Source organism: Lepus europaeus, chromosome 2, assembly GCF_033115175.1.
Source record: "Lepus europaeus isolate LE1 chromosome 2, mLepTim1.pri, whole genome shotgun sequence".
Lineage (NCBI taxonomy): Eukaryota > Metazoa > Chordata > Mammalia > Lagomorpha > Leporidae > Lepus > Lepus europaeus.
In genome coordinates this window covers 42,458,128-42,530,216 of record NC_084828.1, presented here as the reverse complement: position 1 = coordinate 42,530,216, position 72,089 = coordinate 42,458,128, and positions in this window count along the sequence as shown.

Genomic DNA, 72,089 nt, shown 5'->3' with positions numbered 1-72,089 from the left:
TAGTTGGTGTCTCTATAAGATGAGAGACATAGGTCCTTCGATTCCTTCAGTTGGGCCCAAACTGGAAAAACCAAAGTCCAGGATTTACTGGAAATTTTAGAGACCAGATTGTTTGAAACTTTGATTTTTTGAATGCCTGTCAAGAATGCCAAGAAGGCTCAAAATCCAAAATATCTGGTTGAAATAAGATTTCTTAAAATCATGACATAACATAGACCAAATTTGATCATTGTTACAAGGTGATTATTCAAATCTTTGAAAATAAGCACATATTTAAATAACCCATAGCTCTTAATAAAAATTCAGCTGTTTTTGAACAATTAGAATTTAACAGACATCAAGAGAACATAATAGATTACTTTAACACATTGCTTTAACAGAGCATCAGAGTTTAATTCTATGTCAAAGAGAAATTGAGCTTCCTGTGATCTTTTGCTGTGAGGTTTCCTTCCTTTACCTTCTTTCATATTGGTGACCATGTTTCTGTGTTTCTGTGTGTAAGACATCTTTAAGCATCTTTTGCAGGGCAGGATGAGTGGCAACAAATTCTTTCAGTTTCTGTTTGCTATGAAAAGTTTTAATTTCACCTTCATTCACAAATGAGAGCTTTGCAGGATATAGTATTCTGGGCTGGCAGTTTTTCTCTCTTAGTACCTGGGCTATGTCTCGCCATTCCCTTCTAGCTTGTAGGGTTTCTGATGAGAAGTCTGCTGTGAGTCTAATTGGAGATCCTCTAAGAGTGATCTGACGTTTCTCTCTTGCACCTTTTAGGATCTTTTCTTTATGTTTCACTGTGGTGAGTTTGATTACAACATGTCGTGGTGAGGATCTCTTTTGGTCATGTTTATTAGGGGTTCTATAAGCTTCCTGTACTAAGATGCCTCTGTCCTTCTCCAAACCTGGGAAATTTTCTGCTAGTATCTCACTGAAAACTACCAGAAGAAAACACTGGGGAAATATTTTACTATCTCAATCCAGACGATGTGATTTTTTTTGTTTTGTTTTGCTTTTTATAAGATGCCAAAATAACAAATAAGAACAGTAAATGACAAATAAGATTATACAAACTAAGAGCTTCTGCATGACAAAGGAAACAGTCAATAAAGTGAATTGATAACATGCATAATGGGGAAAGTACTTGCAAATTATTCATCTGATAAAGGATTAATACCCAGAATATGGAGTCAAGGCAGAATAAGAAGTCACAGAACTCAACAACAACAATAACAAAGAAAACCAAATTAAATGATTTCAATGGACATTTTGCAAAACAAAGTAATTCAGATAATCATAATATTTGTGAAAAAATTTTCAACATAATTATTCTTCAGGAAAATTTCAATGAAACATTGTCACTCCTAGTTATAAGGGTTGATATTAAAAAGACAAAAAAAGGAAGCTGGTGTGGATGGGGTAAAATGAAACATGCAGCAAGGGTGGGAATGTAAATTAGTACAGCCATTATTTAGAACAGTATGGAGTTTACTAAAAAAATTACAAAATAGTTATACCATGTGATCCAGCTATCCCATTTCTAGGGATATATTTTATAAAACTTAATTCAATAGCTGATCCAAATGTAAAATGTGATTAGTAGAGGCTAGGAAGGATGAGTGGGAGGTGGTTTAGTGCAAAGCTGGATAGTGGGTACCAGAAGAATAAGTTCTAGAGATCCAGAGAAAAGCAAATGCTGTATTTATAATAATGAATTATATTTTTATGAATAATTAGAAGTCAAAATAGCTAAACACAAAATAAAGAGAATGGAAGTGTTAATTGTATGTATTTGACCAATGTACATTGTATGTATGTATTGAAATATCAAAAGCATGCTTTCAGCCTAGCAGTTAAGGAGCTGGTTAAGACACTTATGTCCTTTTAGAGTACTGGATTCAATATCTGACTCAGGCTACTAAGTCCAGCTTCTTCTTAACACAGAATCTGGGAAGCAGTGGTGGAGGCCCACATAGTGGAATTCTTGCCATCTCTGTGGGAGCTCCTGGACTTGACCTTCACAGCCCTGGCTGTTGTGGGCAGTTGGGGACTAGATCAGATAGGTGGGAACTCTCTTTATCTTTTCCTCTTTTCCTATCTGTGTCTCTCTCTATCCTGTCTATGCTTCTCAATTTAATAAATAAAAATTAAAAAGCACAGTATGTTCCATAAATAAATACAATTATTAAATGTTAATCAAAATTTTTAAAAAAAACACTGATGTTTAAGGACATGTGAGTGCTGATGACCCTGATTGATTCATCACACATTTTATGCACATAGTGAATAATTATACAGTACTCCATAAATATGCACAATAAAAATAATAAAAATAAAGAATAGATAATAAGAAATAATAAGAATAAAAATAAGAAATAAGAATAATAATAAAGATATAATAGATATTATGAGGAAGAAAAGAAAGATACTATGTACCGAACTGTGACACATTTATGTTTAGTTGATGGGGACAGAGATGACACAGGCTTTGAGGTTGACAATAGGAGTAAGACCAAATCATGAGACTTTGCACATGTTTGAATATAGAAGCATTACAATTAGGTGTGATAAAGTCATCTGATATTTTAGACTACTCTTGGTACTTTGTGGCATATGAATAGGGTGCCCAAGACTAGACACAGAGATTACAGTGAAAACTCCACAATCTTTTAGAAGAAAAATAAGACTGACTTCAACTAGGGAATAATTGGTAAGAAAAAATCCTGAAATTTACTGAGCTAGGCACATGACAGTAAACCAAAATACACATAATATATGGAACAGAAAATAATTTGGCTAATGAAGTAGAGAAAAATGGGTCAGGGATAAATATTCAGTTTGTAGCATGAGTGTCTGTGTGGATGATTGTGCTAATGTTGATTCTAGACCATTCACAAAAAGAATTTTGGGGGATTAATCATAATAGATTCAAATTTGAACATGCTGTGTTTGAAGGAACATTAAGTCATCCTGTTGTATTGTCCAACAAATTGTTCTTAGTAAACTGAAGTTTAGTAAATTAATCAAGGTTTACATGATATACTAATGTGTCAGTTCCACCCAGGTGACAATCAGAATCTATATCAAATGAAAAAATAAAGTATGAAGCAAAAATCCATCTGTGTAATAATGTAAAGGTAAGATCATAAAAGCCCAAATATAATGTAGATAACAAAAGAAAACTATCAGAAAGCTGAAATGTGATTGTCAGAATGTTAGTAAGAGGGAGGCCTGCATTTTGGCACAGCAGGTTAACCTGCCACCTGTTAAGACAGTATGCCTTGTGAGTGCCCTTTTGAGTCCTGGCTGTTCTACCTCCCATACAACTTCCTGCTAATGGGCCTGGAAAGGCACTGGAAGATGTTCCAAGTATTTGGACCCATGACACTCATGCGGGAGACTCAGATGGAATCCCAGGTTCCTGGTTTTGTCCTGGCCTAGCCTGGGCACTGCAACCATTTGGAGAGTGAACCAGTGGATGGAAATCTTGATTTCTTTTTCCTTCTCTCTCTCTTCCTCTCTCTCTCCCCCCATCTCTCATTGTTCCCCATCTCCCTCTCTCTCGCCCTTTCACTCTCCCTCTCTTTTTATAATTATCTTTCAAATGAATAAAATGAGTCTTTTGGGGCTTGTGCAGCCTTCCCCTGTAGGCCATCATACTGTATGGGCTCCAGTTCATGTCCCAGCTGCTCCTCTTGCAATCCAGCTCTCTGCTTATGGCCTGGGAAAGTAGTGGAAGGTGGCCCAAGTGCTTGGGCCCCTGTATCCACATGGGAGACCCGGAGGAAACTACTGGCTTCCGATTGTCTCAGCTCCAGCCATAGCAGCCATTTGGAGAGTGACAGAGAGACCTCTCCCTCTGCCTGTAGCTCTACCACTCAAATAAATAAATAAATCTTAAAAATTAAATACTAGTAAACAAGAACATGAGTTTATTACAACTGAAAGAGAAAATAGTTTCAGTTGGAAGGGGTGAGAAGTATGTTCTGCAAGTCGGGCTTTGTAGCAATGCTCTCCTCTGCTTTGCACGCTTATTTACCTACTCCCCTCATACCACTTCCTCACTTATCTATCCTTCAGGTCTATGCTAAAATGCAATCTTCTCGGAGAGACTTTCTCAATATTTAGTAACAGCTCAGTATTATCCTTTTCATAATAACTAATCTTCTGGGGGCCGGTGCTGTGGCATAGAGGGTGAAGCTGCCCCCTGCAGTGCCGGCATCCCATATGGCTGCCGGTTCGAGTCCCTGCTGATCCACTTCTGATACAGCACTCTGCAGTGGCCTGAGAAAGCAGTGGAGGATGGCCCAAGTCCTTGAGCTCCTGTACCCATGTGGGAGACCTGGAAAAAGCTCCTGGATCCTGGCTTCAGATCAATGCAATTCTGGCCGTTTCAGCCAATTGGGGAGTGAATCAGTGGATGAAGACCTCTCTCTTTCTCTGCCTCTCCTTCCCTCTCTGTAGCTCTGACTTTCAAATAAATCAATAAATCTTAAAAAAAGAAAAACTGATATTCTTTATATAATTTTCTTATCATGATGATCTTTATGTGTTCATTTATTCATTATTGCTCATTTAAGCATTATTTTTTACTTGTACATTGAAGAGATATTGAGAATGGTGGCTTTATCTTGTTTATTTTATATTTTAGATATAGGGATACCAGTATGTCATAAATATAGCTCAATTTCTGACACATTTGTTGTTCAGTAAGTATGTCTTGGATGAATTAATGGCACATAGGGAAAGAGGAGAAAAAAGATGTAGAGGAGAATCTTCTTGGTTTTCTTTTTTTAAGAATTATTTTATTTATTTGAAAGATATAATTACAGAGAGAAGTAGGGAGAGAGAGAGAGAGACATTGAGAGACAGAGACAGAGAAATAGAGAGAGAGAGAGACATCTTCTATCCGCTGGTTCACTTCCTAGATGGCCACAATGGCTAGAGCTGTGCCCATCTGAAGCCAGGACCCAGGAGCTTTTCTGGGTCTCCCACAGGGTTGCAATTGCCCTATGACCAGGGCCATCTTCTACTGCTTTCCCAGGCCATAGTGGGAGCTGGATCAGAAGTGGAGCAGCTGTGATTCGAACTGGCACCCATATGGGATGCCAGCACTGTAGGCCAGAGCTTTAACCTGCTATACCACAGCGTTGCCCCTTCTCTTGTTGTTTTTAAAATAAGAATAATCATTAGATTCCTTATGAAGTTCATTTCTAATGAATTAATATAACAATAATAAGGAAAAGAAGCAATTGTTTACTCTGCTCCTGGTGTTGTGTTAATTTCCCCATATTACCTCATTTAATGCTCAAGACAATGTTACAGGTTGTTATTTCCATGTCAACTGTGACTATCAGAAAACAGTGAGTTTAAATTTCCTCAGTGAAGAAATGTTTATGCTAATACTCGATTATCTGTGATTAAAGCAGTTACTATCTGTTGCCGTTGATTTCTCAACAATGTTGTAGCGGATTCGTTTCTGAGAGGAGCAGCATGGTGGGGGCAAGAGGCACGGAGTCACCACACAGACCCTGGGAGTCGGGTGAAAGCAGGCTTGAGGCGAGCAGCCCGCAGACTCGTTTATTACAGTTGGAACAACATCTTATATAGCCAAGACCAGCCAATCTGGTCAAGGGATGGTCTATGCCCCAACCAATCACAGCCTGTTGCCAGGCAGGCTCTGTTGCTAGGTGGGTTTCAAAGCCAATCCTGAGTAACTGATGCTCACTTGCCAGTGGCCACCTTGGCATGGCCTTCTCATTCCACCACAACTATCATGGAAAGGAAATGAACAGAGAGAGTGGAAACACATCATACTTTAGGGAATTTAAGAAGAGAATATAAGAATGTTTGATGAAATTTCAAGGCAGGAAATACATTACATAACCTTAGCATTTATGTGCTTTGATCAACATGTGGTTAAAATTTGTCAGTAGATTTTGAAACAAAATAATTGATCGATAGTTTAAATCTGAAGGGCTTGAGAAGTCATGTAATGATGAGTAAAGATGACACTAAAATACTCTTGGATTGAAAGGAAGGGCAAAATTGGGGTGCATATAATCTGTAGTTGAGAAGGGACATATAATTCAGAGACTTCACACCCAAAATATTCAGAGTTTGTTAATTTGTTTGTGTGTTGGTTTTTGAGAGTTTGCAGGAGAAAAAGACATATACCTTTGACCAGGAGGCCAAAAGGAGTAAAGGCTGGTCTTAACGGCACTATTGGTAAAATATAAGAAATTGGGAGAGAGCAGCTGCTGGGCTGCCTCTCAAATTTCATAAGGCTGAGAATAGGCCCCGTTTTTGCCAACCAAATTTAACCTGGGGTAAAGAACTAATTGCCAAATAGTTAATAATTACATTTATGAACTGTATATGGCATGTCAGTAAGAGGACCTTGAAAATAATGAGAAAATAGAACCATTTGAGACTTTGACTGACTTAAATTATGATATTGTTATCCCCAAACTATGGATTATATACACAAAAAAGAAAGTGAAATGGCTCAAAGAGATGCCCAATTCATTACTAATATCCTAACATAGTGAGATCTACAAAATCTTTTGTATTTAAAGGACTTGAAAATTTTAGTGGTTAATAGGCATGCAAACAATAAATCAACATTTTGTTTCTTTTGCACACATTGTAGGTTCTCAGCTCCATGCAAGTTATGATTGTGGAAATTAAAAAAATAATACAGAGCATGACCTTTGTCTTTAAGAGGCTAATAATGTATTCGTAGCAATAGAAGAAAACGTGTGAAATAATTAGAGAATATTCATGAAGAAAAAGCTGTGAAATTGAATTACATATACAATAGAAGGAAAAGAATGGAGAGGTCAGTGTCATTTTAAGTAATCAAAGGAAAGCTACAGTGAGGCATATGAACTTAATTCTGGGTCAGAGAACCTAAGTAAGATGGAGATAAACAAAAGGACCGTGAGAGAGACAATCACAATAGGGTAATATTGGGGACCAAGGTTTAAAGGTGACAAAGGACAAGCATCTTGAAAGATGTCAACACTCTGAAAGTAGCTGAAGTCCTCAGACCACAACCAAAGACCATTGCAGAAACACTTCAGCAAAAAAGAGCCAGGAGCTCTGTGGCAGACATTCAGACTGCCTGCAGCAGGAGGAGAAGCAGACCGACCAGATGGGGTTGCAGAATCCAGAGATGGGCTGGATCTTTTTAAAAATAGGCATCAAGCTACCCATTAAATTGAAGAGCAGAGCCCAGGATGGTGACAGGTTTTGAAAAGATTGGGCGGAAAGAAACATAATCCACAATTTGGTTTATTGCAGTCACACTTGTACAAATGGAAAATATCTTCCAACATGAAAGATGGAAGTGTGAAGTCCAGACCTTAGAGACTTTGACTTTCCTATTTGAGTTTTCTCTAATTTTTAAGTTCGTTTTATTATGTCAAATTATTCAGTAATCTTTGGTTACATAGTTTATTTCTCTAATGGGTTATCATATAAAGTAAGCTTTCAATAATATGCAATACAGCAATAAATAGTATTGTCAGAAAACAGAGTTTTTAAGGTGATTGAGAACACTTTAAAAGAGCTACTCTACTTCTTTACAAAAAGTGTTGTAATATTGGTTAATTTCTTCCACTTGCTACTCTTATGGCTTACTTACTATTTATTTTTCTGACATCTTTCACTAATATTGAATTATTATTTTTGTGTTTGGTTGGACTTTAGATTATTTTTCAGTTATTACAGTGTTGCCTCATATTGTCATATAGGCACTGCAGAAGTGATTAGGCTAAAATTCTCGAGATGGGCAGATTATCATGTATTGTATATGTGAGCCTGATATAGGAGTGAGGCAAGTCTATTAAGAATCATAAGGACATGCAATCATGGAACCTGAATTAGAAAGAGAAGTTGGTAGCCTTTCAAGATAACCAAAACAAGAACTGTGGGGAACCTCTAGAGGCTTAGGTAAGAAGATGGATTCTTACCTGAGAAGTCCACAGTAAACCAGCCCTGGGAAAACTTGGTGTTAGCCTTGCGGGATTCATTTTGGACTTCTGATTTCCAGAACTATAAGGTACCAATTTGCATTTCATTAAGTCACTGAGTTTCTGGTAGCTTCTTAAATAAATAGCAGGAAACTAATATAGCCAATTTGCCAACTTGATTTTTATATACTGTAAAAACGAAAACATTCAAAAGGAACTTGTACTTCTTAAACAGATTAAGAGCAGAAGGAAAGAGGCAACACTTGGAGTAGAACTTAAGTTATAGAGGCTAAGAGCATGTGGGCTGGCGCTGTGGCATAGCAGGTTAATTCTCCACCTGTGGTTCCAGCATCCCATACTGGCGCTGGTTCTAGTCTTGGCTGCTCCTCTTCCAATCCAGCTCTCCACTATGGCCTTGGAAAGCAGCAGAAGATGGCCCAAGTACTTGGACCCCTGCGCCCCTGGAGGAAACTCCTGGCTCCTGGCTTTGGATTGGCTCAGCTCTGGCTGTTGTGGCCATTTGGGGAGTGAACCAGCAGAAGGAAGACCTTTGTCTCTTCCTCTCACTGTCTGTAACTCTACCTCTCAAATAAATAAATAAATAAAATCATTAAAAAAAGATAAAGTATGTGCATAAACCCAGGTTGTAAAACAGAATGCCTCCAGAGGAATGAAAAGAAAACCAAAACCACATGATATCTGAGAGGTAAACAAGGATCAACTAACGAGATCCTGTCAGCCACATTCGGTGATTCTTCACTGATAGATAGGTATGAAACTCAAGTGGATACATAAACTTGAATGGGAAAAATTATATCTCCAATCTCCAATGAAAATGCAGAATTTTTTTCAAATGTGAACATCAATAACATAACTGATAAGTGTTAGCAGTCAATACCTATGATTATATTAGCAATAGTACATATAAAGTAAAATAGTACATATAAAGTAAAGATTTCAACAGTTTGCCCTCACATAGCAACACAAAGGGAAAAATACTGTTGGAGTACTAGTTATAGCATAAAACAACATATTTTTAAAAGATATACTTATTTGTTTTATTTGAAAAGCAAAATGAAAGAGAGAGAGAGAGAGAGAGAGAGAGAGAGAGAGAGAGAGAGAGAGAGATAGTGAGTTCTTCCATCCACTGGTTCTCTAACCAAGTGGCCACTATAGCTGGGGTAGGCCAGGCCAAGGACAGCAGCCCAGGAGCTCCATCCTGGTTTCCCACATGGGGAACAGAGGCACAATACTCAGGTCATCATTTTCTGCCTTCTCGGGTGCATTAGCAAGAATCTACATCTGAAGCAGAATAGCCAGGACTCTGAATAAATAAATATATAAATATATATATATATATATATATATAATACACACACACATATATATAGACATATATAGTCTAGAGAAAGTCTGGACATTCCTAGATAATATTTAAGTGGTCATAACTAGGATGCTGATGGAAGTATGTATAATATAGGCTATTTTGACAAGATCTCTGGTGAAAATGAGGAATATCTTCCTAAAAAATAGAATAATAAAGTTTATCTTTAGTATAAAATATCAAATAGGGTGGGCATTTGGCCTTATAGTTAAGATGCCAATTGGAATGTCTGCACCCCGTATTGGAGTACCTGGGTTTGAGCCCCAACTCTGCTATCAATTCCACCTTCCTGCTAATGCACACCCTGGGAGGCAGTGGGTGATAGCTCAAGTATTTGAGTCCTTGTCACCAATGTAAAAAACTTTGGTTGAGTTCTGAGCTCCCAGTTTGGCCTGACCAAGTCCCAGTCCCAGTTGTTTTGGGCATTTGAGGAGTAAACTGGAAGATGAAGACTCTTCTAGTTCTCTCTCCCTCCCTCCCTTCCTTCCTTCCTTCCTTCCTTCCTTCCTTCCTTCCTTCCTTCCTTCCTTCCTTCCTTCCTTCCTTTCTTTCTTTCTCTCTCTCTCTCTTCTTTCTTTCTTTCTTTCTTTCTTTCTTTCTTTCTTTCTTTCTTTCTTTCTTTCTTTCTTTCTTTTGACAGGCAGAGTTACAGTGAGAGAGAGAGACAGAGAGAAAGGTCTTCCTTCTGTTGGTTCACCCCCAAAATGGCTGCTACGGCTGGTGCATTGCACCGATCCGAAACCAAGAGCCAGGTGCTTCCTCCTGGTCTCCCATGTGGGTGCAGAGCCCAAGGACTTGGGCCATCCTCCACTGCCTTCCCGGGCCACAGCGGAGAGCTGGACTGGAAGAGGAGCAACCGGGACAGAACCAGTGCCCCAACAGGGACTAGAACCCAGGGTGCTGGTGCCTCAGGCAGAGGATTAGCCTAGTGAGCCAAGGCGCCGCTGGCTTCTCTGCCTTTCAAAATAAAAAAATAAAGAAATAAAAATAAAGGAGCAAAGCAATTGGTGGAATTCTGTTCATGTCCTAGGACTTTGCATAAGAAAGAAAGAAGGAGCTGCAAGCTAGTGTATCCAGCAGAAGTCTCTAAGCAGCAGCACACATAGGCTGCTGTGGGCATATCTTTAATTGCTCACAGAGATATAAACAAAGCACTGATGAAAAGATGGAATTCACAAATAAAAAGGATGCAAAGTACAAATATTTGGAAATTTCACAGCTTGGCCAGATAAAGAACAGCAGGAGAGTGGCTAAGAAACTGTTTGCTAAGGAAGTTACTATGAATGGAAAGTACCTAGGTAATGTTGATCAAGGCAAGGAAAAAAAGCACATTGAAGATATTTCAGGTGTCTTTGAATCTACCACTCATATGACACAACCAGAGTACTGGAAGAGAAAATGATTACAGGGAACTAACTTGGGGCACCTTGCAAAGGCTTGGTGCCCAGGGACACATTGGTTTTCTATTTCCAGTATTCTGATGAAGGGTTCATCACTTCCTCCAGCCATGGGTCAAATGGTCCCAGGTATGACTTGGGCCAGTCTTCTGGAGGTATAAGCCATAAGTGTCATATCCATGTGTTTCTAATTCTGCAGCCATGCAGAATGTATGAGGTATGGAAGCACAGTAGTGTCCAATTAGATTTCAAAGATCAAGGTGCCAGGGAGCCCAGGCAGAAATCTGCCACAGAGCCACCACAGGCAGTCCATTCTTGGGTAATGCCTAATAGAGTCCTGGGAGCAGGACTGCTTCTAGAAGTCCAAAACTGTAGAACCATCAGCAGTATACATTGCCAACAGGGAAAAGTTGAAGTTATCAGTGTGTAACTTCAACCTGAGACTGTTGCTACATGAACTGAGCTCAGGAAAACTATAAGGATGAGGCTATATGATGTTTTTGGGCCCAAATCCCTTACTATGTCCTGTAAGTTCCACATGGAATGGTATATTATGGAATTTTAAGATTTAATGTTTGCATGATTGCCTTGTTGGGTTTTGAACTTGCTTTCATCTGGTTATTCTTTTCTTCCTCCATAATCATTCTTTTAGAAATGGGAATATTTATGCTTGTCTCACCATCATATAAGATAAACAGATAACACATTTTAGTCTTACAGGCTCAAAAGTTGAAGGAGTTTGCCTTGAGTTTTGCATGGGATTGGACTTTTGGACTTTTGAGTTGGTGTTGTAACATTAAGACATTTGGGACATGAAATGATTATGTTTTGTATGTGAGGAGCTTGGTAATCCAGATGTGGAATATTATGGTTTGAATATAAATTCATGTTGAGATTTTGTCTCCAATGTAACATTGATGAGATGTGGTAGAACATTCAAGAGACATTTGGATCATGGAAACTACCCTCATGAAAAGAACAATGCAGTGCCCAAGAGAACGTGTTAATTATTATAAAAGCTGGTTGTTATAAGTCACCTTGCCCCCTTTTACTGTCTTCAATTCTACATGTACTCATATGGTCCTTGGTGGAAGATGAGCAGATTCTGCCATATGTTCTTGGACATTCCAGTCTACAGAACTGTGAAACAAACTAAATTTTTGGGAGGGACATACATTTGGCTATTGGCTAAGACACCAGGTAAGATGCTTGTGTCCACAAGCATCACATCACTTGTGGGTCCACAAGTACCCACATCAGAGTATCTAATTCCAATGCCTGGCTCTGCATTATGACTCTAGCTTCATGATAATGTAGATGTGGGAAGGAGCATTGATGACTCATGTAATTGAGTCCTGTCATCCACATAGGAGACTTGGATTGAATTTCTGACTCCCAGCTTCAGCCCATCCTAGACCCAGCTCTTGCAGATATTTAAACAGTAGAAAGAAGATGGGAAGACAGACTTACTTTCTCTCTCTCACTCTCTATTTTTTGCCCTTCAAATCAATAAAATTAACTGTTTTGGATAATGAGTACAATTAATTTTGGTAGGGTAACAATCTGTGATGCACAATTAAACAGGAAGATTTGCCATGATCTTAGAAGGAAATAATGATAGCATGTCCCAGAATAATGGCAACTATGCAGAGAAAATCTCAACGAATTTCTCAAAGAAATACATTGAATGGATTTTGGTGATTAATTAAAAGCAAAAACTTCCTTGGGCAATAAGATGCACCCATTTCCTTGATGGGAAATTCAGGTAGATAAGTAGATTTGTGGGGGAAATGAGCAAACTCAGCTTGAAACTCATTAAATTTAAGGTTCCTAGGGACATTTATTTGTGACAATGAAGTAATACGCGAATATATGTATTTGACACTGACAAAGTTTTAAAGTTATGTTCGTTTTAAAGTTATCAAACTATGGATTTTATTTTACAGTGGAATGAATGCCATTAAATCATATAATGTGGGCTGGTGCAGCGGCTCACTTGGCTAATCCTCTGACTGCAGCTCCAGCTCCCCGGGTTCTAGTCCCGGTTGGGGCGCCAGATTCTGTCCTGGCTGCTCCTCTTTCAGTCCAGCTCTCTGCTGTGGCCTGGGTAGGCAGTGGAGAATGGCCCAGGTCCTTGGGCCCTGCACCCGCATGGGAGACCAGGAGGAAGCACCTGGCTCCTGGCTTTGGATTAGCACAGCGTGCTGGCCGTAGCGGCCCTTTGGGGGGTGAACCAACAGAAGGAAGTCCTTTCTCTCTGTCTCTCTCTCTCACTGTCTAATTCTGCCTGTCAAAAAAAAAAAAAACATATAATTTGTTTTATAAAATATGACCAGAATAGTGGATAAAACAGAAACTTGGTAGCCACTAATGTATAAAATAGAAGAAGATGAAAAGATTGTAAAAGAATTTAAAGAAATTAGCCACATAGGTCAAAGCAAAACTGTAGAAATGAAGCATTATGAAATTAGGGGAAAACAATATTCTGAGGACTCAACAGTCTGGCATCAATGACCTGAAAGAGGATCAACATGAATAAAGATTTGCTGTGGATTCAAGGCAAGGAGCCCCAAGGAGATAGATCTGAGCAGCTTCAACAGAATAGTAGGTGAAAGTAATACTTCAGTGCACTTTACGTCAGGCAGGGAATGAGGAATGACAGAGAGATTTCATGCTTTTCTTTGAAGATATTTGGTTCTTAAAAAAAGAAAATTGGAACACTGAAGGGTAACAAAGAACCTGAGTAAAACATTTGATTTTTCTAACTGTAGGCACCTGTGATACTTAAGTGTTAACAGAATACTCCCATGAAAAGGTGGAATGGTTGAAAACAAAGGAAGAAGAAAAATCAAACATAAAATCTCCAGGTATAGATACAATAATAGTTTTTTGTAGTTTTATTGTAATAACTCAAATATTGGTTGATATGTCCCCTTGGATATTAGCTGCTAAGTATCAATTACTTCATGTGACAAGATTTGATTAGTAAACTTTGACTTAAGCCACAAAAGACTGGCAATTTGTTTTGGACTTTTTCTTGCAGATTGCAATATGATTTATATGATTTTGATACTGCCCTCTTGGGCCAACCTTCAATTTATTTGCACTGAAATATGAGTTTACAATAGTTCTGTTGGAGGAATTCTCCAGGATGGTTGTATAGAGATGCCCATTGTTTGTGTTTTCCTCCACGAACAAGAGCCAAATTTACAAATAAAGAGTTGCATTTCAGAGTGAACCCTTGAGGGAAAACACTGGAATTCAGCAAGGGAAAAACAGGATTCCCATGGGTCACGGAGACCTGGGATACTAGGCTAAAGAGACTGCAGGTGCAACCCTGGCCTCATGGACAAGGAGAGCTCTGATTACATGGGAAATTGTAAAAAACAAAACAAACAAACAAACAAAAACACAGAAGAGCCCCAGGAGACCTGTCTCTTGAGATGCTGGACATCAGCCACCTTAGCTACTGAAGGGATAGAGTCACCACAGTCTCAAAGACCAGCAGGGAAGTTCCCTGGGGTACAGAGAAAGAACTTACATTGTCACCACTCTAACCCCCAAAGCACAGGTTGTGCCTGTGTGGCACCACCTTGAGAAAGGGGCTACTGTCCACATTTATACTGCTCTAGGGGCCAGAAACTCCTGCATGTCTCTAACCCCAGGGCACCACACAGAATCCACCACAGCAGCAAATAAAATTATAGTGTCTCAAATCCAACTCGTCAAATTTCAAGACAGTTTTTGTAGCATCTTTGTCAAGATAAATGGTCTTATATGAAAGATTTCTAAAATTTATAACACAAAAGACAGCCCAACAGAAAAAAAAATATTAGAGCACACAATTCACAAAAAGGTAATATTTGTTATCAGGAATTTACAGTGTTTAACCTCATTACCAATCATGTAAGTAAAAATTAAAAGCACAATTAGAAGTTACCAATCATGTAAGTAAAAATTAAAAGCACAATTAGAAGTTACTACCATCAATAAATTGCCTACTTGGGGCTGGCACTGTGGCGTAACAGGTAAAGCCACCGCCTGCAGTGCCAGCATCCCATATGGGCACCGGTTTGAGTCCTGGCTGCTCCACTTCTGATCCAGCTCTCTGCTATGGCCTGGGAAAGCAGTAGAAGATGGCCCAAATGCTTGGGCCCCTGCACCCACGTGGGAGACCTGGAAGAAGCTCCTGGCTCCTGGCTTCTGATTGGCGCAGCTCTGGCCATTGCGGCCAACTGGAGAGTTAACCAGCAGATGGAAGACTCTCTCTGGCTCTCTCTCTTTCTTCGTCTCCTCTCTCTAACTCTTTCAAATAAATAAATAAATCTCTAAAAAGATAAAATAAATAGCCTAATTATAAAAATGTAAGAAATATTATACATTGTCAAAGATATAAGCGACGAAGACTTGCATGTTGCTACTGTGATATATCAATGTGAGGGTAACTTATGCTGATCTCTCTAGAAAACTGAGTTTACAAGCAGAACATACATTAGCTTATGAAGATTTTATGTGTATATCTGCATGTTTACATCTTTATGAGGTGCTATCATTTGGAGGACTGGTGATATTCTTGATTATAGATCCTGGTTATAATGATTTGTTTATTAATATTTCCCAGCATTAATAAACTGTGTGAGCTCTTGCCATGAATTCAGAGAATTTTGAATATTAGTTCAAATAAACCAGGCAGCAAGGTAAGTTTTTAAGCTTTTTATTCAGTGAGAGGAATGCATAAGAAAGTGAGGGCTCTATCGAAAAGAGAAAGGGAAATTTGGATTCATATGGAGCAGAGAATAGGCCAAAAGCCAGCTGTGTGGAGAAGCATGCAGGCTGGAAAGCATGGAGCAGTGGATGGCCCCAAGGCCACACACCAAGTAGGTGTGGGGCAGCGAAGGGATCAAGGGGAGGGAGGAAAAAAAGAGGCCTGGTCCACTGTGCTCCAGGCCTTTAATCTACTTCCAAAGGGGAGTGGTTAATTAGCCTGATTGGCTGGTGGGCACACAAGTGTGCCCAGGTAGGGGCATGAGTTAACATGGGTGTGGTGAACACGTGGTCTTCCAGCTCACAAATATAATCAATTTTATCCTATATGCCTGCCTATATTTAATAAAAACTCATTAATGTTTTAGTAAATCTTATCTTAGATTTGATTGACCTGTCATCCATATATATTTTTATGTGGTATAACGTGACATTTCAATATATGCATGTACTGTGCATTGTTCACTTCATGGTAATAAACATATCCAAAACTTTAAATAGTTCTATTTTGTTCATGATGACTAAGAACATTCAAAATCCTCCTTTCTAGCTTTCTGATAATATTCAGTATATTTATATTTTTAAAGATTTATTTATTTATTTAAAAGGCAGACACACACACAAAGAGAGAGAGAGAGAGAGAGAGAGAGAGAGAGATTCCAACTGCTGGTTCACATCCAAATGGTCACAACAGCCAGGGCTGGACCAAAGGAAGCCAGGAACCAGAAATTTCATCCAGGTCTTCCACATGGGTGCAGGGGCCCAAGGACTTGGATTATCTCTCATTGCTTTCCCAGACATATTAGCAGGAAGCTGGATCAGAAGTGGAGTGGCTGGCACCCACATGGGATGCTGGCATTGCAGGCAGAGGCCCAGCCATCCATGCCACAGCACTGGCCACAATATACAATATATTACCTACTTCAACTTACTATGCAATAGACCTTGAGAGTTTATTTCTCTTATATATATAATGAGGTAATCATGGATCAAACTCTCCCCAACCCTCCCTCAACCGCTACTCTTCCAGCTTCTTGTTACCACTATTCTGCCTTCTAATGAAATCAGCATTTGTATGTACCACATTTGAATAAGGTCATGTGGTATTTGTCTTTCTGTGCTTGGTTTATTTCAGTTATCATAATGTAGTCCAGGTTTGTTCATCCTGTCACAAATAACAGGGCCTCATCACTTTTTATGATTGAATAATGTTCTATTATGTGTGTACACATCACACAGTTGGGGCTTTTTCATTTCTCTTCATTAGTTATGTATTACTTTTCTAGAACTGCCATAAAAAAAGTATCCCAAACTGAGTATCTTGAAACAGCAGTGATTTATTGAGTCACATTTCAATAACCCAGAAACGTGGGATTACGTCCTTTTAGAAGGTCTGAGGGAGATTTTCCTTCCTCGCTTCTGGTAACATGCAGCAATTCCTGGTGACCCTTGATGTAGAGCTGCATCACTTCAGTCTCTGACTCCTCGTCACGTGACCCTTCTCGATATCTCTAGGTTTCATTTTCTGTCTCTTACAGGAGCATTCTCACTCCATTTGGGACTCGGCTTACTCCATGAATCATCTGAATCTTTTGATTACATCTACAAACTCCAATTTCCCAAAAAAACACATTCTGAGGTTTGGAGTAAATATTATATATTAGGGAGTCAATATATCGTGACTATATTCCATATGTATTGATTTGAATAGTATTCCCCCAAATTAATATAAATGAGGTGTATTTATATATATATAATTATATTGTAATAATAATAAAATAATTTTAATTCTGTTACAAATACCAATAATAAAATGATTAAATGTACTGATTCACTAAATCGTAGACAAAGTATATAATGTTAAAATATTATTTTGTATTAGTTAATTAATGTTTAATGTTTAGTATTGGTAGTACGTTCATTTCACCAAAGTCTATTTTATGCGACAGTACAATTGTGTCTTGGATCTCTTTTTATTGGGAGTAAAAATGGAAAAATAAAAAAAAAATCTGTAGAAAGAAATAAACCAAAATATTAAATCAACCCAAGCACAAAGGGAGATCATTGATGAGAGAACGGCAATTCGGTAATAGAAGTATTGCTTGAAAATAACCATTAAGCTAGAAATATGTCCCCAGAAAATCTATTACTCAAGAGTAAATATTTTTGGATCAAAAAATTTACTGTGACAATACAAAATACACTGGTGTGTAAATATTTCTACTGCATTGGAGTCTTTTTATCATCTAACATGTTGCTTTTTTCCCCTGCCTTTGAGACATTTAAAATTTGACAAAATAAAAAATTAAAACAAAACTTATTTTATGGATTTTTTTTACTTTAATTAAGTAACTTTCTAAGATTAAAGTAAGGGACATATGATGAACTACTGTTAAACTTTAAATAATTCTTTGTGTTGATATGTTGTGGAACTGAGGGTGACAATGTTAAAATTTGAAAACCAAAAGTCTTTTTTTATATTGTCACATAATTTAAATATTTACCACCAGCACATACTAAAAATGCTAATCATGTATGATCTTAATTATAGTTTTCTTGCTTCTACAAACCTCCTTTTTACATTCCAAAGACAGGATTTAGTCTCCACCTTTAAAAAATTCCTCTTATTTTATATGCTATATGTTTGTCATTATTTTCTATGTGGCAAATTAGAATGAAGAATCCTATCTTTATTTAATCCACATAGCTTTTTAAACTAAATCTCAATTTCCAAATTAAGAAAGGAGTGCTTTAGCATTGCTTGTCTATCTGCATATCAAAACACCTTATCCTGGTTTTATGATGTTTGTAAGCTCTGGAGATATTGACGCTAATTTCATCTTTGTTATATTCTTGGGTAATCTGTTCTGAGGCTTTGTGTATTGCTGACATACAATGTTTAGATTTTCTTTTTCCTTAGTGGAGACTGTTTGGTCTTGCTATCACTAAAGCTTGTTATCATTTATCCTGCTCATTCAGCTGCAAGGTTCAATCCCTGTCCATCATGCTCTCTAATGCCCAGTGTCTGTATGTTTTTGCAACTCTTTGTTTTTATTTATCGGCATAAGCTCTTTTTCCCCTTTGGGAAGATCATAGTCTACAGTAAGAATGATTTAAACCTATTCTCTCATTTTCAAAATACAACATAGTTTAGCCTTTATATTTAAGGGAGAAATAGTGTTATGGTGTCTTTCAGTAATACATTGTTTAAAATGGGAAATTTATTAGAGAAAACTCTTGGATAACAAGCTTAGGACAGAGGTATAGAAACATATTAAATTACATCACTGTAGCTAATATAAACAAGGTATATACAAACAAAAAATCAGCCTTTCAAATATTCTGAGAGAAAATATTACACATGAAACCATATCAGAAAATCTATACTCCTAATGCTATGAGGGTCAATTAATTACAGAAATATAAAATAAAGTTACCCGTCCAAGTTATGGGTCAGCTTCTTAGTGAGTAGATGTCAAAACGCCCACCAGATGCCCTTGTACATCTCTTGTTATGTGGGTTATAATAGAACTAGAGATTTTCTATCATCCCAAAATGTATGAATTAGCCAAAATTGTTTGAAAAACAAAGTCATGCTTTGGATAGAAAGCTTCTTTTCATCACCATTTACATGTAGTTCAACAAATGACAGTTTAGTTTATGGTTGTGACAATTGTTCAAAATGTTCCATTCCATTCATCCTTGGCACTTGCTATTCTTTGCATTCGGGAATCTTGCTGCAGTAGGCATCTTCAACTCTTTAGCTCATGATTTCACCACATGCATGTACCTGTAATGAAGGCTAGAATTGCTGTGCAAGCAAATATCCAGGGAGCAGCCCTTATCCAACAACAGTGTAGGAGAAAACTGACTGCAGCTTCCTTGCCTTGTGGATAGAACAATTCACATGGGGACGTCAAGGCGAATCCACATACTGAAAGCATCATAATCAGCTAGGGATCTGTTAGCAAACCTCTGGCCCATAGTAGCCCATACTAGACAGTCAGCTGAAGTGTTTACTTTTAGAGGCCAAATACAGAGAACGATTTCCTTGTCTTTGCAATGTTCTAGAGGTTACCTAATTCCTTGTCTTGTGGTCCTTTATCTTCCAAAGCAGCAGGATAGTGGCATTGTGTCTCTTTCATGGATTCTATTTCTGTGTTTCCACTGCTTTCTTCTGTCTGACTTTCCTCCGTCCCTCTTATGGGGACCCTTGTGATGACATTGGGTGCACAGGATGACTCAAGTTAATCTCTGCAACTCAAGATATTTAATGAACCATATCTGTAAAGTTTCTTCTGCCATGTAAAGTAATATATTCAGGCTCTATGTATTAGGTTGTGGACCTTTTTTGGGGGGATGTTATTCAGTGTCCCATAGGCCACATAATAAATATTTTAAGCAGTGACTGTCAGGAGGCAAAAATTGATGCTACTAAGGTATTACGTAGGCAAGTTACATACCAAGATAGAAAAGCCCCATGCCCCGGGATACCCCATCCAGGAGTGAGGCAGCTGTGGCCTCACTGGAGAAATTTTCCAGAGTAAGAGCAGTTAGCTTGAGGAAGATATTGGACAGTGAGAAGTGTTGGCTTCCTCTCTGTGCATCAGTTTTACTTTTTACTCCTGGAAGACCCAAAACCTTGCATTCCTTTATTTCTCTTGAGGTGTTTTGTGAACTCCATTTGAGCACCTAGTGATGAGGCAAAGTTGTGAGACCGCAGTTCCCACTTAGATTGAGATTCCAACACTGAGTGCTTAGAACTTTCCAACAGAGTGGTCCCAATAAACGGTGGTGACTGCCAAGGGCCCTGTGCAGCAGTTAAGGGCGGCTGTTGGCTGAAGAGAAAAGTGCCGAGAAAAACAGGAGCAAAGGACTTAACTTGCTCTTCATGACTCAAGGCTAGAATCTCAGAACGATGCCCCTGTGCATAGCAGGTATGAAAGCAGACCACGTGCCAGATTTTTGCCTAATGGCTTTAGTTTGCAGGTTTCCTCTGCCGTCTCCCAGAAATCACCATTGTGGAAGACTTGCAGTTACCCATAGCAAGGATCTACTCATATCGTCACACGCTCCCTTCATTTCCTATCCTTTCCTGTCTCATGCCCTCTGCCTTCCAACTAATGTTTCCTGAAATAATTTCCCCAATAAAATACTTGTTTTTAAATCCTGCCTTCAGGAACATTGCTGAGGTAATACAACTAAGAAATGTTATGACTAAAGAGAGCAGAAATATTTTTGAAGTCAATTCTGTTTGTCAAAAATATACCGATTATAAACTTGGTTTCTTGTATAATGTCAGGCTTTTAGCAACTAGAAAGTTATTTTCTTTTTTTTTTCAAAATACCTATATTATTTTTCATTTGCTTTCCCATTTGTTTATTATCCTAGTGTTTTGTGTAGATAGAAGAGCAGTAATATCATTAAGGCAGAATTTATGGGTGATCTCTAAATAAGCAAAGAATAGAGGGGCAATCATCTAGAGACATAAGAAAATGAATAATGACTAAAATAACATTGTGCACTGCAAATTGTTGCATGGACCTCTAATGTTTGAAAATCATTCTAAAAGAACAAAGTGCAGGTTGTGTTTTTGCCCACTTAGGAGAGCATTTTCTGAGTACACTAATAGTTTTGCTAAAGGTCTGAAAAATGTTTCCCTAGTACAAAGTCAAAAGTTATGAAATCATAAAAAAAACTATTTCTTTCAATTAGATGAAAGGAAGGACCATTTAAGAAAATGCTTTCATGTTTATAAGGGATCCAAGGTCAAAATAAGAATAAGATGACTGAGACGGAATATTCCGAAGGAGAGTGCAAACGTTTCAGCTAGGACAATGTATTTTATTTTATTTATTTTTATTTTATTTTATTTTATTTTATTTTATTTTATTTTATTTTTTGACAGGCAGGGTGGACAGTGAGAGAGAGAGAGAGAGAGAGAGAAAGGTCTTCCTTTTGCCGTTGGTTCACCCTCCAATGGCCGCCACGGCCAACATGCTGCAGCTGGTGCATCATGCTGATCCGAAGCCAGGAGCCAGGTGCTTTTCCTGGTCTCCTATGCGGGTGCAGGGTCCAAGGACTTGGGCCATCCTCCACTGCACTCCCGGGCCACAGCAGAGAGCTGGCCTGGAAGAGGGGCAACTGGGACAGAATCTGGTGCCCCGACTGGGACTAGAGGACAATGTATTCTAGTTAGAAAATATAGAACATTTTTTTCCAAGACGGCAAGATGCTATTTACTTTTCACAAAAATGTGGCTAATACCTTAGGAACATACATTTTACAAGTTCTAACTAATGAAGCTAAGAGTTTGCACAACATATCCTCTTTTAATATCATAATTAGGAAGGAAGAGTTCATGTAGTATGATTGTCTCCAGCTAGATTCCACTTTAACTGTAATAACATTAGTGAGTGGGGCCGGTGCAGTGGAGCAGTAGGTTAATCCTCCACCTGCGGGGCTGGCATCCCATATGGGTGCCAGTTCTAGTCCTGGCTACTCCTCTTCCAGTCCAGCTCTCTGCTGTGGCCCGGGAAGGCAGTGGAGGATGGCCCAAGTGCTTCTGCCCCTGTACTTGCATGGCAGACCAAGAAGAAGCGCCTGGCTCTGGCTTTGGATCAGCACAGCTTTGGATGTTGCAGCCATTTGGGGAGTGAGCCAATGGAAAGAAGACCTTTCTCTCTGTCTTTCCCTCTCACTGTCTGTAACTCTACCTCTCAAATAGATAAATAAAATGTTTTAAAAAACCAAATAAATAACTTTAGTGAGTAAGGGGGAAGTGGAAATGAACTCTATGACACAGCAGATAAGGTAAAAGGTTTGTATCCACACTGTATGTAGAATGTGATTGTGACCATCTTGGTGCCTCTGCGCTTGCACAGTTTCTCAAGTAAATATAATCGGAACATGTTTAATTAGTTAACAACTAAAATGAAAAAGCATAGTCTATATAGAGTTAGAGTTTGAGGAAATATTCCATAATTCATGTTTCCTTTATCCACAATGCCTATATACAAAATTAAAAGCTAATGAACCAAACCTATTATGTTAATTAGCAATAAATTTTATGTGAACTAATATGTTCATCTATTTAAGCCATTATATCAGATTTTAGTATATTTCATTTTACACAGTATAGATAAAGATTAAAATTAGATAAAAGAATATACTTAAATAGAAATCTATTATTAGGATTTTATACAGAAATGTGTGAAGATTTAGTCATGGAAGTATATATATTTAAATCTAATTCTTTCTGAACATCTGACAACAAGGTTATTCCTAATCTGATAAATAGTTTCAGTGCTTCTAACCTAGACATGCCAGTACAAGTAGTTTTACTAGCATATTAATTACTATAATATTTTACAAATTATCCAAAGTTTCTTTTATAAATCAAATCATATGATTGATGTGCACTAAATTTTGGCCTGTTGTAAGCTATCAATTAAAGAGCATTTGTGTTGTTCAAATAGAGCAGAAGGTGTTGAAAATTTATAGTCATGTGAGATTTATATTTTTAAAAAAAGATCACAAGTGAGAACATTATTAAAAAATTCTGTTCTGCAGACTTGGTGTTTATGGAACTCTAACTTTTTAAAAGGAACCAAAGGTCATTGTTTGGTTCAAATCATAGTTGATTTCCTGTAATGATGAAGTTGCCTTCAATATTTCCATGGCCAGTTAGATAATGGCATGTGCCTTTCCCACAACATGTATTAAAGTTAGGGTGAACAAATAATTTATGTATTGCTTCCATTATGATTCTTGTTTAACAAAATAATTTAAATAAGTGTTTTAGATTGATATTTCTTTTTATTTTTTGATATTAGCATTTTTTTAATTGAAAGGCAAAGTTTCAGAGAGACAGAGACAGAGGCAGAGAGAGAGAGAGAGAGAGAGGTCCTCTACCTGCTAGTTCATTCCCCAGATATCTACCATGGTTTGAGCTGTGCCGATCTGAAGGCAGGAGCCAGGAGCCTCCTCTGGGTATCCCACACTAGTGCAGGGGCCCAGGAACCTGGGCCAACTTCCACAGCTTTCCCAGGCCATGGCAGAGAGCTGAATCAGAAGTGGATCATCCGGGACTTGAACCGGTGCCCACATGGGATGCTGGCACTGCAGGGGGATGCCTTACCCACTACGCCAAAGCACTGTCCCCAATGTTGACATTTCTCTAAAATGTCACTTCTTTTTTTAAACTTTTATTTAATAAATATAAATTTCCAAAGTACAACCTTTGATTGCAGTAGCCTTCTCCCCCCATAGCCTCTCCCCCACCCGCAACCCTCCCCTCTCCTGCTCCCTCTCCCATTGCATTCACATCAAGATTTATTTTCAATTCTCTTTATATACAGAATGTCAACTTAGTATATAATAAGTAAAGATTTCAACAGTTTGCACCCACACAGAAACACTAAGTGTAAAGTACTGTTTGAGTAGTAGTTATACCTTTAATTCACATAGTACAACACATTAAGGACAGGGATCCTACATGAGGAGTAAGTGCACAGTGACTCCTATTGTTGATTTAACAATTGACACTCTTGTTTATGGCATCAGTAATCACCTGAGGCTCTTGTCATGAGTTACCAAGGCTGTGGAGGCCTTTTGAGTTCGCCAACTCTGATCTTATTTCAACAAGGTCATAGTCAAAATGGAAGTTCTCTCCTCCCTTCAGAAAAATGTACCTCCTTCTTTGATGGCCCTTTCTTTCTGCTGGGATCTCACTCACAGAGACCTTTCATTTAGTTTTTTTTTTTTTTTTTTTTTTTTTTTTTTTTTGCCAGAGTGTCTTGGCTTTCCATGCCTGAAATACTCTCATGGGCTTTTTAGCTGGATCTGATCAAAGTGATCAGTTTCAGTTCATAACTGATCATAATGATAAGATTAATAGTCAAAGGGATCATGTAAACAATACTGGTGTCTGCTAATAGTAACTGATAGAATTAAAAAGGAGAGAAGGATCCAACATGGGAAGCGGAATACACAGCAGACTCATTGAACGGCAGATTTCTGAACAGCACTATGGCATCAGAATCAGCCCTTAATATGTCACTTTTTAACACACTCTCAGCACAGCTTTCATAACATTTCCACATAAAACAACTAAGTAGTATCTTATTTTGGAAGATATTTGTACAATTAGGAATAATATATATTGTTAAAAGTGGATCTGCTAGTATCTATATTATATAATTATATAAACTATTATTATTATATTAATTTTGACTTATTTTTAGGGTAAAATAACAAAACTTTATTTTATCTTGTCAATCATTTGGTAAGTTTGATAATGTGTATACCTGTGCAATAATGATTGTAATCAAGATATTAAACATATCCATAACCTGCAAAAGTTTATGTGTACCCACTGGAAATCACAATCTTCCACCTGCTACACCACCCTCCAGCTTTCCCTGGGCAACAGTTGAACTTATTTCTGTCTTCATGGTTTAACGTGAATAGTCAACAGTTTCCTATAAATTATGTCACATAGTATGGGCTCTTTATTATCTGTCTTTTTTATGTAGTGTAATCTAATTTGACTTGTATTCATAATGTTCTCTGTATCAATGATTCTTTTTTAAAAAACATTTATTTATTCGAGAGGCTGATTTATAGACAGAGGGGGGGGGGAGCGATAGAGAGAAAGGTATTCTAGCCACTGGTTAGCTCTCCAAATGGCCCCAATGGCTATACCTGGGCTGATCCGAAGCCAGGAGCCAGGTGCATCTTCTGGGTCTTCCACAGGGTTGCAGGGGCCCAAGCTCTTGGGTTGTCCTTCACTGCTTTCCCAGGCCGTTAGCAGAGAGTGGATCAGAAGTACAGCAGCTAGGACATGAACTGGTGCCCATATGGGAGGCTGACACTGTCATTGGCAGAGGCATAACCTACTGCACCACAAAGCCAACCCCCTCAATAATTGTTTTTAAATTATTTATATAAGGAGAACAAATTTAATTCACTTCATATATGCAGTTTTAAGAGCATGATGTTACTTCCCATCCTACCCTCTCTCCCTCCCACACTCCCACACTGCCTTCTCCTTCCTTTCTTATTTTTCTAATTATAACAATGATATATGTTCAATTTACTTTATAATCACAAGCTTAACCCTGTTTGAAATAAAAACTTCAACAAATAGTAAGTAGAAAACAACTGTTCCTCAAGATTATAGACAAAGGCTATAAATAATAATCAAATCTCAAACTTTCAATTTCACTCATTTACTTTTTTTTGTACTCTGTATATTAGTTCTCAAAAAATCAAGGAAAATAGATACAATATTTGTCTTTGGGGGACAGGCTTATTTCACTAAGCATAAAGGTCTCTAGTTGCATTCACTTTGCTGCAAAAGATAAGAATTCATTCTTCTTTATGGCTGAGTAGTATTCCATGGTGTATACATACCACATTTCCTTTATCCAATCATCAGCTGCTGGACATCTGGGTTGATTCCTTATCATAGCTACTGTGAATTAAGCTGCTATAAACATGGGGCTACAGATAACTCTTTCATATGGTGATTACATTTCCTGGGGATATATTCCCAGGAGTGGGATTGATGGGTCCTGTGGTAGATCTGTCCATAATTCTTTCTGCCTTCTTTGTACCTTCCCTCCCTTCTACTCTTCCTTCCATCTATCCTTCCTCCCATTTCTTTCTTCTCTAGTGAGTACTCCACTGAAAGGTGCTCCACTGAATGGATAAGATACCTCATATTTCATCACTCATTCTCCTGTGTGTGGATATTTGGATTGTTCTTTTTCAGGATACTATGATTTCAACTGCTGTGAATATGTTTCTACCAATCTTTATATGGACATATACTTTTCTCACCTTTCCTGGGTATATTCATTAGCTGGAACATACAGTAGTGTATGTTTAATACTTTAAGATTTAAAAATATCTTGTTATAGGTTTTCCACTTTACCATTTGCTTTTCATTGTCGTTTACTTCTCTCCTGACTTAATTAATGTGAACTGAATATTTTTATGATACATATGATATTACATATGATTTATATCTTATATATATTTATGATTTTATATATAATTTAAGACTTTAGTAGACTGGGAAGCTATACATATTGGGTTATTTTAATGACTGGAAATTTGTAACATATACTTTCAACTCTTCAAAGCTTCAAAATAGTACCATCTGACTTCACACATAGTATGATAACTTTCTAATGTTAACACACAGGAATATACCTCCATTTTCCCCTCCTGGCCATTCTTTGTTGTTGTCATACACTTATTTTCTCACATGTTGCTATTATTTGACACTGTATTTTATTATTACTATTTAATCAACTCTCCAGCCTTTCACAACTACCACTCTTTCTGTTTCTTGACTTTGACTAATATCAGCTTCTCAAATAAATTATATCATATAGTAATTGTCTTTTTGTGATGGGAATATTTCACTTAAAATATTTTCCTTTGGGTTCATCCTTATTGTTGCATATATGGAATTTTCTTTCCTTTTAATATTAAGAATATTTCATTGAATGTATATTCCACATGTCACCTATCCATTCACCCATCCATGGATACTTGAGAGTGGTTTTCAAATTTTAACCATTGTGACTGAAGCTGTTTTAAACATGCATGTAAATATATTGTTTTTAAAAATCCTGCCATTTTCTTTGGGGGTGTTGTACTCAGAAGGGAGATTGCTCAATCAAATGGAAATTCTATTTTTAATATGTTTTGGAGAATCCATACTCTTCCCCAGTGCTGTACCATTTTATATTCCTGCTGAAATACACACATGCTCCAATTTCAAAGAAAATGTCCTACACTTCAAGAGAGTTTGCAGTCTGCTTTGTTGTGTTGAAAGGTATGTAGATGTATTAAATGTAATGACTGTTTTCAAGTCCTCTATTTCCATAATTATCTTCTTTCTGGTTGTCCTATCCTTTATAAGAGCAGGGCACTGCAGTCTCCAAATACCATTGTAGAACTATTTTCCTTTTCATTTTTAAAAGCTTTGCTTCACATATTTTTGACCTGTTAATAGGAATATTAATATTTAAAATTGTTATATATTCTTGATGAATTTAACCTTTTATTAATATATAATGTTCTATGTTGTCCCTGGTAATCTTCATTTTGAAATTTAAAACCAATTTTGTCTCATTTTTTTTTTAAAATCTACCTTTTTCTCTTTTGGTTACTGTTTGCATGCAATACCTGTATTTTTCTCTTTCACTTTTGTTTAATTTTTCTTTTTTCTTTTATGAACACTTATTGGTTTAACTTGAAGACAGAGCTACAGAGAGAAGGAGTAGCGGAAATCTTCCATCTACTGGTTCAATCCCCAAATAGTTGCAATTATTAGGACTAGTCCAGGCCAAAGCTAGGAGCCTGCATCTCCACTCTGGTAACCCACTTGGGTGCAGCGGCCCAAGCACTTGGACCATCCTTGGCTGCTTTCCCAGACACATTAGCAAGGCGCTGAATCAGAAGTAGAGCAGCTGGGACATGAACATGCACCCACATGGCATCCTGGCAATTCAGGTGGAGGCACCACCTGCTGTGTCACGACACTAGCCCAGCTTTTCCTTTTTCACTTGAAGTATCTCAAATAATATAGAAAAATGTAAAGGAGAGTACAATAACACACATAGATATTGCTAAGTAAAATAAGTCTGAATGAAAAGCAGATAACATATTTTCCCTTAAATACAGAGGCTAATTTATATACTAAAATATGTAAATGCCAAATTATTTTGTATATACATATTTATAAATGATGTCTTCTCTGAATTGTACGTTTGTTTGTTTGTTTGTTTTTTGACAGGCAGAGTGGACAGTATGAGAGAGAGACAGAGAGAAAAGTCTTCTTTTTCCGTTGGTTCGCCCCCCAATGGCCGCTGCGGCCAGCGCACTGCGCTGATCTGAAGCTCGGAGCCAGGCGCTTCTCCCCGTCTCCCATGCGGGTGCAGGGTCCAAGGACCTGGGCCATCCTCCACTGCACTCCTGGGCCACAGCAGAGAGCTGGACTGGAAGAGGAGCAACCGGGACAGAATTCGCCACCCCAACCGGGACTAGAACCCGGGGTGCCGGCTGTACCTCTTATGTCATAATGTACTCTTCTTTCATCACTTTATGATCTTTGTCATGAATCCCACAGTATGTGACATTAATACATTCATCCTTGTTTAAAACTGGCCTCTACTTGTAAAGATATGATATTCACATGAAAAGTAAACATGCCTTATTCAGAAAGTAAGCAGCTTGCAACAGTGATTTTTTTTTAACCAAATACTACAGAGTTAGTAAATTATAAATAATAGAGGGCTATTTTGCTAAAAGCTCTAGACGTTGGGAAGTCCCAAAACCTGGCACTGGCAACTGCTGAGCCTCTGGTGGGACTGTTCCATCTGTGTCACCTGATGAGACAGAGTGGACCACATTTTGCTTTAAAAAACCTACTCCTATAATAACTCAAATATCTATGAAATGATTAATCCATTCATGAGGACAGAGCTCTCATAACCAAACCACCTCCCAGAATTCCTATACTGTTGCATCACTGATCAAGTCTCCAATACGTGAATTAACAGGGGACATATCCAAATCACAGCAGGGGGAAATCCAATATTTCATAGTTATTCTTGTGGTTTCTGTTTCTGGTGGTCTTCATTCTTTGCTGTAGATCCATATTTCATTTGTTATCATTTTTCTTCTCTCTATAAGAACTTCAAAAGGCTTCCATAGCCTTGGCAACTCATGACAAGAGCCTAGGGTGATTACTGACGCCATAAACAAGAGTGTCAATTTGTTAGGACAACAACAGGAGTCACTGTTGTTTATTTATTCCTCATGTAGGATCTCTGTCCTTAATGTGCTATACATTGTGATTTAATGCTATAACTAGTACTAAGTATTTTTCACTTTGTGTTTCTGTGTGGGTGCAAACTGCTGAAATCTTTACTTAATATATACTAAACTGATCTTCTGTATATAAAGAGAATTGAAAATGAATCTTGGCCGGCACCGCGGCTCACTAGGCTAATCCTCCGCCTTGCGGCGCTGGCACACTGGATTCTAGTCCCGGTCGGGGCACCGATCCTGTCCCGGTTGCCCCTCTTCCAGGCCAGCTCTCTGCTGTGGCCAGGGAGTACAGTGGAGGATGGCCCAAGTCCTTGGGCCCTGCACCCCATGGGAGACCAGGAAAAGCACCTGGCTCCTGCCATCGGATCAGCGCGGTGCGCCTCCCATGGTGGCCATTAGAGGGTGAACCAACGGCAAAAGGAAGACCTTTCTCTCTGTCTCTCTCTCACAGTCCACTCTGCCTGTCAAAAAAAAAAAATAAAAAGAAAGAAAAAAAAAAAAAGAAAATGAATCTTGATGTGAATGGAAGGGGAGAGAGAGAGGGGAGTGGGAGGGAAGTTATGGGGGGGGGAGCCATTGTAATCCATAAGCTGTACTATGGAAATTATATTCATTAAATAAAAGTTAAAAAAAGAACTTCATTAAAATTTTTATTCATGTGAGTATGGTAAGGATAAATGTTTTTGATCTTTAGCTCATAGCTTACTCTTTCATTTTGCCTTTATTTTTGAAAGATCTAAAAATTCTATGTTGACAACTTTTATTTCAGCACTTTGAATGTGTTGTTTGACTGTCTTTATGCTTGCAATGTTTTTAGATGAGTTACTCAATGGCATCATTTTCTCTGTACCTTACTGTACAAATTTTTTTCTTAGTTGGATTCTATGATTTTTCTCTGTAATATTGGTTCTGAACATTTTGATTATGATATGATTTTGGGTAGCTATTTTGATATTTCTTGTATTTAGGTTTACTGAGCTATTTAAATTTATGAGCTTATTTAAGCTCTTATTTTGGCTATGCTATTACAGAAAAATGTTAGCCATCTCTTTTATAAGGTCTAAAGATTAAATTGTGCATCCTACAGATTCCTTCATAATAGAATTAGTTTCCTACCTTGAGGAGAATAGAGAAATGAAAGAACAAGTTGGGCTTAGAATAGAGAAATGAGGGAGCAAGTCCTAGATCGTTTGCTGACAATAGCAATATTACATGAGTACTTAGCAAACCATTTCAACCATTAGATAACAACTTAAGAAAACATTTACCAGAAGGTCAAATGCCTTCTATAAATTTTAAGAATCATGTATTTGAAAACACCTCTTAAATATCTAACATGGATTAGTTTGTTTAACCAGTAAACTTAAGCACAACCATATAAAATGTTTTTAGTTTCTTTCTACCAACAAGTTTAAAACATATGATACATAGATTCAGGTCACACAAATTAAAATGTATCTTTTATTAATTTTAGCAGCTTAAATTTATGGACAATCTTATCTATAAGCCATTTAAAATAAAACTCTTAATAAAATTTCCCCATGTGGACATATAATATGTACACACATATAACATAGCATAGTAGACCAATATAGCAATTTTAATAATAGCTTTTAAAATCTTTAACTCTTTTTATAGATTGCCAATTGATTTGAATTGCTTTTTGTTTTTAGTAACCTCAGTTAACCATACTTTCTCTCAGTTGGTACTGTTAATACATTATTGGCTTCATCTGTTTACAAAGCCATCCCAAAGTACTGAATACAATAGAAGTGGCTGGAAAAAGTCCATAGGAACCTCTAGGAGGACAGCTAAACACAGAACCAACAACGCTTTAGTTTTATGAGCAGCAAATCATATATAACTGTGGATGACAAAAGACTTTAAGTCGCCATGTTTAAAATTATAAACTCATCAACCAACAAGAGGCACTTATTTACTTCACAGTATTTTTGAAAGCACCCTGGAGGATTTTACAAGTATTTAACCCTTTAGGCCTCTGGGGCTTTCTCATCAAGATAATTATCATGTCTAGTAACACAAGACCATTAGACTTTTTAATTCTCAACCATTTGTATTAGTAGCATTTTCCATTATAGAAACTTAAAGTCTGGTACCACATCACATCTTGACAGTACTTCTAATATAATCCAAATAGCCTGATTAGTTGGTGTCTCTATAAGATGAGAGACATAGGTCCTTCGCTTTTTTCAGCTGGGCCCAAACTGGAAAAACCAAAGTCCAGGATTTACTGGAAATTTTAGAGTCCAGATTGTTTGAAACTTTGATTTTTTGAATGCCTGTCAAGAATGCCAAGAAGGCTCAAAACCCAAAATATCTGGTTGAAATAAGATTCCTTAAAATCATGACATAACATAGACCAAATTTGATCATTGTTACAAGGTGATTATTCAAATCTTTGAAAATAAGCACATATTTAAATAACCCATAGCTCTTAATAAAAATTCAGCTGTTTTTGAACAATTAGAATTTAACAGACATCAAGAGAACATAATAGATTACTTTAACACATTGCTTTAACAGAGCATCAGAGTTTAATTCTATGTCAAAGAGAAATTGAGCTTCCTGTGATCTTTTGCACTTGGGCTTCATCCCTTTGTAATCATAACCTCTACTCTACCACCAATGGCTCTACTCCCAACCTGTGTGTACTGATGGTCCTCTTCCCCACTTAATGCTGTATAATTGTTCAAACCTGGTAAATGCCACTCTTAGGATCATTGGTTACTATCCTCACTCTGTCTTTTATGACCTTGTCTAAATATGATCAGAGTCGGCAAACTTGGAAGGCTTCCATAGCCTTGGCAACTCATGACGACAGCCTAGGGTGGTTACTGGCGCCAGAAACTAGAGTGTCAATTTGTTGGGTCAACAACAGGAGCCACTGTGCACTTGCTCCTCATGTGGGATCTCTGTCCTTAATGTGCTGTACATTGTGATTTAATGCTATAACTAGTACTCAAACAGTATGTTTCACTTTGTGTTTCTATGTGGGTGCAAACTGTTGCAATCTTTATACTAAATTGATCTTCTGTATATAAAGAGAATTGAAAATGAATATTGATGTGAATGGAAGAGGAGAGGGAGCGGGAGAGGGGAGGGTTGCGGGTAGGAGGGAAGTTATGGGAGGGGGAAGCCATTGTAATCCATAAGCCGTACACTGGAAATTTATATTCATTAAATAAAAGTTTAAAAAAAATTATGAGCTTATAACTTTCTTCAAATTTGTAAAATTTTCAACCATTACTTTTACAAATAATTTTCTACTCCTTCATCTTTCCTATCTTTTCTTAAAAAATCGAATTTTACATATATTAATTGATGTTGCTGAATAATTTTTCATGCTTTTTCAATATTTTAATATTTGTTTTTGGTTTTATTTTGAAGTTTCTGTTTCATTGTTTCATTCTCATTGTTGTCAATTTCATGTTTGCCATTAATGTGATACAGTGTATTTCACATCTCATATTTTTTGTAGAGGATCAGTTTGGTTCATTTATATATATATACTTGAGCACATGAAATACATTTATACTAATTGTTTTAAAGTGGTATTTTTTTCTACTCATTTCAATACCCTGTGTGAGTTCTGGATCAGTTTTAATTCATTGGTTTTCCTCCTAAATATGACTTATATTTTCCTTCCTCTCCTTTCTGCATGCCAGGTAACTTTTGATTGATCAATAGGCATTTCAAATTTTACATTGTTGAGTGATGTATATTTTTTTCATTTTGTAAATATCCTCGAGTTTTGTTTTGAGAATCAATCAATGTATTTGGAAAGTGATCATTTCCAGCCTCATTTTTAAGATTTATTAGGTGCATCCAGTGCTGTGGCTCAATAGGCTAATCCTCCAGTGCCCCAGGTTCTAGTCCCCGGTTGGGGCTCCGGATTCTGTCCCAGTTGCCCCTCTTCCAGTCCAGCTCTCTGCTGTGGCCCGGGAAGGCAGTGGAGGATGGCCCAAGTGCTTGGGCCCTGCACCCACATGGGAGACCAGGAGGAAGCACCTGGCTCCTGGCTTTGGATCAGCACAGTGCACTGACCACAGCGTACCTGCCGCAGCGGCCATTGTGGGGCGAACCAATGGGAAAGGAAGCTCTTTCTGTCTCTCTCCCCTGCTGTCCACTCTGCCTGTCCAAAAAAAAAAAAAAAAGATTTATTAGGTGCAAAATAGATCAACAGTTATTCTATGGCTATTTTGGTTAAGACCCAAGTGAGCATTCTACCCAATGCCCCAGAAGTTATGGAGTTGATGTTCTGTTTCAAAAAAATTCTATTCAATTCAATTCTCCTTGGATAAATTGTATCTTATTCTTCATGCTGAGATTGTTTTGTCATTTTCTTTGCATTTCTGAATTTCTGAGCCTATTTTTTATCTTCCATATGCTTTTTTTAGTATATCTGAATTTGTTTCATTTGTACATAGTACAATTTTATTCTACTTTGTGATTACTTTTTGCAGAGAATTTCATTAACTCAAATGTTTTGATTTTCCTTATCTGTTTTCATTTCATAGTAATTTCCATGCAGTTGTCTGATATTTCCCAATCCTAGGCATTTCATGTACACATTCCTACTTTAAGATTCCATTCTTTCATCAATGTATTTAAATTAATTTTTAACAGATAAAGGTTATGTTGGTATGAATGATGAATCCCTTAACTAGAATGCTCTTTTTGTTAGTATAAATTTTCTTTTCTTTTTTGACATAAAAGCATATGGCATTTATCTTCTCTTTTTATTCAACAGGTTCCTTGTTTACAATTATCATCTCTAAACAATAGATTTCAAAATTTTACAAACCATATCTAGATCTAATATGAGATTTAAAGAACTATGAACTTGAAGATGAATGCAGTTTTTGGGTAGGTTATTGGGGTAACTTTCTTTGAGTTTGCATATGTGATTAACAGGGCAGACTATGGTAGTTTTTTCCTTCCTCAATCATTTGCTCTCTATAAAATAATGATGTTTACTTTACTAATGCAGTGTGAATTATCATGCTTTGCACATTTTGAGAGAAGCACACATCCACACCACATTTATGTGGTGCAAAGTTATATAATATTTTTGATGACTTAAATGTGAGCAGATATGGCTTACAGCATATCTAAGTGACAAAAGTGATTGCAAGTTTCTTTCAGCTATTTACCTTCCTCCTCTACTAATAGCAGACACTTTTACAATAGAGATATTTTTTCTTTCACTACAGGCCACACTGGAAGCATGCATGGAGCAGAGTAGAAGCTGCAGACATAGCTAACGTTTTATGTCACAAAGTGTTCAGGGCCATTTGTCACCTCAGCAGAGCTGTCTAATATAGTCTTGAAACTTTAAAAATGTAAAAACAATTACCAAAAAAATTTTAATCCCTGGTAGAGAGTTGCTGTGTAGAATAGAACTGTATAAATCCCTTCATCTTTCAGAGCTTTGATGGAAAACATGTTTCTAAATTGAAAATTGACTTAAGAACAGAACACATGACTGTATCCATTTAGTATTTTTCTTAATCCACTTTTCTACTGGTAATGGTAAGTAATATTCATCAAAAGTTAAGCCCATGCAGGTACAGTTAATGTGATATTATAGAAACTCATATCACGATTTGGAAATTCCACATTCTCAAATCTTGACTATCATTGTTTCATACTCTGGCCAATAGCAATACAATAAAAAGGAAATGAGAGAATGCCAGCTTCGAATTTAAGCCTCCAATGGTATTGAATATGTGAGCCTGCTTTCTTGAACTCAGGCCACCATTATGAAAACAAGCCCAAAATAGCCTGCTGGAGGAGACAATACCGAAGAAAGGAAGGGCCAACTCACAATAACTTATGAGAGCCAGTTGTGAGCATCTCTTCCCAAGTTCACAGAGACGTTTCACTGGTAGCTTGAAATTACTTCAGGACTGAATATTCATCTGCCTTGTGAACAAAAGTGTTTGATCAGTTTTATCTCACTATATTAGAGTTTAATTCAATACATTTTCAACATTCTGGATGGCTCTGAATTTTTGAAATCTCTCTTTTTCTCTTATTCTTGTTTGTGAAATGGTTACTTTTTAATCTTGTTATAAAATGACTTTCTTATAAAAACCACCAGCAATAAAACAATATTCTGAAATCAATTTCTATTTTCTAATGTTTGTACCTGAACATTTCTTAGGTACCCAATCTCCCTTCTAAGTTATTTCAACCAACAATTTCAGGAAACATTTCAACAATTCAATTTTTAGTTTCCAATAAAGTGTTATTTTACAATCTCCTGGATTTAGAAGACACCATCACATAACTTATTTTTAAAGACCGCATTCCACCTTTAATATCATGAACAAGAATTCATCTTCATATTACCTCCCCCCAGGAATGGAACTTAGTCTGCTGTCTGGAATTATGTAAATGTGGGTTTTTGTGTCAGTGGCAGGAGACACGGCAAATGTGCCTACTTCCTAGTGGTTTCTGTTGTTAAAAAAAAAAAAAAAGTGACTTCAAATAACGCCTGGTGTGGTGAAGAATAATCCTATGATGTTTTCCAGGAAGAGAAGCAAGGATTAAGGACTAACCCTCGTCATTATCTCACCAACTATTTCTTAAGATAAACTTTATTTCAAAGCCCGTAAAATTTTCACAACTAGTTAAAACAGGATAAACTTTTTTTTCCTCACATCTTCACATGACAATGTAATAGATAGTGAGAGAGATAATTTTAAAGTTTTGGTTCTGCGTGATGCCAACACATTTCACTGGTTTTTGTTTTACTCAATTTTTTTTTAACAATCTCACAGCAAAAAGTCATATTCTGTTGGATAGAATTAATTTTTGACAGTGCTTATGAAATCAGACTTAGTCTTGTTTATAAGATACATACTCACATATGCTGAAATCAGACTTAGCATTGTTTATTTATTTTTAATTAATTTATTTGAAAGGCAGAGCTACAGAGAGACACACACAGAGAGAGAGAGAGATCTTCTATCCACTGTTTTCGTTTTATTTTTTTTTAAGATTTTATTTATTTTATTTGAGAGTTAGAGTTACAGACAGTGAGAGGGAGAGACAGAGAGAAAGGTCTTCCTTCCATTGGTTCACTCCCTAAATGGCCGCAATGGTCGGAGCTGCACCGATCCAAAGCCAGGAGCCAGGAAATTCTTCCCAGTCTCCCATGTGGGTGCAGGGGCCCAAGGACTTGGGCCATCTTTTACTGCTTTCCCAGGCCACAGCAGAAAGCTGGACTGGAAGAAGGCAGCTGGGTCTCAAACCGGCACCTATATGGGATGCCGGTGCTTCAGGCAGAGGATTAACCTACTACTGCGCCACGGTGCTGGCCCCAAGCCTTGTTTATAACATATATACTCACATATGCCGCAATGCAGAGCAAAACACAAACATGAATGCTCAAAAGATTTTAGTCACGATCCTCTTGAACAAGCAGTATAGTTTGGTTCTAGCCTCTAAAAGACAGAAGCCAATTTCATCCTCACTGTTGCAAATGGTAATCCTGCACAGAAACTTATTATGAATTCACATTTTCACAAGAATCTGAAAGCCATCAACTTATTTTCATTTTTAGGATCATATAGACTGCAGCTTATCTTACACATTATATTTTTTTATATAAGGCTTAAAGTGAACATTTCAACTTTGGAGCAGTATTGTATTGCAGAAGTTAAATGTCCTTGGAGGCCATTTTTAACTAGCAAAATTAACAACAAAAAGCACAAATGTTTAAAGAAAATGTGGTATCAAATAGATTAAAAAACCTAAACAAAACATGTGTTTCTGGTCTGTGACTGAAACAAAAAGACCAAATATCCCCTTTTTTGAGGTTAGACAATTACACTGACATTGGGCCCCTCAAAATTTGTCTGTTCTACACATACCTCTGAATCATCATGAAAGCAGTGCGAATATTGACTTTGAGATTATACATAAACTTTAGCAAGTGGATGGATCTGCAAATACAGACTATGAAGTTAAATTGAATATGAACATATCAATAACTGACATGTGTGTGCTGTACTTTATTGAAACATGTTCAAGTTATGATGATAGCACAAAGGAATATGTGTTGAGGTCTATTGCCTACTAGATAAAGATGCAGACTCTGGAGCTAGTTTGCTTAAGTTTGAATACAAATGCCACCATTTACTAGTTGTGTGCTATTGGTAAATCATATCTCTTAGACTCTATTATGTGTGATGTACAATAGGAACATTAACTACCTCGTTGCAATTTTGTAAAAATTAAATGTATATAACAAATATATATGTGCTATGTGTTAAGTATTATTATCCTAGAAAGTCTCAGAGTTGGCTTCACAGTGGCAAATGTTTTTCAACTAAGATTGAAATAGGAATTTGCTAGACATATGTGAATATGGGAGTGGGGGGAGGAGAGTGCCAAACTAGGCAGAGAGAATATGGCATGGAAAGACATGGAGGGCCTGGGGCTGTGGCCGAGTGGGTAAAGCCACTGCCTGCAGTGCTGGAATTGTGTATGGGTGCCTGTTCGAGTCCGGGCTTCTCTACTTCTGATCCATGTCTCTGCCATGGCCTGGGAAAGCAGTAGAGGATGAGGGTATAGCCCAAGTCCTTGGACAACCACAAGAGAGACCCAGAAGAAGCTCCTTACTCCTGGCTTTGGATTGGCACAGCGCCAGCCATTGTGGCCATTTAAGTAGTGAATCAGCAGATGGAAGATCTCTCTCTCTCTCCGACTTTGCCTCTCTGTAACTCTGCCTTTAAAATAAATAAATAAATATTTTTTAAAATGACATGGAAACAGCACTGAATATAATATATGTTGGAGATTGTGAGGGATCTGACATGTGGGAAAGGGCAAGAACATCGATGAGTAGTATGCCGTATTAAAACTACTCTCTAGGGGTTGGTGCTATGGCATAGGGGGTAAAGCCACCACTTGCAGTGTCAGCATCCCATATGGACACCAGTTGGAGACCCGGCTGCTCCACTTCTGATCTAGCTCTCTGCTATGGCCTGGGAAGGCAGTGGATTATGGCCCAAATCTTTGTGTCCTGCACCCACATGGGAGACCCAAGAGGCTCCTGGCTCCTGGCTTCAGATGGGCACCGCTCCAGCCTTTGCAGCCAGTTGGAGAGTGAACCAGCATATGGAAGACCTTTCTCTCTCTCTGTGTATAACTTTCAAATATATAAAAAATATTAAAAAAGAAAAAAATCTTTTATATAATGTTAAATGAGATACTGTGATATTAAGCATTGAGTAGCTTTGGTTTGTTAAAGGCTTATTTAATTTGAAACAGAGTTACAGAGAGGCAGAAGCAGAGAGAAAGAGAGAGAGAGAGAGAGAGAGAGAGAGAGAGAGAGAGAGAGAGAGAGACAGGTCTTCTATCCGCTGGCCCTCTCCCCAAATAACAATAATGGCTGGAGCTGCACTGCTCCGAAGACAGGAGTCAGGATACTCTTTTGGGTCTCCAATGTGAGTGCAGTGATCCAAGGGCTTGGGCCACCTTCCGCTGTCTTTTCAGGCCATAGCTGAGAGCTGGACTGGAAGTGGAGTAACTGGGACTCGAATAAGCACTCATATGGGATTTCAGTACCACAGAGGGCAGCTTTACCTGCTACACCACAGCGCCGGCCCCGAGAGAGTAGCTTTTGATTTTGTGTATATTCTTATTTTAGAACGTCTAATCTGGAAACCCTGTGGAAGATATACTAAATGGATGTGACAGGAGGAAACATGATCAGTTTACAATTTATTGAAATGTTCATTCATGCAAAGATTTTATGACATAAAGTAAAATTCAAAAGTATAAGAGAACAAAAATGTCGTACATAAAGAACCCCTGTGGGCGAGATCCCAGTGGAAAGATGTGGCCACGAAAAATGGAGGTACTTTTCTTCATAGGGAGGAGAGAACTTCCACTTTGCTTATGACCTTGTTGAGCTACTGGATCCAAAAGGCTTCCATAGCCTAGGCAGTTCATGTCAAGAGCCTTGGATTATCATTGATGTCATACATAGAAGTGTTATTTGTTAAATAAACAACTAGAGTCATGGTGTACTAACTTCCTATGCAGGATCTCTGTCCCCAAAGAATTGTATCATGAGATTTAACAGTAAAGTTTGTTCTCAAGAATCACTTCCTTATAGTGTATTTTTTAAAGATTTATTTATTTATTTGAAAGTCAGAGTTACACAGAGAGAAAAGGAGAGGCAGAGAGAGAGAGAGGTCTTCTATCCTCTGGTTCACTCCCCAAATGGCCACAACAGCCGGAGCTGCACAGATTTGAAGCCAGGAGCCAGGAGCCCCACATGGGTGTGGGGGCCCAAGGACTTGGGCCATCTTCTACTGCTTTCCCAGGCCATAGCAGAGAACTGGATGGGAAATGGAGCAGCCAAGTCTGGAACCAGCGCACATATAGGGTGCCGGCACTATAAGGGTGATGCGCCACAGTGCCAGCCCCCCTTATAGCATATTAAATGGAGGATATTATTATGTTTCATAAGTTATAGTTGTGTCTAAGAGCTCACAAAAGATGTATCACCCTTGGATTCTTCTTTAAAAACAGTTTAAGTTTCTAAAAGGAAAGAAGAGAGAGGAGCAAAATCACCTTTGAGAAGCAATAACTTAGAACAGCCCTTGTCTAGGCTGTTGAAGAACATTTCTGTTTTTTTATTCTATTCTTTCTTTTTTTTCCTTTCTGTTTCTTTTTCTTTCTTGAACTAAACAGGAGAGAAAGGAGGGAAAGGGGGTACTGAGTGGGAGAGTGCATACAGTGAGAACTACTATGTTCCTAAAGTTGTATTTAAGATACAGCCAAATAAAATTTATAAGAGTCTAAGAAATGCTGCAAGAGAGGAACAAACAGGTTATTTCTATGGTTGAAGTACGAAGTTCTAATACAAAGTTTGAATACAACTTTAAATCCATTATAATTCATTAATTTTGAACAAATATTAAATATATATTGGCCAAAAGAGAGAAATTAACAGGAAAAAATTATATATGAAAAGTGAAAAGATGTAGCTTTTATTTAAGTCTTCCAAGTACTTAGAATCTCTGCTTGAGGACAAATATTGTTATTCAGAGGGAAGGAATCTAAAAGGACACAGCAATTGAGAAAGGCTTTGGTGCGTCTTCTGGACTTAAAGATGGATCAGAGTGCATTTGTAGAGACCTATGAGACAATATTGATTGAAAGAAACCAAGGACAGAAATTGTGAGAAAGAGTAGAACAAAAAGCAAACTATGAGTTACAGATTCAGTAAAAAGTTCTAAATTATATGATCATAATATAATTTTTTCTGAATCATGAGTTTTCAATTTGCTGAAGAGTAGAAATTATATCAGTTTTGCCAGAAGTATGGCCTTAATGTTACTTTAATATTTCTTAATATCCAATGAAAACCTCTGCATATTAATTTTATCTCAGTGACTTATTTTACTGGAAGAGGATTAAAACCAAATCAAACAGTAAAAAGAAATTAATAAAACGCAATTCTGTTTGAATTTAATAGTTATTTTTGGTTGTTTCAAAAGCTTTTGGGGTTTTAAACAAACTCGATTGAAATAGTTCTACAGTCCTGGGAAGTAGGGGCAGGCATTATAATCTCTATATTACTGTTGGGAACCTTGAGGCACAAAGCCATTTAAGTGATATGTCCAAGGTCACTGAGCAAGTCGCTGGTGAGGCCAAAAATAGAATCCCAATTCTTCAGCTAGTTCTTTGTTCAGGAGACCATATTGGGTCTTCTATTACATGAGGTGAAAATTTAGCTTTATATCAGAGGCTTTTTCCCCCCTTATATGCCAGTTTAAAAATCAACATTTAAAAAGACCATTGAAATGATATTAAATCAAATCATATTTCATGCTTGAGGTTTTCAAGTGACTTTTAGAAAAGTATTTTTTTGTTGTTTAAGAGGAAGATATCCATAGGCAGTTTTTCACTGTTATCATCTCAATTCATAGAACTTTCTTCTTCCCTTAAATATATAATGGTTCTGTTTAACAATGAATACGTTCTGGTTTCTGCACAAGGAAATGCAAGCCATAGTAATGAAGGCTTTGCCATCCGACAGCTGACTCAGCAAGAAATCAGGCAGCCTATAGAAACCTTTTTATTTGCTATCAGTTTTTCAGGGTTTTAAGCCATTGAAACGTATTGAAAAAATATGGGAGCCAACTAAACCATGCAAATTAACCTTACATCTGCTTTATGCCACTCTTCAACCTCTAGATTTGTAATTCCTTATCTGTGGCTGCTCAAGTCATTTTCTGGTTTGTAATGCTGTCGGTGCAATGGTAGGAAAGGAAAGTGGATTATCGTTTCCAGTACATATTTGTCTAAAAGTACTTGCATTTTTCCAGTCATGAAAGGAATCTGTTTTCGCCCTTGCGGGAATTCCTAACAATTGGAAATTCTACTTTTGATTCTATATAGACTTATGAACTTTATGGAAAATAATTTGATAAAGTATAAATTTGTTAAATATTTTAAAGAACTGTAAATTCATATCCAGTAAGCAGGACTATAGATGTGATTATTTCACTTTATATGTATTTGCATACTTACAGATCAGAGCTCAGATGTGTAAATATATATATTTTATATATTATACACTACATTAGAATTATATGCTATTATAGTCTTAGATAACATTTATTAAGCAATCACCTTAAGCCAGATACTTTGTGAATGTCTTCCCATTTAATATTTCTTTTAGTTTCATCATTATATTAGGAAGTAACTGTTACTAGAATCACTATTTATTTAGTGAGGAAACAAACACGAAGAACGTAAGGCAGTTCCTTAAAGTTACACAGTGATAGAGCAGCAATAAATATAGTCAGGCTAGCCCTCCTATGCAGTGGGACCAGGAATTACTTGGAGAAATTTGACTATAATAAAATGTAAATTCTAGTGGCTTAATAAAACCTGACCAAATTCCTAAAGTGAGTTCCGGAGAAATGAAGTCTTTCAGAGGTTGTATAGCCTGGTGAATGAATCAGATAGCACTCGTCTATAGTGTTCCTAGGGTTAGCATCAACTGATGACATCATCAATTGTAAACCAGGTGAGAGTGATATTTTATGACTTACACAATGAATATATGTTTTTTTTTCCAGTGAAAACTTATTCTATTGTGACATTTTCTAACTGACATAACTTAAAAATTTAGGTAGATGAAACATTTTTCATTTACTTTTCTCTCAATATTTACATTAACAGATTTTTTTTTCTTTCGTCATATATGATTGCCATACTTCTTCACACTTGGAATTCAACAACTTTTCTTCACTGCTATCCCATTATTCAAACTACTTTTGTAAATGTTAATCAAGAGCCTTTTGTTAAACACTTAGATTTATAAAAATGTGACATGTAATGGAATGCCTTGTCTCCATCTCAGGGGAACTTTTGTTGGATTTGACACTCTTGATCACTCTTCTCTTCTTGAAACTCCTTTGGGCTTGACTCTGTTATATTCTGGTTTCATTTATTACTTTTTAAACTCTGCTTTCTCTACTTTCTGCATGAGCAATTCTTTAACAACTGTTGACTTAAAAAGAAAAAATACTCAGCCTGTAAAATTGTAGCTTGTCACTACATAAACACCCAAGGGTAAGGATGAACACATCTCCATAATAAACATACTTGGATAATTAGATGTGTGTATGTGTATATGCCCACATAGGCTTGTGTGAGTGCATGCATATGTTGGGGCTCAGAAAATTACATACCATAATTTAGTGCTTTGGTGTGCTATGTACTTGGAGCTAAAGGAAATTAGAAAGTTTCAGATGCAGAATTTTTCTCTTTCTACTGATCTCCTATCTCCCATCCAGCTCCTTTTTCTCTCCTAAAGCATATGATGGAAGTGAGAATTTCTCTTGCCCCATATAGGTTATAGAAACTCGAGCCCCTCTGCCCCAAATTCAGCTATAAAACTTAACAATATCACTGTACCCTTTCCTTGCTTTTCTGTGTAGGCGCTGGCTATAAAGAAATCTTTTGGCCTTTTCTAATGGTAGGTAATAAGATCCTAACACTAGAAAGTTCCTACTGTAGATCTATGAGGAGGGAATGCTACGCAGAGTTGTCAAGATTCTGAACAGACATGTGCTTGGTTTCCCACATCTCAATCTATTATCTTTACAGCATATCTTTTTGTTCAATCACACTTCTACATGGCTATCTGTTCTTCATCAAAGCTAAGCATAAAAGATATACAGTTTTCTCTCATTCTTTACATGTTCATTTCTCTTTTTAAAACATATCTATTTATTTATGAAAGGATGGAAAGGGAGATAGTGAAAGGGAGAGAAGGAGACAGAAAGGCAGAGAAAGATATTGTTCATCTGTTGGTTCATTCTTTAAATACTCACAGCAGCTTCGATTGAACCAGGCCAAAGTTATTTGTCAGGTACTCAATGTGAATCTTCCATGTGGGTGGCAGGGGCCCAAGTACTTGAACTATTACCAGTGCAAATTGTCAGGAAGTTGAAATCAGAAGCAAAGCCAGGAGTAAGTCCCAGACATCCAAGACGGATGTGGACATCTCAAGCAGAGTCTTAAACGATGTGTTGAACAAGCCCTGGGTATTCATTTCTAAAGGCAACCATATTATAGAAAAGCTTCACTATGTAAACTTGTTATACTCTTCTCTTGCTAACCTCTTTTGTTATATGTAAGTCACTTACGACCCTTAGGCTGGCTGAAGAAAGGTATCACACATTCCTTTCCCTATATGTATTTTTCTAACATAAATATTAACTACAGAATATACAGAACAGTTGAGTACTATGGTCAAAAGTAAACTTATAGGGATAAATCATCTAAGCAAAGAGCTGAAGCCTGAGAAGAATCCAGCCATGTGAAGATATATGGAATAAATAAGTTTTATTTTTAATAACTGTATGCAAATACTATCAAATTTCAATAACTATATACAAATATTACCATATTTTTTAACATTCACACTGAAAACTGGGTCATCAATATACTAGACTCCAAACTTATCTGGTCTCATAGCTTCTAGACAGATCTCACTTTTCCATTTAAGATTTTGACTTGTAGAAATTAAAACTTCAGTCACAAATTCAATTATAAGTATACAACTTTAACTTTCCCCACCCTCAGCTTTAACTTTCCCTACACTACCTTTGACTACAGAAAGATGCAGTTGATAAGAAAAATTTATGGCTGGTTCTTTTTAAAATTATTTTATTTATTTATTGAAAGAGTTACACAGAGAGAGAAGAGAGGCAGAGAGAAAGGGAGGGACGAGAGAGAGAGTGAGAGAGACAGAGAGAGAGGTCTTCCATCCGCTGGTGTTCACTCCCCAGTTGGCCACAATGGCTGGAGCTGCACAGATCCGAAGCCAGAAGCCAGAAGCTTCTTCCAGGTCTCCCACGTGGGTACAGGGGCTCAAACACTTGGGCCATCTTTACTGCTTTCCCAGGCCATGGCAAAGAGCTGGATCAGAAGTGGAGCAGCCAGGTCTCTAACTGTAGCTCCTATTGGATGTCTGCACTGCAGATGGTAGCTTTTACCCACTACACTACAGTGCTGGCCCCTATGGCTGGTTCTTTATGTATTTATCTTTTCTCCTTTCTTAGGAGTATTAAAAGGGAGAAGGTCATTTTTTTAATCACCTGTGTATAATTTTAGTCATTTCCTTTCCAGATGCAGAAACTCTTCAATTCCTTGTCTGTGAGCTCCAGCACACTGGCTGGGTAAAGAATTCATACATGTACAAATTCTCTAGGCAATTTTACATGTGCACATTGGACCTCATCTGTCAGTTGACTTTCAGCCGATGATCTTCATATTATATTCCTCTGATGTCCAAGTCCCTTTTGCTACTTCACTCTGCAAATTTGTGAAATGGTAAGACTACCTCCCCCAATTTTATATATTTTATCTTTCTGTAGGTCTGGTGGGTTCCCTGAAGAATGATTCTCCAATATACTTAGAGGTGCTCTTTTGACTGTCTCTGCATTTCTCTCTGTCTCTGTCTCTCTATCTCTCTCTCTTATACACACACACACACACTTTCTTTTCATTCCAAATTTCCTTTTATTCAGGTAGCATAGGAGCATATCAGTAAGTTCCTTTTTTTAATTTTTTTTTGACAGGCAGAGTTAGACAGTGAGAGAGAGAGACAGAGAGAGAGACAGAGAGAGAGAGTTATAGACAGTGAGAGAGAGACAGAGAGAAAGGTCTTCCTTCCGTTGGTTCATGCTCCTAATGGCCGCCACGGCCAGTGCTGCGCCGATCCGAAGCCAGGAGCCAGGTACTTCCTCCCAGTCTCCCATGCAGGTGCAGGGACCCAAGCACTTGAGCCATCCTCCACTGCCCTCCCGGGCCACAGCAGAGAACTGGACTGAAAGAGGAGCAAAGTAAGTTCCTTTTCTAAACAGGTATCTAATCCAAGAATAAAAAATTTTCCTCTTTTTGAAATTTCTACCAATCTTTAGAAAGTAATTTCATTGCTCTGTTCTATGTTATCAAAGCGTGTGCTTTGTTTTCATGAACAAAGAACTCTCCCAGATGTCAATTATGTTGTTATTTTCCAGTCTTTCTCCTACAATAATTCGTGGGGATGAGTCTAATTGATACCTATCTATTCTCTAACTTTCACCCTTTAATAATGTTAACTATTAGCAGTTCCTAGGTATGGTATTCAAGGTTTTATATTCTCAGCTCAATTACAGTACAACCACCCAAAATCATTTTGGCCAGTTAAAAGGTAATTCAATGGAAAGGAAGCACCAAAGATTTTGGAGTGGGTCACACACTTTAAATTTTAGAAAGACTTCATTTTCTAAATTATTTACTTAAAAGCCACTGTGAGGAGAGATAGAGATAAAAATAGAGATAGAGATAGAAAGAGAGAGAGAGAGAGAGAGAGAGAGAGAGAGAGAGAAAGGGATCTTCCATCCATTGATCCACTTCCCAAATACCAACAATCTGGGACAAACTGAATATGGGAGCCAAGAATTCCATTTGGGTTTCCCATGTGAGTATCAGGCTGAGTACTATAAGATATATATATAGATATAGATATAGATATAGATATAGATATAGATATAGATAGATAGATAGATATATACATATATATACACACATATATATACATATATATTATAGGTGTATATATATATATATATACATATTAGTACATATAAGCATATAAGACTAACTTGGATCATTGCAGTCCAAAACATCACAGCTCAAAGTACAAGCTAGCATGCTTGTTAGCAAGTAACTCAATCAATATACAAGCAAAAGCATGAGAAGAAACACCAATATCCCGATCATGGTGGCCATTGCCTGGCCAGGCCCCTCATAGTATGAATTGTTTTGTTTTCCCCACAAAGGCTGGACACCTCAACAGCTAAACTATAGCTAAGGTGTTGTGACTAATTATGCCACACTCACATCAAGAAAGTGTTAAATAGTTGCATAATGAAGCTTTCTGCACCCAGTCTTTCTCACCAGCTTGCTTACTTGGGAGACATAAGTGGTAAAGAAATTGGTAGGGTATAAAAACTGTTCACAGTTAAACATAAAAATGAAGTCAAGTTGTAGGCATTGTGGCACAGTGGGTCAATTCACCTCTTGTCATGCTTATATACCATTCAAGGTACCTGGGATTAAGTCCTGCCTCTGCCTTTGCTGCTTAGCCAACTTCTAGCTAATGTGCCTGCAAGCAGTAAGCCACAAGTACTCAGTTACATCTGAGAATCTCACTTAATTAAATTAGGTCTCCCTTCACTCTTAGAGGAGCTACCACATTTAAAATAGAAAAAAAAAAAAAGGATATGCTTAAGGTTTTTTTTTACTAATCCCTATGTTATTTATTTATTTTCCTATTTATTTGTATGTATCTCATAAATACATTAGGAACATATTAATTCTTCCCACTGCCCCCATTGTCCCACCAATTACCCCCCCCCCTTTCTCCACCCTCTTTGTTCTGAGAAAGAAAATGAAAAAGAAAGAGAAAGAGAAAGAGAAAGAGAGGAAGAAAGGAAGGAAGGAAGGAAGGAAGGAAGGAAGGAAGGAAGGAAGGAAGGAAGGAAGGAAGGAAGGAAGGAAGGAAGGAAGGAAAGAAGGAAGGAAGGAAGGAAAGAAGGAAGAAAAAGGAAGAATAGAGAAAAAAACCTTAGAACTATTCCTCAAGACTCTACACAAGGACTGTTCTTTGTTATTGCTTCTCGAAGGTGTTCTTGCTTTTGTTTTACCCCTTCTTTACCCTTCCTTCCTCCCTCTTCTTTCCTTTTGGAAACTTAATTGTCTTTAAAGAACCCAAGGATGACACATCTTTTGTGAGCTCTTAACCATGACTAGAACTTATGAGACATAATAATGCCCTTCTTTTAATACAAGAGTGGGATGGCTGGGTCATATGGATGGTCTATATTCAGACCTCTGAGGTATCTCCACACTGTCTTCCATAATGGCTTTACCAGTTTACATTCTCACCAACAGTGGATTAGGGTACCTTTTCCCCCACATCCTCACCAGCATTTGTTGTTTGTTGATTTCTGTATGAAAGCCATTTTAACTGGGGTGAAGTAAAATCTTATTGTGGTTTTGATCTGCATTTCTCTGATGGTTAGCAATCTTGAGGATTTTTCATTTGCCTTTTGGCCCCTTGATTTTCCTCTTTTGAAAAATATCTGTTTAAGCCCTTTGCCCATTTCTTAACCAGAATGTTTGTTTTATTGTTGAGTTTCTTGATCTCTTTGTATATTCTGGTTATTAAACCTTTATCAGTTGTATAGTTTGCAAATATTTTCTCCCATTCTGTCTGTTGTCTCTTCAGTTTGCTGATTCTTACACTTTGCAGTGCACAAGCTTTTCAGTGTGATGTAAACCAATTTGTAGATTTTGGCATCGTTGTCTGGTTCCAGATCTCAGTGGGAATGCTTCCAACTTGTCCCCGTTCGTAGCATGCTGGCCATGGGTTTGTCATAAATTGCCTTGATTGTTTTGAGAAATGTTCTCTCTATTTGTAATTTGCTCAAAGTTTTCATCATGAGACGGTGTTGTATTTTGTCAAATGATTTCTCCATATCTTTTGAGGTAATCATATATTTTTGTTCTTTAATTTGTTAATGTATGTATCACTTTGATTGATTTATGAATGTTGATCCATCTCTGCATACCGGGAATAAATCCCACTTCTTTCAGTTAGATGATCTTTTTGATGTGTTGCTGTATTAGATTGGCTAATATTCTGTTGAGGAGTTTTGCATCTAAGCTCATCAGAGAGATTGGTCTGTAGTTCTCTTTTTCTCCTGAGTCTTTTCTGGGTTTAGGAATTAAGTTGATGCTGGCTTCATAGAAATAATTTGAAAGGAATCCCTCCCTTTCAATGGTTTTGAATAACTTGAGAAGTATTGGAGTTAGTTCTTCTTTAAATGTCTGGAAGACTTCAACAGTGAAGACATCCAGCCCTGGGTTTTTTGTTGTTGTTGTGAGGGTCTTTATTACTGTTTATTTATTTTTTTTTTATTTATTTGAGAGGTAGGGTTACAGGCAGTGAGAGAGAGATCGACAGAGAGAGATTTTCCTTCCATTGGTTCACTCCCCTGATGGCTGCAATGGTCAGAGCTGGACAATCCAAAGCCAGGAGCCAGGAGCTTCTTCCGGGTCTCCCACGAGGGTGCAGGGGCCCAAGGACTTGGGCCATCTTCTACTGCTTTCCCTGGCCATAGCAGAGAGCTGGATTTGAAGAGGGAAGCTGGGACTAGAACCAGTGCCCATATGGGATGCCGGCACAACAGGCAGAGGATTAACCTACTGTGCCACAGGGCCGGCCCCTATTACTGTTTCAATTTCCATGTTGATAATGGGTCTATTTAGATTTTTATATCTTCATGGCTCAATTTAGGTAGGTTTTTTGTGTCCAGGAATCTATCCATTTCTTCTAGCTTTCCTATCTTGTAGATGTATAGTTCTTTGTGTTAATTTCTAATGATCCTTTATGTTTCTGTGGTGTCTACTGTTACATTTCCTTTTTCATATATGATTTTATTAATATGCTCCTTTCTCCTTTTTTGGTTACTTGGGCTAGCGGTGTATGGATTCTATTTATTTTTTCGTATAACCAGCTTTTTGTTTTCCTGATTCTTTATATTGTTTTGTTGGTTTTGAATTTGTTGATTTCTTCTCTAATTTTAATTAGGTTTTCTCCTATTAGTTTAGAGTTTGGCTTGCTGTTGTTTTTCTATGTCCTTGAGATGCATTCATTGATAGCTCATTTATTTGGTGTTTGACCACAATGTCTTTTGGGAGTTCTATGTCTTTCCTGTACTTGGATGTCCTTTTCTTCAAATTGTGGAAGTTTTTTGTTTTTTTGGTTTTTTTTTTGTTTGTTTCATTAAGAAGGCCTTCTAATAATTTCTCTCTTTCCAAGCATTTAGGAACTCCTAGCACCTGTATGTTGGGTTGTTTGATAGTATCTTGTAGTCACCAACAGTGGTTTTTAGCTTTCTAACTTCTTCTTTTTCTGACTGTAAAATTGCCAGAAATTTGTTTTCTAGTTCTGATATTCTTTCTTCTGTCTCACTTACTCTGTTGCTAAGACTTTCCACTGCATTTTTTATTTGATCTATAGACTTTTATTTCCAGTATTTTATTCTGATTTCTCTTTAATATCTCAACTTCATGGGAAAAATTTCATTTAGTTTGTGAATTTGCTTTTGATTTGCTTCTAAGTAGTCTGATGATTACTTTTCTGAATTCTGTTTCTGGTGTATATTTAATCTCTTCATCTTCACCTTCTGCTATTGAAGTGTTGTAGGGTTCCTTTGGGGTTTATAATGTCTTCCTTATTCTTTTTAAGTCTTTTCCTTTGCTTATTGGCATTTGTGTGGCTTAGTGGAATGTCTATACATGAGTACCAGGAGGTTTGCAGTGGGTGTGACCTGGTTGCTCTGTTCAGTGTTCCAGGTTGGAGCAAGTATCCAAAGGCAGGCCCCTGTGGGGCTTTGTAGCTCTCCTCTGGATGTCTGTAGAGGAAGGTGTCCACTCTGTGTGACTAGCCCTTCTCTTCACAGTTGCAGGGTGCCCTAGTGTTTGTCCTTGGTGTTTTTCAGCACTAGTTAGGACTACTTAATGAACTGCGCCTTTGCTCTGTGGCGATTTTCCTGTGAACATGGTTGTGAGCTGATATAGGTCTATGGGTCATTGGCATGTATGCAGAGCCTCCCTACTGGACTCATTTCTCAATGATGGTGGGTGGTCACAACCTTTTGATAGGCGTGGCTTCTTCTTACCATATGGTTTGCATGGTGGGAGAAGGTATTCTTCTGAATTAATGTCTTCTTCGCTGTTTGGATGGAAGGTAAAGCGGCCCCTTTAATTTCTGGGTGCACGTAAGGGAGGCTGGGGCAGCCACAACCTGCTTAGTCCAAAATTAGAAGGAAAAAAACAGAGGAGCAGAACCGCTTCTTCTGGCAGCTGCTGGTCCCTATGGGGGGGGGGGAGTGGGGGAGGTGCACCACGTCCCTATCTGTTCATTTATTCTTTGCCTGCATGTAACTTCCCAAAGCGATTTGTCAAGTACTGCCTCTTGCTGCTGTCCACAGCTCTGCGAATCTATGAACGCCCCTCTCCCTCTCTCTTGGTTCACTGGAGCTGGCACCTCAGCCTTTTTCTTTTCTTTTCTTTTTTATTTGTTCTTTGGGTGTGGACCTGGACCGTCTATGCACTCTCATTGGGCTTTCCACTGCAAGTTCCCCAGCTTTATCTCAGCCATGTAACTTCAACACTTTTTTAAACATTAATTTTGCCCCCGTGTGATTTGGACCATCCTGTTGCTATTCTGCCATCTTGGAAATCCATACTTCACTTTTTCCATAAGAACTATCACTCCTGGGGCCGGCTCTGTGGCATAGCAGATAAAGCTGCAGCCTGCAGTGCCAGCATCCCATATGGGCACCGGTTCGAGTCCAGGCTGTGTCACTTCTGATCCAGCTTTCTGCTATGGCCTGCAAAATAATAGAAGATGGACCAAGCCCTTGGGTCTCTGCACCCATATGGAAGACCTGGAAGAAGCTCCTGGCTCCTGGCTTCAGATTGGCACAGCTCCAGCCAGTGTGGCCATTTGTGGAGTGAACGAGCAGATGGAAGACCTCTCTCTCTCTCTCTTTCCCTCTCTCTCTCTCTTTCTCTGCCTCTCCTTCTCTTTCTGTGTAACTCTGACTTTCAACTAAATAATAAAATAAATCTTTTTAAAAAAATAAAGAACTATTACTCTTCTAAATACCCTATTGTCATAGTAACCATTATCTTAAAATATCCCAGAGTAGGCACAACACTCTGAACCGACCTGTAACAAATTATAGTTAAAGAGTCTTTGATACTTATAACAAGATTTATAAAATAGGCCCTTCACAACCTTACTCTTTAGTTTCCTAGGCTTTATACGTGAGCAACACTTAACTGAGCAATACTAGCTTGAATAGTATTTTTTCTTTTGTTTGTATCTGTTGTTCTTGACTTCACAAACAAGTTCAGAATGTCAAAAAGGGAGCACACAAATAGCCTATGAATGGAAAAGTGTAGACAATAAGATAAAAAGGAATCTTGTCACTCACGTCTTTTTTAAAAGATTTATTTAAATAGTTGAAGGTCAGAGCTACACAGAGAGAAGGAGAGGCAGAGAGAGAGAGAGAGGTCCTCCGTCCGCTTGTTCACTCCCCAATTGGGTGCAATGGCTGGAGCTGAGCTGATCTGAAGCCAGGAGCCAGAAGTTTCCTCCGGGTCTCCCAAGTGGGTGAAGGGGTTCAAGGACTTGGACCATCCTCTACTGCTTTCTCAGGCCACAGCAGAGTGCTGGATCAGAAGTAGAGCAGCCAGGACTTGAACTGGCACCCATATGGGATGCTGGCACTGCAGGCAGCAGCTTTATCAGCTATGACACAGCATCAACCCCTCTCCCATGTCTTGATTCATCTTCCAGCATATTTGTGTTTATCATGCACTTCAAAGTGTTAAAAATAGCTATATACAACAATCCTGATTCAGTAGGTAGTAGAGAAATTAAATGTTGTTTTTTTTTAAAAAAAGCATGATTCAAAGCTTTTTAAAGATTTATTTTGTTTATTTGAATGTCAGAATTACACAGAGAGGTAGAGGCAGAGAGAGAGAGAGAGGTCTTTCATCCACTGGTTCACTCCTCAAAAGGCCAGAAAAACCGGAGCTGAGCCCATTTGAAGCCAGGAGCCAGGAGCTTCTTCTGTGTCTCCCACATGGGTGCAGGACCCCAAGGACTTGGGCCATCCTCTGCTGATTTTCCAGTTACATTAGCAGGGAGTTGTCTAGGAGGTGTAACAAACAGCCAGCACTCAAATGGGCATCCATATGGGATTTTGGTGCTGCAGGCTGTGCCTCCACAGCACTGGCCCCTATGCTTCGAATTTGACAAATTTTCCTTCAGTAGAGAATCTTACTGTGTTTTTTGTGTTCTTAATAGTAAAGGGGAATATCTGAGTATAGAGGGAAGGAGATATTTGGGAAAGTAGGAAATACAAACATGGATTATGATCTATAACCTTAGATTAATTTTAAGCCCTCTGTTTCCCCATATATGCAGTATATCTACAAATACAGTAGTAATATGTTTTCCTTTGTGATAGTCATCATAATTTAATAGCACTGATGATTTATAATTTGTTTTTTTATAAGCCTGTAAATGAATTAAAGGTCAGATATTACTGATTTATTCTCTGTATCTCTTATGCTAATCCTGTGTTTGCTAAATGATAGGCTAAGTAAAGATTTGGTAAATAAGTGTTTAGTTAATATGAGGCAATAAGGAAACCAGAGCTTATAATGTAAAAACACGGAGAAGTGAGTAAGGAAGAGGAAATAAGAATATTTTAAATAGTTATTTGCTTTAAAAGCATTAAAGTCCTTTCCTTTGATAAGGTACACAGGTTGAAATCCAGGTCTTCTTGAGTTGGAGAAGCCCCAGATGACTCACAGGTGTTACATCAGCTTGGAAATGACCCTTGAGGGTGCTCACATTTGAGAAAGAAGAAAATTACATCACCATGCATAATTTCAGCACATAGTGTCACGTAGTTAGAGAAATATTTTATTTGAGATTGTGACCCCACCTTCCAAAAAGTAACAGGATATTTTCATTCCTGGATGGATTTGGTAGATACTTAAAGAGAGGTTTAAGACTGAAAATTCCCACTTCATCCGCAATTGGAAGAAACCCAAATTTCAACTTTACATTGACATCTACATTTTAATTCAGATATTATTACAGAAGCAGTTATAAAACTTCTCTAGCATATCTTGACATGAGTGTTTTGCGATCAAAAGTTCACCTTGTGTTCCTTTGTTTTTTTTTTTCAAAAATATTCTGTAATTATATCAATTGTTCACACTGAAGTGTTAAAATCATCAAGGACAGTTCCCATTTTTTTATCTTAATATAATTAGTTTCTGCTATGGTTTGAATGTGTCCCCAGAAACTTCATGAATTGGAATATTAATTCCTCAATGCAATGGTACTAAGAGGTAGTGAGGGGCATTTAAAGGGTGATTGCATCATTAAGAGGGATTTATACCTTTCTCAGTGGAGTGACTTTTGAGAGAAGATAGGTTACTATAATTTCAGAATGTTATAAATATAGGCTGCTCTTTGTCTTTTGATTCTCTCTCTCTTTAATTTGATTTTTTAATGTTTTTGGCTTACATTTTTAAAATTTATTTTAAAAAAATTTAAAAGTAAAAAAAATTATGTATTTCATACATAAAGATTCAGGTGCATATCCTAACCTCCCTCCTGCCCATGATCCCACGCTTCTTCCTCCTTCCTCTCTTATTCCCTCTTTTAACTTTTATAATGATCTACTTTCAGTTTACTTTATAATCATAAAATTAACCCTACACTAAGCAAAGAGTTCAACAAATAGTAAGAAGAAAAAAAAAATCACTGTTCCTCAACAGTAGAGACAAGGTCTGAAAACAATCATCCAAGCTCAAAATGTGAATTTCACTTTTATACATTAAATTTTTGGTACTCTAGTAGTTACCACAGATCAAGAAAAATAGATGGTATCTGTTTTTATGGGAATGGCTTATTTTGCTAAATATAATGCTTTATAGTTGCTTCCATTTTGTTTCAAAAGACAGAATTTCATTCTTGTTTCCTCATTTCCTCATATTAACTTGATATTTATTTATCAAATATTTACTAACTCCATCATTTAGAAAACACAGGATTAGCATAAGAGATGTAGAGAGAATAATATTCCATAATGTATATATACCATAATTTCTTTATTTAATTATCAGTCAATAGACTTCTGGATTGCTTCCATAGCAGTCATTGTGAATCGAGCTGCAAAGAACTTGGGGTACAAATAACTCTTTTATATGCTTATTTCATTTTGTTTGGGTAAATTCTCAGAAGTGGAACTGATGGATCATATGGTATATCTATTTTCAGCTTTCTGAGGTGTTTCTTACTCTCTTCCACAATGATTTTACTATTTTATGTTCCCACCAACAGTGGATTATGGTACCTTTTTCTCCACATCCTTAACAGCATTTGTTGTTTGTTGATTTCTGTATGAGAGCCATTCTAATTGGGTAAATTGAAACTGCCACATTATACCTTATGGAAAGAACAACTCAAAATAGATGGAGCTTCTAAATCTGTGACCTGATATCATCAAATTACTAGAGGAGAACTTTGGGAACATTTTGCAAGACATTGGTGTTGGCAAAGTCCTCTTGGACAAGACTCCAGAAGCACAGGCAATCAAAGCTTAGATAGACAAATGGGATTGGATCAAGCTGAGAAGTTTCTGCACTGCAAAGGAAACACTCAGCAAAGTGAAGAGGCAACTGACAGAATGGGAGAAAAGTTTTGCAAACTATTCAACTGATAAAGGATTAATATCTACAATCAATAAAGAGCTCAATGAATTCAACAACAACAAAAATCCAGTTAAGAAATGGGAAACAGACTTGAATAGGTTTCTTTTTAATTTTATTTTTTAAAACAAGATTTATTTATTTTAAAGCCAGTATCAGAGAGATATGGAAAGTATGAGAGAGGTCTACTACCTGCTGATTTACACCCCCAGATGGCTGCAACAGCCAGGGATGATGGGCCAGTCTGAAGCCAGGAACCAGGAACCAGGAACTCTATCCTGGACTCCCACAACAGTGGCACTCTTCCATCATCATCCTTTGCCTTCCCAGTTGCATCAGTACAAAGTTGAAGAGGTGGGACTCAACAAATTGCAGCGTAATCTTCTGTGTCATAACAGCAGCCCCTGTCCTTTGATTCTTTTCCAAGTGCACACTTGTCTTTCAGCTTTGTATCCTGAGTGGAAGTAATGCAATTCTCCCACCAGAAGCTGAGCAGATGTTGGCACCATGCTCTTGGACTTCCAAACTTCAGAATTGTGAGCCAAAACAAATCTCTTTTCTTTGTAAATATATTGTTTTGGGTATTGTGTTATAGAAACAGAAGCTAGTAACCTATCAGAGTGTCCCAAACCTATCATTTTTTCTATTTTGTATCTGGTGCTCACTTACTGTCTCAACAGTTTATACATTATTTAAGGATTGCAACAAACATGGCCAGACTAAGACAATTAGAGTATTGCCTTTCCTGGTTTACTCCACAGCTACATGATCTGCAATTCATGGTAGGTAGTTCTTGAGTGGATCCTGAAATTCTTGCTGGTGCTGCTAAACCTGGGGTAACTGTTAAAAAAATAAATGTTAGGGGTCTTAATATATACCACTGCCATCAACATGTCATTAAAAAAAGCATGGAGGATCAGATTTTTTACTAAACAGTTAACACCACTGCTGGGATGCCTCATACCATATTGAAGTGCCTGGGTTTGATTCACAATCTGTTATCAATTCCAGTTTCCTGCTAGTATGTACACTTACTTGAGTGACTGGATCCCTACTACCTATACAAACATCCAGATTGAATCTGGGCTCCTAACTTTGGCTTAGCCCAGCCCCAGCTGTTAAAGATGTTTGGAGAGTGAACTGACAGATGGCAGAACTCTTTCTCTGCGTTTCTCTACCTTTGAAATAAATAAATAAGTAAACAAAAGCTTTACAAATATATAAAAAATGCAAAAATCAAATCATGATGGAAGTGTGAGAATACAGGATATGGTTCTAATTTTTCTCCTAGTTTTTAGCATGAATTTTCTTAGAAGCTGCAGAATTCAAATGCTAATACATGAATGTCTACAGCCATACAACCCCAAATGCATCCAATCCCGTCTACCACATGCTTATTTTTCTTATTGAGTAAATCAACTCATTAATTACTCTATGTTTGTCTCTTTGTAAGAGAACTCTATTTTATGTTCAGGATTTACCCCTTCTCACAAAACTTTTAAAAGCAATATGATCTGTATCATTCAAATGCACATGAATCAAGAGCTGAAATAAACACACAAAAAATCCCAAAAACTTTTTTCTGCCAAATAATTTATTAGAGTGATAATTAAGGGTTTTCAATAACCAATTCCATCCAATGTAATTGATACAGTCATATATTCTTTTTAACTTAAACAAATTTTGGGAAAATCTAAGTTTTTAAACTACTTTTGAAAATATTAAAGCTACTGCATGTTTATTCACTCATTCACATGTGAGCCATATACATTGACTATTTATATTGGTAGATATTATTTAAGGATCTGGACAATGTTGGTGTAAAAGACATGCAGTTCCTAATCCCTTGGAATTTGCACAGTTCACTAGGAGAACTGAAATATTTAAAATGATTATACAGATGTATAAGTCATTATGAGTTTGTTTTTCAGAATGTGGTTGGATTTTAAATGTGTGGAAGTCACTGTCTTTGGGACTGCTGTCTGTCTCAGGAAAGGCTTTTCTGACGAAGAGACATGAAGTTAAATTCTGAAGAATGAGTAGAATTTAAACAGGTGAGCGGTTAGGAGCATGTGTATTTTAGTCGTGAGGTGGGATGAATTTGAGCATGTTTAATGGAACAGTGGCAAAGCAGTTAAGTTACAGTGAATGCGCTGAAGTGGCTTAAAAGGACTTGGGGAGGGGTAAGCAGCTACTAGACCACACAGAGTGATCAAGGAGATATAAAGACTACTTCCACTCTAAGTCTTGATCATATTCTGTCTGCTGCCTGGAATGCATTCTCTGCTCCTCCCTCTGGAGTAATTCTTCCCATCTTCCAAGTTCCAGCGCATGGAGACTAATCATAGTAGCTAATGTATTTAGTGCTTATCATACACCAACCTTTGTATGAAATGCTTCACATACAGCATCTAATTTATTTTTCACCTCAATTATACATAGTAGCTTTATTGTTCATTTTCACAAGAAAGTAGTAAATAGAGAAATCCAATAAATTATCCAGGTTTGTAGTTGGCTAAACCAGGTTGTGAATCCAGGGTACTTTATCAAAAAGAATGTTTAACCACTAAACAATAACGACTCTTTTAAAAGAAATGCCATTCCATTAACCTCTGCTCCAATTCTTTTTAAAAATTCAACTGAAACAGTGTTATTCTTAGTTTTGCAGACGTTTGTTGATATAAATGACCACTCTACAAGCCACAAACTGGCATTCATTTCTGCTATGGAGACATTATGAAAAGACTATTGAGACAAGGTCCACAGAAGGCATTCCATTAATCTCTTGGGATAAATGTCTCACTGACCACATTTCAGATTAATCTGTAGTTCAGCTTTGTTATGGTCTTCTAGAAGCAGCATCCCTGCATCACTTCAGACTAGCAAGCCCCATAATAAAGATGGCAAATAAGTGTTCCCAGTTACTCCAGTACATTGCCTAGTGAAAAAAGAGATACAAGAGTGAGGCAGATTTCAGTTAATACAAATATCTGTGACTGCTCAATTTTAAACCAGTAAGGAAAAGAAGCTTAAGAATCGATAGAACTCAGAATTCTCATAACCTTGATCTCTTTCCAGCATGCCCAAAAGCTTAATAATGATGCCAGTTAATTTTATACATATTTATGCATTAGGATAATCATATGTAGGTGAAAGCCTGATTTAAAAAAAAAAAAACCATGTAATTTTGGTCAAATTCTCTATGCCCTAGTACGGATATCAGTATCAAGTGGAAAATCTCTTGTATATGTAAACCATTGCTTAAATAAAAGAGCTCTTGCAAATTTAAAATCATATTTATGAGAGTAATATAAATGATTTAACTATGAGTTAATAATATCTGGAGACTTCTGAACTGAAATTTTGCTTCGATTCTTGAAATGGCTTGCAAGCATGGAAGCTTAATTAACAGAAACACATGGCATAAATTTTCTTGCCTACTATCATTGGTATTCAGTGAACATAAGGAAGAAAATCTATAGTTTGTTCAAAAGCACAATTCTCTTAACTAAGATGGCGATAATTTACATCAGGTGAGGAATACTTAGGAAAATATATTTTAACTCTGTATTCCAAGAACAAGTACTGTGATCTGACTCCTTGAACTGACACATAATGATGTAAAAATTGCTTTATTTTTACTATGTGTATTTATGGACATATAACTCATCATTTGAATTTCTTTCACCTTTTTTATTAGTGTTTGCTTATATCTCCACTTACAATTCCCACAGTATAGATTCTTTTGATTTAAATATTAGAGTAATGGTATCATAGCCTTCTTTAGTGAAGAAAAATTGAAAATAAAACAAATACTCAGAATTTGTTATTGTTTAATTAGTAACATCCCTGAAATCTGTTTTCCTGGAAGGTATTAGGGTCATAGTATCGTACGTTTTCAGTTCTCAATTACTTCTTTATTTGTACAGTAAGATGGAGCTTACCTGGGGTTTTTTTGGCTTGACTCTGGGAATGCCTATGGTACAGTCATTGTATCATCCATTCTTTCTTGAAAAGTTTCCTTCTAAATTTAGCTTGGCTTGGTTAATTTTCCTTCTGTCCTCTTTGTGTTGTACTCTTTCCCCTCTATACTGAGAAACAAGGTCAAGGCATGTTCTCCATGCCTGTTCATTAACAGCTCTGCAGGCGATGCTCCTGGAGAGATCTGATGTGTTGTGTGAAGTTCTCACACAAACTATGCTAATTTTTGATCAGTGATTATGAGTTTTAATTGTGTTTAGGTAGCTGGAGGTTTGTTAAATAGACCTCACTTTGAAATGCTAAATTGAGGCAGTGAATCTTAAAACCAAGGAATTCCCCAACATATTGAGCTTTACTTTTTGCATATTAATTCTTGAAGAGGAAAAACTGGTGGTTTGATGAAGTGTTTCCCCAAGGTTGCCAAGGTGAATGTGACCATGACCTTGTGATTTAATTTTATTGTCCTGATATTTGCTGACATCTAGACACATAAATCATCAAATGTAAGATATACATTTTCTTGTATATGTAACTACACATATATATGTATATATGTATAGAAATGTACATAAAATGTGTAATAGACACAATAAATATGTATGTAAGGTGCATATATATATATATATATAATTATACAAAATTATGTATATAATCCTGGAAATTCAACACTTAATAAAGAGTCCCATGGGATATGGAGAGGCATTTACTTAGCTAATAGGAAGCAGAACCTGGATTTCAATTAAGGTAGCCTGATATCAAAACTATTACTGCTGTTAAAACTCTGAGTCTGTGACATAAGCACAGGTCATTGCCGTAGAAATAAATGTATACTTCTTTTTCCTGACAAATATTCTCATTTGGTTTTCAACACTGAGGCTTTTCTACATTGCAGTTCTTAGTAGCTGCATGTAATTCTTGGCATAATATATAGTGGGTTTGGTTTTGCTTTGTATACCTTTTTTTTTTTAAAAAAAAAAGATTTATTTATTTTATTTGAGAGGTAGAGTTACAGACAGTGAGAGGGAGAGACAGAGAGATTTTCCTTCCATTGGTTCACTCCCCAGATGGCCGCAATGGTCAGAGCTGGGCAATCCAAAACCAGGAGCCAGGAGCTTCTTCCAGGTCTCCCACGAGGTGCAGGGGCCCAAGGACTTGGACCATCTTCTACTGCTTTCCCAGGCCACAGCAGAGAGCTGGACTGGAAGATGAGCAGCTGGGACTAGAACCGGGGCCCATATGGGATGCCGGCACCACAGGCGGAGGATTAACCTACTGTGCCACTGTGCCGGCCCCTGTATGCTTTCTTCTGTTTCTGTCATTGGTAATGAAATCCCTCAGGCTGTGCAATCAGATTACTCACAATGAAGTACCAGCGTGCCTTTTCCATGCCTGTTACCGCAGAGGTTGCTTCTCCATACTTTTAGAAGAAGAGCATAGGGACACTGATTTTTCTTGTGATAAAATGATGTGTCTTTCTTCATTTCTCCCTTACTCCATCCTATTACCTTTCTTAGTAAGAATTGCTCAGTCCAATGACATGCAATTGTCAGACGAGTCTTTAACCTCCGTTGCTATTTAAAATGGTTTAAGAATAATATCTTAATTTAGCCAAGAAAAATCTTTGGTAGCACCTTTCTATTATTTCTCTATACTTAAGCTGGATGTTATTGCTAATTCTAAATTTATATTTGACCACTTAAACACTTTAATGTTTTATTTGGTGTGTTTTTAAATCATGGTGTGCATTCCTAAGGTACAAATATCAAAGTTATAATAGGATATACAGTGAAAACTCAGTGACTTTCCAATACCTGTCTCACAGTGAACCAGGTTTTCATAATAATCACCCTTAAAAATATTTCTTCTTTCCACAAACAGGAATAGATACTGCTTCTGTGACAAACGTGCCTCCAAATAGATTATAGTTTGATCAGAATAAAATTCCATCAGATCTCAGGTAAACTCCTTTGGAAGATAATTTTTCTTTAAATTCCAATACTCTGAAATTGTCAAACAATAATGGTTAAGTTTAATCATTTGAACCAATGTTTCACTTTCTTTGAGGTAATCTGGACTGAGATATTAGGGCTTATTTCTAATTTCAGAATTGTTCTCAGCAGGAAATAACTAAATTAGTATAAAGGACTGATCCATGTTAGGAGGTCAGGATCAGACAAGGTGTTAATTTGTCCACAGATTTTTATCAGCCAGGTTGCTAATATTCAAATCTATTAGGCAGGTTCTGGCACCGCGAGGGACTCTGTGGGGCCACAATGTGAAACAGCTGAGTATTAGAAAGGACAAGGTTTTAGAAACCTTTCCTTCTAATCTCATGTACTCCTAGGAATTGAATAGATTTAAGAGGAATGAGGTAGCGGGGCTGACGCTGTGGCACAGGTTAATCCTCTGCTCACAGTGCTGGCATCCCATATGCGCAACAGTTTGAGTCCCAGCTGCTCCTCTTCCGATACAGCTCCCTGCTGTGGCCCGAGGAAAGCAGTAGAAGATGGTCCAAGTGCTTGGACCCCTGCACCTGTGTAGGAGACCCAGAGATCCTGTCTCCTGGCTTTGGATCAGCTCAGCTCTGTCCTTTGCAGCCATTTGGGGAGTAAACCAGCAGATGGAAGACCTTTTTCTCTGCCTCTCCCTCTCTGTAACCCTGTCTTTCAAATAAATAAATAAATCTTTAAAAAAAAAGCGGAATGATTTGGTCAAAAAAAAGTGATTTCAGATTACAAGTAGGGCATAAAGTCTCTTACTACATTACACTTGTGTAATATCAATTGGAGAGCCTCCTAAAAAACTTACAATATGCAGAGAGAGCATAATTCAAGAATTACCTTCCCTCTAAAGGGCAAAATTTGTTAAGCTCAATATTCATTCTATCTGTGTTGTTCCCTAAGCCTAATATATTCTCATCACAGCAGATATTTTTTATCTTAGTGCAAGATGAGGAGGGACCTTACGGAACTGCCCCAGTTTCTAAGATTTGGTTTTTCATAAACCAATTCTGGTTTTTGTTTCTGTAGGCTTTTAAAATGACTCCTTGAGAAAGTTATGGCTTCACATGTGATGATCGGGCACTGTTCAGAATGCCTGAAATTAGACATTCAGGCAGAAGTTCACAGACACTGTGAAAACTAAACAAAAATAAAAGAGCCTTAAGGAAAATGAGATGCAAGCTTGTGCAAACATTTTTTGTCAATATTTCTATGCATAGCTGTCCTGAAAATAAGCTCAAGTCAGCATTTATTAAGGTCCTTGCTTGCACAAAGCATACAGCTAGATATTGAAGACCTAAAAAAGAAGTCAGTTGCCAGTGTTGTGGTATGGTGGCTTAAGTCTCCACTTAGAATGTTGGTTATCTCAGATTGGAGCACTGTTTCTAGTACCACCAGCTCAACTTCCAATCCAACTCCCTGTTAATGCTCCTGGGATAGTAACAGAAGATTGACTAACTGCTTGGACCCTGCTATCTACATGGGAGACCAGGATGGAATTCCTGACACCTGACTTTGGCCTGGCCAAGCCCTGGCCCTTGTAGCCACTTGGGGAATGATCCACTAGATGTAAGATCTCTGTATCTCTGAATTTCAAATCAATCAATCAGTCTTTAAAAAAAATGGCAGGTTTTTTGTACCCAGGTTTTCAAGAAGTGGAGCTTTTCTTGTTCTGGATAATTCTTTAATTGTATTTTAATGCTAAATTTATTATTCTGTTCAAGAATTCAAGAAAGTACAAAAAATTAAGAAAGGGAAGGAAAGAAGGAGAAAGGGAGAAAGAAATGAAATATTAAATAAATATATCTTCTGCAGACTGAAAGTTGTCTATGGCTGTAGAAAAAAAAACAGTTGACATGTTCTACCCCAGGTCACATCAGTTTAATTTTGAGCATAAAAAAAAAAAAAAAGAACAGGGGGCCAGTGCTGTGGTGCAGTGGGTTAAAGCCCTGGCCAGAAGCGCCGACATCCCATATGGCCGCAGGTTTGAAACCCGGCCGCTCCACTTCCGATCCAGCTCTCTGATATGGCCTGGGAAAGAAGTAGCAGATGGCCCAAGTCCCTGGGCCCTTGTACCTGCATGTGAGACCCAGAAGAAGCTCCTGGCTCCTGGCTTTGGATCAGCACAGCTCCAGCTGTTGCGGCCATAGGGGAGTGAACCATTGGATGGAAGACCTCTCTCTCGCCTCTCCTCTCTCTGTGTAACTCTTTCTTTCAAATAAATAAATAAATCTTTTTTAAAAAAAAACAAAGTTCTATGATTATTTATTGATAAGACCCAAAAAGACAGTGCATCGTTTCCTTGCACAATACATTTTTTTTGCAAAATACATTTTTAATAATGTAGGAGAGTAATTAGTAATTTAGAGAAGTAGCAACTTACATTAAAATCTGCTTTAATAGAATTATTATGCTCTTGAAATATAATAGATCACCATCTCCACTAGTATTATCTTAAGTAAGAATTATACACAACCAAAATACCAGTGAAACTGATTCTCTGAGACCATAGGAAAAGCAAGTCAATATCCCCATAGCTGCATCGTATTGATCATTCATTTGATTTAGGGAGAAAGAAGACAAATATGTTAGTGAAAGAGAGACAAATGAGTAGTGTGCCTGGCCAATTCCTGACTCATTTACAAAGGAAGTTAATGCAACTCTCTTACTCATTTTATGGGAAATATGATAGATCTGGTTATATAATTTATGTGTCCTTATAGACTTCCTGCACCCGCTAATTGTTTTGTCCTTTCTCTTTTCTACATTTTGCTCTGGTATTTGGCAGTTCTTGTGCTCTTTGGAAGGTTTTAAGGCTGTTACTATCAATCTTTCACCTAAATCTAAAAAGTAAATGTATGAAGGAGATTCCATATATAGTGTTAATATTTGCAAATTACTGGAGAGGTAATATGAGGGCAAAATTTAAGCATTCACCCACATATGTCACTGCAGCTTTAACATTTTACTTAAAATTGCATAATCGAAGTCTATCACTATATTTTGCTGCAGTCTTAAAAATAGCAAATCAATTGCTGTAAATGGATTTTCCTTTATCTCGGAGCTTTGGTGCAAGAAATTAGGTAATGTTAATTTTGACTGGAATTTTAGATCATAGTTTTATAAGTTAAATACTTTTTAAAACTTTAGTTTTAAATTTTAAGATCAATGGGTAACAATCCAAAATTTCTGCTATCAATCAAGGCAACACATACAGTGCTCTTGAAATGGTAAAGACATCAAAGTGTTCTTTAAAAAATTTAAGTGTATTTTAGTTCAAAATATATAGACTAAATTCCTTTGAAATATATTTGTGTTTAAAATTTAATGTGAGTAATGCTTAGTTTGAGTGTGCCTTGGGTTTTGCTCAGTACAAATATTTGCATTATTTTATTGAACTGAACTTAATGTTCTTAACTGGAAGCAAGTATCCTAAATGCATTGAAATAAATGCACAGTTAACACATATTTCTAAGAAACTCACATGTTTATTTGTATTCTGAAATTTTAAAAAAAAAAGGTGTTTGTAGCTGTGCCAGGCCAAAACCAGGAGCTTAGGAACTTAGTTCAAAACTGTCAGTGGCTGGGGAAAGACTCAATTCCTTGAGCCATCATCTGTTACCACACAGGGTGCACATTAGCCAAAAGCTAAATTGCAAGCAGAATTGGACCTTGAATTTGGCCATGTGAATTGGATGCAGTTATTCCAGGTGGCAGGGTAACTACTAGACAAAACACTCACCAAAGTACAGTACAATTTATATTGGTGATGACGGCAATCTAGAACAAGGTTTCTCAAAGTTTGTTGAAAACCTATGAATTGTTTGGGTGTCTTTCTGAAAGTTCAATCTAAATAAAGTGTGTGCATGATAGGAACTGACTCTGCACTTCTCTTTTTTAAGACTTATTTATTTGTTTGAAAGCCAGAGTTACAGAGAGAGAAGGAGAGCCAGAAAGAGGAAGAGGAAGAGGAAGAGAGAGAGAGAGAGAGAGAGAGAGAGAGAGAAAGAGAAAGAGAAAGAGAAAGAGAAAGAGAAAGAGAAAGAGAAAGAGAAAGAGAAAGAGAAAGAGAAAGAGAAAGAGAAAGAGAAAGAAAGAGAAAGAGGTCTTCCTCCGCTGGTTCACTCTTTAGATGGCCACAATGGCCGGAGCTGTGCAGATGCCGAGCCTGGAGTAAGGAGCTTCTTCCAGGTCTGCCACGCGGGTGCAGGGGCCCAAGGGCTTGGGCCATCTTCTACTGCTTTCCCAGGCCATAGCCAAGAACTGGATCAGAAGTGGAGCAGCTGGGACTCGAACCAGTGCCCAGATGGGATGCCGGTGCTTCAGACCAGTGTGTTAACCTGCTGGGCCATAACGCCAGCCCCACTCTGCATTTCTAAAAGCTTCCAGGTGATGTTGTCCCTGATGCTCCGTGAATTGTGTTTTAACTAAAAAGAATCTAGTTCACAGACCACATGGGAAAGGTATATTTGATTTGCAGGCTTGGAAAGTCAGCAAATATTCTTCTTTTGAAGAATTTAATATACAGATCACACACTTAAAATATCCCCTTCACGCTCCCACTCAGAAATCTCTAGAGGTGGCTCCTTGAGGGGCTAGATCAACGTTCACACCTGGAAATACCTAATGAATCTCTAACCCTAGTTACTGACCTTGTTTTGTGTATTGAAAAATACACGGTCAATCTTATGTTGGGTTTTGAACTTCGGAGGCAGTTAACTAGTACAACTGCAGTTGCTCTTCACTGTGAACACAAACTTCAACTAACTATATTAAGCAAATGTAAACATTGGGAGTTACGGTAGTGGTCCCAGCCAAATTAGAAGTAGAGTTTAACAGTTACTATCTGAACAGGACTAAACTTGGCAGGGATTCTGGGGACTGTGCGTTGACAAAATAAGCTTTGGAACTTTGTTTGTGGTTTATCAGATTCATAATTATTTTTACCCCACTCAAAGAAAGTCATTTTAATAAGAATTCTCAGTATGAATTTTTAATTACTATGTAGGTGTTTTGCATCCCTTCCCTGGTCATGTGATTTCCTGAAGAGATAAAACACACAGAAATCTTCAAAAAAAAAAATTTCTTGGTAAGAATAGGGACAATTTCTCTCTATGAAATCAAACAAAAAGAAAATGTGTTCAGCAAATTTCATTTAGCTATTGTGATAGGCTTTCATTTGTTGTGTAGTCCAACTAATCAAAGCACATGTGAATTGTTTGTAGTAATTCATGAACCTGCACTATGAATTACAGAGTGCAGAGCCAATTTGCTCAATTTGACATTTAAAGACATTGATTTTATTCTGATATGACAGGATTCAAATAAGGACTAATACATATAACTGCTAATAACTAGCAAATAACTACTAAATAAGGACTAATAAAAGGAAGTTTTGGGGGTGAGAGATATTTTGTATATGAAATATAATTATGGTTACTTGGGTACTAGTAGGAGATCCTCCCTCCAAAAAAGAAGTGGACACAAGTGAATTATAGCATAATTTTGAGAAAGAGACTAAAATTATCATAGTATAGAAGTGAAGAATTGTGCAGGCCATTAGAAAGAGCAGAAATATAGCTGAGACACGTGTGATTTCATTGTTACTAGAGTAAGTGTATCAACACACTGGAGAAAGGAAGGGAGGCTCATGAGGGAAAGTGGTCAGATGTAAAAATCTTGAAGAAGAGTAACTGGGGTACACTTTGACAGCATCAATCCTGGCACATCTGTTGGGTAGAATTTTAACAAATAATATGAACACCTTGCACACATAAATCCTTTCTCCCAGTGCTAATCCCGATGCCCTTACACTCTTTCTCTTTTGGTGTGTAAGGCACTATTAAAAATGAGTTGGATGGTGACAGGCTCTCTTAGCTTGATGTACACTAGACATTTGATACCCCCAATATTTTGTTATTTCTTGTTCTGAATCCTTGAAAAACAAGTAAAATTTTATCCAGCTTTACATTGTAGGTCTCATTAAAACAAATTCCCATGGAATTGGCTATTTTAGGATTTATGATTAATATTTATTGTGAAGTAACAAATTGCCATTACAATGTAATGTATGGAAAGCTTAGATTAGGCACTAGAATTTCACTACATGGGTAAGACTGACAAATGAAGTCATTTCCTCCTTTGAATTGGGCAATGTATGAGTAACGTAATTAAAGCTACTCTTGGAAGGCAGTGCTGTGACACAGTAGGTGAAGCTGCTGGCTACAATGCCAGCATCCCATATGGGTGCTCGTTCGAGTCCTGGCTGATGCACTTCTGATCCAGCTCCCTGCTAATGTGCCTGGGAAGGCAGTGGGGGTTGGACCAAGTCTTTCAGTTCCTGCACCCATGTGGGGTACCTGGAAGATACTGTTGGCTCCTGGCTTCAAGCTGGCCTGGCCCTGACCATTGTAGCCATTTGGGGAGTGAACAAGAGGATGGAAGATCTCTCTCTCTTTCTCCTTCCCTCTCTCAGTAACTCCACCTTTTAAACAAATAAGTAAAATATTAAACAGAAGCCATTCTTTTTGATAAAGTGTTATTATGTTTCCTCCTTTTTAAATGCTTTCAATATTTTATAAAATTAATGGAAAACATTAGATAGCTCTTGATCAAGTGCAAATTGCCATTGCTGGATTAGTTTAAGCTAAAATATAAACACAGAAATGGCAATTGATGAAGAAGTAAGACAAATTTACAGATATCCATTTTTAAACTTTCAGTTCTCAAGGATCAGCATGATTTTCTCTTTTCTGATTCTCGATTTCAAGTCTTAGAATAAATGGGACAGAATGGCCAGACATAAAGATTTTTTGCTTCAACACACACTTCTAATTTGATATTTGTTTTATCTTTCCCTGATCATAGATGGAGCAACCAATGCATAGAAGATCAGAACAATGTTTTGTATACAAAGTCAGAGTGGGAGGAGCCCCAGTATTGGGCCTATTCTTTGGCATGTTGTTTTTTCCTCTCATTTACTTAGAACTGAATGGATTTTTTAGGAGTAGAATTAAAATTTTAAAAAAAATCAAAAGTAATTATAATTAATGACACAAAACTCCTATGTTTATTGCATGTATTATAAAGTTTTTGTATACTCAGCTAATATTAAAGTGTGCATGTGTGGTACAGTGATAGTTACCAGTGACCTACAGTTAAATTTGCCCATTTTTGCTTTCATGGAGTTTGTAGTTTAGTGAGATACAAATGCATATACAGGGGTCGTAGCTATATGTAATATATATTAATAGATATGACTAGGTGTATTGCACAATAGAAGTGAATAGATGTGAGAACTAACGTACTAACTTATTGAAATTGAAGAAGATTTCTTAAATGATCATTGAGTAGAGATCTGAAGAAAGCATTAGCAGGACTAGTCATAAAGGAAGGGAGCAGACATTATGTAAGCAAATGATCATGTAGAGTGTGAAATGGTTTAAAAGAAATCATCATAAAGCCCGTATCACTGGAGGCAAATGTGCAAAAGTGAAAGATGTACGATATCTAAAGAAGCAAACTTGGAATTGACTTTTCAAAGCATGTTTAATCTTATTAAGAGCCTTATTCATTGTCCTAACTAAACGGAAATACATTGAAGGGAAGAGGCAGGTTGGATAGTTAAGAAGATTGCTCTCCATAGCTGAGAGCCTGGGATTCATGGTTTCATCCTCTTTAAGATATCCAAAGGATGGTATCTAAATTAGGAGAAATAGTAAATTTTTCTTTAAAATTTTTTGTGTGACTTCTTTTGAAATCTTTGCTGGTAATGGAGTTATCCTTGTATTGATTTGTGACTTCTAGTATCTGAATTAACTGTTTCCCTTTTCCCATTATCTAAAGCTATGTCACACATTTGCCCATATTTTGAAAAGCTGGTGTGAATTACTGTAGTCATAGATGAAAATTTTTCAGTCAATCCCTTTGTTTTTCAGATATCATGGGAAATGGAGTTTGGACATCAGGGCTCATAGTGGAAATATCTATTATTAAGCCTCTGATCTCCTGACTCTTATCAGAGTAATTGATGGTTAGTGAGCCCTCTAAAAAGTCCATTTGGGGTCAAGTTCAGGAATGTGGCAAGACAGTTATTTGGAAAATATTTTGCTCAATGACACAAGCAAGCAGAGGTCATATGTTCTTTGGAGAGGATAGATTCAGTGAAGATTTAGACATCATTAAACTTTCAGAGGTGGCACAATTTTAAGGGAGCTGTTTGCTTTATTTCTCTGCCTTTCAAGTTTTTATTTGTGTTATTTTTGTATATGTATTTTAAATTAGAAGGTTAGTTTCCTTTCTAAGAAATTGGTCATATGGAAAAGAATCTATAGAGAAAATCTGCTAACAAACTCTGAAAGCATTCAAACTAGACATGGGTAATAAAGTTGGGGGTTACTCTGATTCCATTTGCTATTTCGTAACAGCAAGTACACTGGTATGGAAGAAATTGCACTTGTAGTAAGACAGGGCCATTTGATTAAAGGTGGAAAACAAACAACAAAGAGTAATAGCCAAAAGGAGGGTTAAGAACCCATTGCACTCTATCCACAGAACAATTGACTTTCTGCTTTTATACATCAGTCACGTGAGCTTAGTCAATATCTTGTCCTGAGAGATGGATACTCTGTGTATGTGCTGACAAAATCAGGTTTATGTGTCTGCAGTACTGAAGGGCAGACATTTGACCACAGCAAATTTGCTAAAGTAATGAATGCCACTCTGCAGGTCTTCTGGTGGCATCTTGCTAGCCTAACATGGGAAACAACCTCTATGCAATAGTGCATTATTTTAATTCCTACTGAAAATGTAGATATTTGATTTTGGGAGGTGATATTGACCTGGAAAGAGATTACATTTACTTATGGATGACATTGAATATTACTAAATGCAGATGAAGCAAATTAAGAAATAGAAATTGAGTTATAGGTGAAGCATTTTAAATATAGAAACAAATTGATAACTCATATTTGAAAGAATGCAGTGACTTTCAAAACCTATGAGGGCATTTGTGAGTGTTTACTTTGTGGAATTAGGGGAGTTGCAGTAATGATAAGTGTAATTAATAGGACCATGATATAAGGTAGATGAATGAGAATATGTTGAAAAAGAAAATAGAATTTGAGAATGGATAAAGAAAAATAAAAATAACCTAGGGTTTTCCAATGTGTATATTTTGTGTATAAGTAGGCACACATTGATCATGAAGTCATGATTTTCTGAATTACATTATTGGGAAAAATTAAATAAACTAAATTAGAGAAACTAAAACTACTGTTATTTATGTTATATATAAATTTATTCAAGAATAAAGCCTCCAACAATGGTTTTTAACAGTTAATAATGACAAGTGAAAGTTTTTGGATAGTAAATATTTCAAATTTAAAAATGAAAGATAATAATTATACTCATGTTTTGGTTTCATTTGTTAATTTCAGATGTTCACTGAAAACTCATATTTTGAAGAAAATCATAAGACTCAAATTTTCAGTAGGGAAGCAAAACATAATTATCATCTTTCACATTTCAATGCTCTATGTCAGCAAAATCTGGATATTTCCTTTTAAACTCTGATCTCTGGGAAAATATTATTTCTCAATTTTACTGAGAAATAGCAACACTATCTCAAAACCAGTGTTTTTCAGAAAACATAATGCAGTATAGATCATATAGTCAGCCTTGCCCAAATTAAATTAGCGGCCACTTAGATTCAAGTCTTGTAACGTATACTATTTACTTACCTATTTATTTATTTGAAGGTCAGAGTTAGAGAGGGGGAGAGAAAAGGAGAGAGAGAGAGAGAGAGAGAGAGAGAGAGATTGATCTTCTATGTGCTGGTTCATCACCAAGAGGGCTACAATGGTCAAAGCTGGGCTAGGTGGAAGCCAGGAGCCAGTAGCTTCATCTGGTCTCCCATATGGATGGCAAGAGCCCCCAAATGGGCCATTTTCTGCTGCTTCAGGCCATTAACAGGGAGCTGGATTAGCAGTGGAGCATCCAGGACGCGGACTCGCACTCGTAGGATATGCTAGTGTTTCAGGAGACAACTTGACCTGCTAAGCCACATTGTTGGCTCCTGTACTTTCGTTTTATCTTCTCAGTTTTATTGAAGTCTAATTGATAAAATTTTATGCATTTATAGTGTACGATGGGATATTTTATATATGCATGCATTATAAAATAGTTACCCAAATTAAGCTGAATGACATATCCATCACCTAACATAGCTATATTTTCATAGTGAAAAAAAATTAGGATCTACTGACAGTAAATTTTTTGAATGCAAAATTCTACTATCAGCTACATTAATGTTGCTATATGTTATATCTCTGGAACTTATATATCCTGGATAATTTAAACTTTATGGTTTTTGATCCATATTTCCCCTCTTATTTTTTTACAGCCTTGCAACAATAATTCTACTATCTTATAAGTCCAATTTTCATAAATTCTTCATAAAAGTGACATCATGCAGTGTTGGTCTTTTTGTAGTTGGCTTATTTCATTTGGCATAGTTATACAAGTTGATCCTTGTCATAAATGACAGAATTTTCATGTTTTCTGAGGCTGGATAATATTCTATTGTGTATATATGTATATTTATTTCACTTTTCAAAATACATTTATGTATTAATGAACACTGCTGTTGATTCCACATCTAATACTGCCATATAAATCAGCGTTCAAGGGCAGGCTTTTGGTTAGTAGCTAGGACACTAGTTAAGTTGCTTGTATACCATGTCAGGGCGTCTGAGTTTGATGCCTACCTCTGGCTCCTTACATCAGATGTCTACTGTTGCAGTATTTGGGAGGCAGGAGT